The sequence below is a fragment of the Callithrix jacchus genome, chromosome 14, assembly GCF_049354715.1.
Source record: "Callithrix jacchus isolate 240 chromosome 14, calJac240_pri, whole genome shotgun sequence".
Classification (NCBI taxonomy): Eukaryota; Metazoa; Chordata; class Mammalia; order Primates; family Cebidae; genus Callithrix; species Callithrix jacchus.
This window is the reverse complement of record NC_133515.1, coordinates 13,172,905-13,244,993: the sequence shown is the minus strand read 5'-3', so window position 1 is coordinate 13,244,993 and position 72,089 is coordinate 13,172,905. Positions and strand designations below refer to the sequence as shown.

At 38.3% G+C, this 72,089-nt stretch overlaps 1 long non-coding RNA gene across 1 annotated transcript; it reads left to right on the top strand.

Moving 5' to 3' along the window:
• The first annotated feature begins 54,165 nt into the window (after window positions 1-54,165).
• LOC144579139 (uncharacterized) lies at window positions 54,166-71,476 on the top strand. Its single transcript, XR_013526052.1, has 2 exons — window positions 54,166-66,997; window positions 67,538-71,476. It is a non-coding gene; the product is annotated as an uncharacterized LOC144579139 (long non-coding RNA).
• The last annotated feature ends 613 nt before the right edge of the window (window positions 71,477-72,089 follow it).

Genomic DNA, 72,089 nt, shown 5'->3' with positions numbered 1-72,089 from the left:
ATGGGGTTGTTTCTTTCTTTTAAATTTATTTAAGTTCCATGAAAATTCTGGGTATTAGATCTCTGTCACATGGGTAGATTGCAAAATTTTCTCTGATTCTGTAAGTTGCCTGTTCACTCTGATGATAGTTTCTTTTGCTGTGCAGAATATCTTTACTTTGATTACGTCCCATTTGTCAATTTTAGCTTTCATTGCAATTGCTTTTGGTGATTTCATCATAGAATCTTTACCCATACTTATGTCCTGAATGATACTGCCTAGATTTTTTTCTTTGTAACAGTTGTGAATTCTTGATTTGGCTCTCTGCTCTTCTACTGTTGGTACATAGAAATGTTTGTGATTTTTGCACATTGATTTTAAGTCTTGATACTCTGTGAAGTCACTTATCAGCTGAAGAAACTTGGGGGCTGAGACCATGGGATTTTGGAGATATAGGATCATGATCATGTCATTTGGAAGAGACAATTTCACTTCTCTTCCTATTTGAATACCTTTGTTTCTTTTTTTTTTTTTTTTTTTTTACATTTTAGGTTTTGGGGTACATGAGCAGAACATACAAGACAGTTGCATGGGTACACACATGGCAGTGTGTTTTGCTTCCTTTCTCCCCTTCACCCACATTTGGTATTTCTCCCCAGGCTATCCCTCCCCAACTCCCCCTCCCACTGACCCTCCCCTTTTCCCCCCAATAGACCCCAGTGTTTAGTACTCCCCTCCCTGTGTCCATGTGTTCTCATTTTTCATCACCTGCCTATGAGTGAGAATACGCGGTGTTTCATTTTCTGTTCTTGTGTCAGTTTGCTGAGGATGATGTTCTCCAGATTCATCCATGTCCCTACAAACGACACAAACTCATCATTTCTGATTGCTGCATAATATTCCATGGTGTATATGTGCCACATTTTTCCAATCTAGTCCTTTATTTCTTTCTCTTGCTTGATTGCCCTGGCCAGAATTTCCAATATGTTTAATAGCAGTGGTGAGAGAGGGCATCCTTGTCTTGTGCCAGTTTTCACAGAGAATGATTCCAGTTTTTGCTCATTCCATATGATATTGGCTGTGGGTTTGTCATAAATAGCTCTTATTATTTTGAGATATTTTAGAATTTATATTTTATCACAATGTGTTTGCTCTTGTTACCCTTCTCATTCAAGAGGCAAAACGTATTCTTGGAGTGTGTGTGTGTGTGTGTGTGTGTGTGTGTGTGTGTGTGTGTGTTGCTACTGGAAAATGAAACAAGTGGAGGAAAAAGCTTTCATTATGAAGTCCTATTTAGATTTGAGTGTTAATAAGTGAAATGAATATGAAGTCATGTCAGAAACTCTGAAGTCTAGAATCAGCTTTGCTTTATTCTTTGTTCTTATGAGCCAGCCGATTCTGTTCTTATTCCCTGACATGCACAAGGATATCTCTGTTTTATTATGAACTGAGAGGGGATACTGGAGGACCATCCCGAGATGGATATCAGATTGTCTACCAGGAAGTTCCTAAGGTGAAGATTAAGGGCTCAGATATGTGTCAGAATATGTGGGTCCTACTCATCATCAAGGATTGTTTAAAAGGCTTACTCTTATGGGATTAAAGGTCAATTTCACAAAAATAACACCAATTAGTTGCTAAATTATCTCAATAAACTACTTTATTAGTTTAAATGATGGTAAAACATGAAACATTCATGTTCAATAAATATTTCAAAATATTTATTGGCAATTACATATGAAGAAGATTATTATACCATGATTTATATGAGGTAGAATGAGAAAGATTTGCTCAGATCCCTCATGTGAAGTATATAAGAGGCACAGAAATGAGAAAGTGAGACTACCTTTATAGGCCAGTTCTAGGTCTTTGTAGAATGTGATGCTTTGTAAAGAAAGTTGCTGTCCTTAATTAGGACTGTGGAGCCACTGAAGGTTGTAAGTATCAGTGTTTCATGATCTTCTTTGCAAATGAGAGGGATCCTTTTATTACAGCAGATAGAAGCTAAAAGACTGTTACAGCAAAACTGTAGACTGTATACCAGTGATGAGGGCCTGACTCAGGACAACAGCAGAAAGACAAAAGAGAAGAGTTTTTAGGATTATTTATTATCTAAAATTACTAGAACCTGGTAATTTTTTAAATAAGAAGTTTGAGGAAATAAGAACAAATATAGCACTCAACCTTGTAGGTATTATAGATGGCATCACCAATCAAGAGACAGACCAAATTGGAAACAGGTTGAAGACATTACACAGAGTGTCCTTTGACATCTGGGAAAATTGTGGTGCTGAGGGGATCCCAGGTAGGCAAGCCAATCAGGCTTGAAGTGTAGAGACTGATAGCTTATGAGAGGAGACTGGGTTTGAAGTATAGCTAGATGTGCAGATCACCAACAGGTTGGTGGTAATTTACAATTATATAAGGATGAGATCATCTGGGGATGACACACAGCAAGAGCATCTCCACCACACCTCTCCTGGAATGCTCGTCAGCATTGATATTGATGGCTTGGTGAGAAAGGGCAGGGAAGGAGGAGGCCTAATATAGCACATGGCTATGGCAGGCAGAGTTCTAGAATGCCTGCCACCTGGTGTGCACACTCTATGCTACTTCCTCTACTTGAGCATGGGTGCCTGTGAATACGACAAGATAGCCCCTTTTGTGACTGAGTTACATTATACAACTCCACCTTGTCAGACAGAAGAAAATTTGTCTTGCTGGATATAAAGTAAAATGCTCTTCTATAAGAGAGCCAGAGGCCCACGTGGCTAAGACCTAGGGACAGCCTATGGTAGCTGAGAGATCACTGGCTGACAGCCAGCAGGAAAACAGGAACCTCAATTGTCCAACACAAAAAAACTGAATTCTGCCAATGACCTGAAGGAGCTTAGAAAAGGGCCTTGAGCTCCAGATGAGAATGGAGTTCTGCCAATATCCTGATTTTAAGCTTGTATAACACTGAGTGGAGAACCCACCTATGCTGTGTGGACCTCTGGCCTCCAAAAACTGACAGATAATAAATGGACACTGTTTTGAGTCATTAAGTTTGTGGTAATTTATTGTGGAGAAATAGAAACCTAATACAATGGCCTGAGAGGTGGGAAGGTTTCTTTGATGACAACAGTGGTGTTACACTGAAAAGATTCCTTCTACAAAGATAGTTGACATGCACAAAGTCCAGCAGGGCCTGGTACACGCTAGCAGCAGCATATGTCTTTTGTTTTTTCTTAATTTGGAAACTTATGCTCGGGGTCCTAAGTCTTAAAACAACCCAGAGAGCTACACCACTATTTCTATCAAAAGAAGAAAAAATATATAATTATTTTAAAGACCATCCCACCTAGCTAGATTAGATGTGCACCCTGAGATCTGTGGATGTATTATGGTATCTTTAACCATAGTGGAGAATTTAACATAGCTTATAAAAAACCACCATCATCAAATGTATCATATACTTATGAACTATATGCCAAAGAAAATTAATGTATTGGCAAGACCAATGTCCATGAAGATAAATTACAATCGTTCTCCCTTTCCTTTGTCCTTTCTTCTAAGAGGAAAGAAGACCTGGCCTTTTATTGTCTACCAATACTCTCTGCACTTTCTTGTCAAAACAGTCTGCTACAATTTGAATAAAAGAAGGTTTTGAAATGCTTCTCAACTTAACATTTCCAGGGTAATATTTTCTTTTGAGTTGACAGACAAAGCCTTCATCTGTCAAATGAATGTACTCAAGAGATTATATCAATGGCTAATCCAATTAAAAATCTTTGATATATTCAGTTATCTCTGCTGTGAATTTGATGAGATGTAGACTGTGGAGAATGGAAAGTTATATTTACTTTTCCCTTAAATCTTTATTAATCATTTTTGTATTTAACTTTAGGAAAATTACAACTTCTAATTATTTTTCCCTATCTCTAGAATAAAACCAAACTAATAATAAAAGAATAATCCTACTCCAAAATGTGTGGCTTTTTTTTAGATTTGTTTTTTTCTTAGTTAACATTATATGCTTGAACAAACTTATTTGACTAAATTCAGTGGGTAGAAACAAAAAAGAAACACGTAAGTAGGGTCAACCGAGTTTGTGTTCTGGGGTGTGTGTGTGTGTGTGTGTGTGTGTGTGTCTGTGTGTGTGTTTATGGTTTGATTAGGGATGTGCCTCATAATAAAGCATCGATTCATTATGATCCAATTATCCAAATTGTTAATTTGGCAGTCTCTAGACAGAGCTACCAAGTATGCAGACTGTATAATATAATTTTACTTCTGTGCAGAAACTTTGTAAGAAAAACAATTAATGATTATTCTGGAATAAAAACACTTTTTTAAAAAGAAAACTACTGATTTATTTATTTTGAGACTGAGTAATTTTTGTGTTTTTGGGAGAGACAGGGTTTTACCATGTTGCCAAGGCATGTCTTGAACTCCTGAGCTCAAGTGATCCACCCGTCTCAGCCCCGCAAAGTGCTGGGATTACAGGTGTGAGGCACCGCGCCTTGCCAAAACTAAAAACACTTTTTGGAAAACTTTTGGAAATTAAGTCATTACTAGAGGTTAAAAGCATCATGAGGACAGGACTGTTTTTGCTCCATCCTTCAGACTTTAGGACTTTGGCTGCTTGTTGGCAAACCCTTGTGTTCATGTGAAAGAAAAAGAGAGACAAGGCAGTGTTTCATTTTATTACATATGATCCTCTTCTATTTCATTCAACATTTGGTGTGGAAAATGCCAGTCCTCATATTTGTGACCTCACTTCCTTTCTTAAGAGAATTATTTTTCTGAGTTACGAGATGCTTCAGGCTCTCTCCCAAATCATTACAATAAACACCACAGTGGGGGTGTGAATGCATCATAAGAACATTGGGGAGGGGGCTTGAGAATAGCTAGATATTTCCCGATGGCATCTGAGCAAGCTTTGTATCTTGCCTGAGACTTTACAAGCTAAGTATTGTAACCAGTTCTTTAGCAGATTCAGTTTAAGGGCATTTTCCTCTAGAAGATTTTTTTTAATGACACCCTCTACTTTGCCTGGAACCTTGTCTCATGTTTTTAATTCTACCTTATAAAATGTTACAACCAGAAAATCCACATTCCTTTATGAAGTGCTTCCCTCATGAAGAGAAGGTGGCTACAATGGGAATTCTGCTCTCCCAGTCATTTGGCTATCATCAACTTGGCCCTCCTCTCCTTTACATCCCTGAAGCTTTGCATGTGTGATTATCATAACTCCCTTTTGTGTGGGATTATGTGTAATTAAGTTTTCAATCAATTTGACTAATTAAACGGAAGTGCTGTCTGTGGGCTAGATCAGGAGACTAAAATCTGAGTTTCTGAGTATTACCACTAATTCACTAGGTGGATAGAGCAGTTTATTTAACCTCCAATTTTCCTAATGGAGGAAGTAGAGTAGTAAGTCTTGGTTTTGTTTGTTTGTTTGTTTTTCTTTTTGTTTTGTAGATGGAGTCTTGCTCTGTTGCCCAGACTGGAGTGCAGTGGTGTCATCTCAGCTCACCACAACCTCTGCCTCCTGGGTCCAAGAGATTCTCCTGCCTCAGTCTCCCGAGTAGCTGGGACTACAGGCATGCCATCGTGCTTGACTAATTTTTGTATTTTTAGTAGAGATGAGGTTTCACTATGTTGGACAGGCTAGCCTTGAACTCCTGCCCTTGTGATCCTCCTGCCTCAGCCTCTTGAAGTGCTGGGATTACAAACATGAGCCACCATGCCTGGCCTGGAAGTCTTTAAAGTCAGATTCTACAAGAAGCCCAATTTTTGTAAAAACCCCAGATTTCTATGTCTAGACCTTGTTCTCTTTTGTGCCTCAAGTCAAACTTCCCAGCTACCTCCTCTTGCTGGGGAGTACAGTACCTCACCAGATCTATCTGAAAAGTCAGCCACATCCCTGAGGAACTACTACAAACTCCTGGCTAAGGATGTTGACCCTGATGCTTGCTGGAATTTATAGTTTTCCCTTTGAAATAGTGGTAGACATAGGAAAGAGACTACATCAAATTCAACGGCTAAAGATTTGTACTTTATTTTACTTCTCCATGAATTAAATATTGCCCTGGGAAGATATGCTTTGCCTTATTAATGTTTCTAACTTTGGAACAAATTTAAGATAATAGAAAATAATTTCTGAAAGTTACCTTAGTGATACTCCAGCCCAACCTCCTTGTGTTCTATAAGGAAAATGACGTCTATGCAGGAAAAGGATTGGCTCACTGTAGAAGGAGCTAGAACTCCACAGCTCCTTCCCAGTGCTCTCGCCACGGCTTGCCACAACCACAGTTCACGTATGCTTTCATTGCACAACCACAACCATGTATGTGACTCAGCATGATGTTATGTTGCTAAAGGAAGGGAGTATTCAGGGCAAAGTTGACTCGTCAATGGCAGGGCAGTTGGATGCCATCTAGTATCACTTAGTTGTCTAGGGAAACAGATGCATGAGCATGGCAGAGTCGTGGGATGGCCCTACAATCTGTGTTATTTTCCACCCGGCACACTCTTTTGTCATGCTATGGAGTAAACGAGAGCTGCAGAAAGAATCCCCAAGGACACAGTTCCAGAAAAACAAGCAACAATCTAAGTGAGAGGGAAGAGGCATATAAACCCGTCAGCCTATCCAGTGTCAAAGAGCCTCTAGGTGAAGATGAAGAGAGCTCACTCTTGTACCTAGCTTTCTTCTTGTACTAGCCTTTTCTGTAAGAACTCACACCAGATACCTAACTTTTGATTATCATCCTCACTTCACGTAACCAAGCCAAAATTTATATTTCCTTCAGAGATTACATTAAGAGCTTCCTTTCTTGTTTGACCGCAGGACAAAGCAAAGTTTCCCTTACTTTATATTTCTTCAGAATTTACTTACATCATCTGCTCTATACTGTCATACATTGTTAATATGCTGACTTGCATGTGTTCTGTAGTTATTTCATGTATGTATTCCACATCTCCCTGCAACATTACAAATGCTCCAGGGGAGAGGCCATGACTTCTGCTTCTTTGGAATCTTTAACAGCACTTACCACATAATAAGCTCATTGAGTTGACATACATCTCTATGGAGACCTGAAAAGGGGTGAGTTTTTTTGTTTGTTGGTTGGTTGGTTTTGAGCCACTCTTCCATGTTCTTTTCATGATTAAATAAGAAAATAAATAACATGGGCCTCTGGTGAGTTAAAACTGGCTCACTACCCCAGCACTAATTCATTAAAAGCATTTGTGGTTTCAAAAGGAAAAGAAAATTTTAAAAATGTTTTATAATTGTTGAAATTAAGGTTTAGAGTATGTGTCTATATTTTTAATTAATATGTATCTTTAAATGTTAGTATAGAGTAATGACTAACAGAATTGTTATAGATTAGTTTAAAGCAACCCCTGAATCAATAGTAGTGATGTAGAAATATGATCACAGCTAGTACAGGAATATATCTCAGCAACAGAAATGAAATAATTTTGCTTTTTCCTGCTAAACTCATTCTTATTCTGTCATGCTTACTGCTCACAAATGTTTCAGGGAATTATATGTGTTAGAGTCATTAGAGACAGGTCTGCAATGTTAAATCGTAGCAAGTCAAAAATGACAAGTCTTGTCATTTAATGAGTTAAAGATCAGATACTAATATTGTATTAAAACTAGGTGATGTGCACTCATAGCCTGCTATTCTGTTTGCTGGCAGAATGTCAGCAGAGAAGCAACAGGAAATCGCAGAAGACAAAAGTTGCCCATACTTAAAAGATGGCAGTGAAGCAAAATGAAGTTTGTATAATTGAAACAATGAATTGTTTAATTAAAAGAAATTCCTATCTCCCATTCATTAAGATAAGCATCATCAAGATTCATTTTAGAACAAAAATCTAATATCTGCTTTGTAACTTCAGTGCTATTTTCACATAATTTTGTTTTCCAGAATAATGCTAGCTGGTGGAGGAGGAAGGAAAGAAAATCTGCATTTATGCTTCCCTATGTACTGAGCATATATGAATGTCTCAAATAAAATTAACAACTTCAAAAGAACTGCATCACGAATTTTGATTAATCCAGAGATATAACCGGGAGGTGAGAAGGAGCTTGACTCAGAGCCCTCTTGAAAGCTTTAAGTCTCTTAAAATTTACACGCATGTCCACTGAATGGTGACAGATCAAGGAATTTCTAGGAAACTCTGAAGGCAACTGGCACATTGGGTATTTCCTTTTTATGAGAACATGTAGACAAGTAGAATAAAATTTTCTCTATTGAAAATAAAACTGACATATGGTGGAAAGACACTAATTCCAGAATGTAAAATACACACAATCGCATTTTTTTCCAACTACACTGGTTAAGGAGAGCTTACCTTTTAGATCCTTAGAACTATAAAATTATGTTCAGTGACATCTGTCTCCATTAAGTAGAGTAATTTCCCAGAGAGGTGCAAGACTTTCACCACAACAATAGGAGGCTTGCCAGTTGACAGGAAAGAATGTTCCTTGACCTAACCGTGGCTGATGGGACTCTGATGTGATCTCCCAGGACTGGATGGTCTAAAGCACTGATTCATTAGTCTGTTTAATCTTCATGCTTGCTAAAAAAGAGATCCTCCTTGATTTAAAGGCTTTCAGGCTGTCATCTCAAGAGGTCCATCCCTTGTCATTCTCTCCATCCACAATCTAATAAAGTGATTCCTAGCCCTGTTAGAAAGAATTACCATAAAGACGAAAGCAATGTAGAAATAGAACCTGAAATTTTTAGCTAGGGACATTTACATGTCTGTCTCTACCTACTTTTACTCCCACTGTGATTTTCAGTCACTGAGGTAGATATTTTCTATCCTCACGATAATTATATCATTTTTAAAATGTCTCTGTTATAAAAATACATGATATGGTTAGTGTTGCACTGACAAGTAAGCTTTAAAATAAACTCAAGTTTCACAATTATAATGTTATCACTTAGCATTAAGGTTTTGATACAAGAACCCAGATACATTGCAAAGAAAGTTGAGAAAAACAGATCGTCTTATTGGAAGGAACAGAGAACTGGGAAAGTCCAATAAGAATTACCATTTGAGTTCCCTAAATGCACACATTTGAAATATACAATGTTGGATTGGACAGGAATTCACATTGCTCTGAGTTCTGTTCTGAAGTTCCCAGGTATCTTTTACAAGCTCTTACCATGTAATTTGTTGAGTCCATGGTAAAGTCTACATGCCTAGTAGCTAAATTAATGTTATGGAGATATTTAGTGTTTTTAATACCAGGTGAGAACGTTTACCTGACATTGTAAGTGGCAGATACCCAGGTTTACAGACAACCATATTTACTCGTCCATGATTACCTTTACTTAACACTCAGATTATACTGAGTGTTAAGATACTGAGAGATACGTGTTAAGTATACTGAGTGTTAATGTACTGAGAAATATGCGTTAAGATTTGCTGTATTTCTCATTTCCTGATGTGAACACCTCTCTGATCATTGACGTTATATCGAGTGAGGATACTGTGGCATGGTATGATTTTTTGGAGCTGTGATTGGAACGGATACTAAGTACTAAGTGTTCATGCACTTTTGTAGCTGGTGCATATTTTTACACTATGTTATCTGGAAGGTGAACATCCCTTAACTCACTTCTCTCCATCTGCTTCTTAATGTAAATGAATCCAGGTTCCATCTTCAGTTGTCTACACTCCATTCTCCCACTTATTAGTCCAGACTTATTTGTAACTACTTTCAACTGGCTTCCACACACACACAAAATCATTTTCTGCTTATCATCCCTCCTGCCTTGGAAATATTCCTAGCATTAGCATTCAACATTCCAGATATTCACTGGGCTGTTCAAATGCTCTTCTAACTGGACTGCCAATCTTAGACTCTTTCTAATTCACCATACATATTTGTAGAACTAAATTTCCTAATGCACAATTATAATTATTCTGTCGTGTTTGATATATCCAGGCCTGCCCCCATTGCCTACATCACCAAGTGCACACGAATGGGCTAGGCAATTATTACCATCCTTTCAAATGTTGAATCAACACATCTTCATAACTGGATCTGCTTTCATTGTCACGTAAAAATGGACAACACCTCTCATCTACCTACTCACCTTTGTCCACTGCCATGCTTCTCTTCCACCTGAAGTGCTCTTCCTCCATGTCTGCATATCCTAAATATGTCAACTTCAAAGTCAAACAAAGCCTTCTACTCAACAAAGAGACTTCCTTAAATCTCTGGACCAGAAAAAAATATATTTGCCTTATTTTCTAGTCTCCCAGGTCACTATTTCTTGGAACATCTTTTATGAAATATTATTTCTATTTACTTCAGTCATTCACACATTAACCGTAAATTTCTTGCAAGTTCAGACTCTATCTTTTAGCTTCTCTGACTTCAAGGATTCAATCAGTATGTATTTTTTTCAGTCTATACCACAGCATAACACAGGGTGAATTATAAATAATAATGCAGACTATTTTGTGTTATTATTCTCACAGAAGTCTAAGTCTACTCATGCCAACAGCTTTCTGTTACCACGTATTTATTTCTAATCTTTGACTCACCTTTGGAGAATGAAAGAGTACTACTGCCTTTAAAATAACAAGGCCAGGTTGCCTATCTTAAATGTTAGTACAGAAAGGATGAATTTATTTGGGGGTGGCTGGGTATACATTTTTGAAAGAAAAGCTTGTGGCCTGGAAAAGAGAACAAAATTTACCAAAGTAAAAATCAACATACTCAAGAGTATTCATAGATCAAAAGTATAATCACTCCATGCCTAACCATTTTACGATATAACAAGCCATTGTGTTGATTAAAGATGAGAGATATCAGTTCTCACTTAGAAACTGATTTTAGTCATTTCTTTCAATTTCCCCAAAATTTTAGTATTACAGACCCTAGTATTAGAGTCAGGAACAAGATATTCCCCTAAAACATGAATCTTTAGGAATAGAACTCCCAGGGCTGCAAATTTAAAAAAGGAACAGGTGGTATGGTATTAGTAGCTGTTACCTGAAAGTTATCCCTAGGCAAGATGAAGAAAGCTGAGGTGATAAATATCTCCTTGGGTCACTTCCTGTCCTTGTTGATTACAGACAATAATTAAGGTAAGGCAAAACATCTGTGAGTGAGATAAAGTCTGGAGTGAAATCTTTCAGGACCGGGTTGTGTAGAAAGTGATGAACTAGTCTAGGCGACCAATAGATAGAATGTGGGAGAAAGAGAGAAAAAGGAAGAAGGCCTCATATATGTCTTCTTTCGTAAAGTGTCTGTTCATATTCGTGTCGTTTGTAGGGACATGGATGAATCTGGAGAACATCATTCTCAGCAAACTGACACAAGAACAGAAAATGAAACACCACATATTCTCACTCATAGGGGGGTGATGAAAAATGAGAACACATGGACACAGAGAGGGGAGTACTAAACACTGGGGTCTATTGGGGGGAAAAGGGGAGGGCCAGTGGGAGGGGCAGGTGGGGAGGGATAGCCTGGGGAGAAATGCCAAATGTGGGTGAATGGGAGAAAGCAAACAAAACACACTGCCATGTGTGTACCTATGCAACTGTATTGCATGCTCTGCACATGTACCCCAAAACCTAAAATGCAATAAAAAATTTAAAAATAAATAAATAAATAAATAAAATATAATCTGTCCTGCTATAAAAAAAAAAAGGAATAAGGTTGAGGGGATTTCAAATAGTCACCTACTGAGGTTAAATATGGTTTACAAATAGTTTCACTTTTTCCCTAACATTTTCACTTCACTGAAAACCATTTTTTTAATTGTATAAATGTGAGGTATACAACATGCTGGGTTGATGTAGGCAGCCACAGTGAAATATTCACTAAAGGTAGGTGGCAATCTAACAAGTTTGTCACCTCCCATAATTACCTCTGTGTGCACATGCACATGTTTGCAGAAAGAACACTTAAAATTACTTCCTTAGGAATTTTCCAACATACAATACAATATACTAACTGTAGTCCTCCTGCTGTACATTAGATTCCTAGACTTACTTATCCTAAACAACTACCAGTTTGTACCACTTGACCTGTACCTCCCCAGGTCTTCCCCCTCCTCCTGACTCCTGGTAACCACCATTCACCATTCTACTCTATTACTCTATTATTATTATTGTTTTTTTTAGATTTCACTTTAAGTGTGATTAAATGGTATTTTTCTTTCTGTCCCTGGCTTATTTCACTTAGTGTAAGATCGATCAAGTTCATCCACATTGTCACAAAGGCCATGATCTCCCAACACCATTTTTTAAAATTATTATACTTTAAGTTCTGGGATACATGTGCAGATCTTGCAGAATTGTTACATAGGTATACATATGCCATGGTGGTTTGCTACCTCCATCCCCTCGTCACCTACATTAGGTATTTCTCCCAATGTTATCCCTCCTCAATCTCCCCACCTTCTGCTATCCCTCCCCTAGCTCCCCTACCCCCCAACAGACCCAGTGTGTGCTGTTCCCCTCCCTGTGTCTATGTGTTTTCATTGTTCAACACCCACCTATGATTGAGAACATGTGGTATTTTGTTTTCTGTTCTTGTTTCAGTTTGCTGAGAATGATGGTTTTCAGATTTATTCATGTCCCTGCAAAGGACATGAACTCATCCTTTTTTATGACTGCATAGTATTTCATAGTATATATGTGCCACATTTTCTTTATCCAGTCTATCATTGATGGGCATTTGGTTTGGTTCCAGGTCTTTTCTATTGTAAACAGTGTCACAATGAACATATGTGTGCATGTGCCTTTATAACAGAACGATTTATAATCCTCTGGGTATATACCCAGTAATGGGATTGCTGGGTCAAATCGTATTTTTATTTCTAGATCCTTGAGGAATCGCCACACTGTCTTCCACAATGGTTGAACTAATTACACTCCCACCAACAGCATAAAGTGCGATTTCTCCACATCCTCTCCAGCATCTGTTGTCTACAGATTTTTTAGTGATCACCATTCTAACTGATGTGAGATGGTATCTCAGTGTGGTTTTGATTTGCATTCCTCTAATGCAGTGATGATGAGCATATTTTCATATGTTGTGAGCCTCATAAATGTCTTCTTTTGAAAGTGTTCACAACCATCTGATCTTTGACAAACCTGACAAAAACAGGCAATGGGGAAAGGATTCTCGTTTAATAAATGGTGTTGGGAAAACTAGCTAGCCATATGTAGAAAGCTGAAACTGGACCCGTTCCTTATATCTTATACAAAAATTAACTCCAGATGGATTTAAGATTTAAACATAAGACCTAACACCATAAAACCTCAGAAGAAAACCTAGACAATATCATTCAGGACATAGGCATAGGCAAGGACTTCATGACTAAAACACCAAAAGCAATGGCAACAAAAGCCAAAATAGACAAATCGGATCTAATTAAACTCTAGAACTTCTGCACAGCAAAAGAAACAGGCATTAGAGTAAACTGGCAACCAACAGAATGGGAAAAATTTTTTTGCAATCTACCCATCTGACAAAGAGTTGACATCCAGAATCTACAAAGAACTAAAACAGATTTACAAGAAAAAAACAAACAAACCCATCAAAAAGTGGGTGAAGGATAGGAACAGACACTTCCCAACACCATTTTAACATGAAAAAAATGAGAACTCACTTAATGTTTGCAAAGGCTTTCAACCTCATCTAATCAGGTAGTTGTGCCAAGAAATTAGATTATATGTTCCAGGACTCAGTCCCAGGACAGAGCTCATGCCAACTTGACTACAGGCCTGACATAGGAAGCCTGGGTTCTTAGAAGGTGACACTTTTCTCTGTTGAGTGTCCGAAAGCTTTGTTATCTCTGCCTTAATTCCCTCACTCAAAACCTGATTTTAGCCAATTCCTGCAATGAAATAAAAATGACAGGAACGGCTTAAAATGTCATCCTTCCCATGGATATCTATATTTTAACAAGGGATTAGTTTTGAGCTTAAGTGCCATCAATGATATTTCAGGAAATCCCTCCAAAATGGAGTAACGTTTTAAAGACATCTAGGAAATCTCTAAAGTCTCCCGTATGTGGCCACAAAGAGAACTGAGGGTTCTTGCTAAGTGTACTATCCCAGCCCAGCTACACCTGTTTGAAGGAGGTGATGTCTTCTATGAGCCAAGAAGCAGCTACTTTTCTGAGCTTAATTAAGAGCTCTCTAAAATAACGTGATTTAGATATCTTAACTTCACTTGACATCACTTAATAAGTCACCTCTTTTGTGATACACATTATCTGTATCTACTTCAGAAAAACTTTAAAAGTTAACTTTGTTCAATTGTCATTAACAGATTGCTGAATCCAGGCAATTCACTTATAGATTGAAATATATTGAGTATCTTTAATTGGCCCTTGTAATAATGGGAGGTATTAGTGTTTTGTGTTTTGTTTTGTTTTGTCTTGAGACAGAGTCTGGCTCTGTCACCACGCTGGAGTGCAGTGGCGTGATCTTGGCTCACTGCAATCTCCACCTCCCGGGTTCAAGCGATTCCCCTGCCTCAGCCTTTCAAGTAGCTGGGACGACAGGTGTCCACCACCATATCTGGCTAATTTCCTAGTATTTTACTAGAGATGGGGTTTCACCATGTTGGCCAGGATGGTCTCGATTTCCTGACCTCGTGATCCGGCTGCCTAGGCCTCCCAAAGAGTGAGGATGACAGGCGAGAGCCACCGTGCCCGGTGGGTTAGTGTTTTCAAAAGGGGGTTAGATAGGAATAAATGCCTTTTACAACTTATTTCAAGTGCTATAATTGACTGAGGCTACTTTATTAATTATTACCAGAAAAATAACAATGCTTGCAGGTTCAGAGTTGTGGAAAATTGAGACAATGAGTCGATTCTTCATGAAAAACCTCATCATCAGTGGTCTATGCAGCAGGTACTGTTGCAGGTACATGTAGGAAAACAGCAGGAGAAAAAGTAGATAAATATCACTGTCTTTATGAAGCTGGCATTCTGAGGGGAGATTGGGGTTGACTTAAATCTAGGAGCTCTGGTAAGTACAATAGTTTTTAACCTGATGCTGAAATATCTGAAACATCTTGCTGAATACTCTATATTTAAAAAATAAATTCAGGAGAAAATTGCACCACAAAGATTAACATAAAAACATGAATAAGCACCTAATATGCTTGCTGAATTTTCATCTATGTCACTATAAAGGAATAACATAATGGTCATAATAAGTGAAAGGTGAGAATGATAATTGGAACTAAAATACATTATTCCTCCCCATTAAGTTAGCCTTAAAACACAAATCGAGTATTTCCCCAATAGTGAAGCATACTTTCTTTTGTGATAACGAGAACAGAAATCTGAATAAATCATGTTCCAAATCCATTACCCCATTATGCTTCTTATGGCTGTACTAGAGAATTAGTAAACTCACCAAGTTGGTAAATATAGTCGGTTAGTAAATTCACTAAGAAATTAATTTTTCTTATGACCTAGGACTGTATAGAAAAGGCATACCTCTTCTACATCTGGAATGGGCCATGATTAGTCTAAGTTCTGATTAAGCAAAAACTGACATGAGCATGTTGCTTGCTTATGTTGACATTAAATGATTATCCTGCTACTTTTAAAATATATCTGGGGAAACAATGGAACGCAATAGAATATAGTTGAAGATGAAAGAAAACGAGACTTCAGCAGCTTCTGTGGTAAGTGAACTCTTGCCTCTTTCTGTGAGGTCTTGTTCCTGCTCCTGCCCTCCCTCTGTCACTGGATTCCCAGCTGCAAGGTGGCCTATATTAACAGTCACTCTGGGTTCAACATCATTAATGTTCACTCTCAAGTCACCGCAAATCCCACGTTCCCTTCATCTCTCAGGCTTAAAAAACTCATTTGACACCAAGGGCTAATTAATTAACTGGATTTTCTTATATTTAATGGGCAACATACTAAGCCATTAGAATCCAGCCTTGTTCAAATTTAGGTCACCAAAGAGGTCTACAAGTATGCCAGTCAACAGAAAAGCTAGCCATTTTTCTCTGGATTTTACTTTATTAGTAATCAAATTTTTATAAAATATTATGTTAGAGCAGGAGGGATGCTGTACTATGACAATTTTATAATTCTTATCATCATGCAAGTCCTTATTTCCAATATGCCTTCATTTTACTCACAAAATGAACTTCACCTGAGAATATGCAGCAGCATTAATGCTAGAGATAGTGTAAAGACCTGATGCTAAGTGTTTGTGTATATTTGATTATAGGAGGGTGCCTTGTTCTCTATGGCTAAAGGCAGAAAATGAACTTTCTGAAACCATGGTTGTCAATTTTTCCTATGTTAGAGTTAGATCAGACAATCTAATACTGTAGCTGGTCTTTTATTTGAAGCTGGCAGTCTCCTAAATGCAAACAAAAGCGTGAAAGAAAATAGAAATTTATATCAGAGTGTACAAATAAAGTGACTTTATTCTGCAAAGCTTCAAATTTGCAAATATGCAGGTGTCAATTTCCATAAACACCTTACCTCTGAAACTAGATCATTTCTCCAGTGCAAATCTAAGGCCTGTATTTCTTGAGGATGAGAAACTCTACATTCCCTATTGCTATCAGAAATGTACTTTCTATCATTTTATATTACCTGTTTGGATTTATTTAAAGATTGTTTTCCAAAATAAAACTCAAATGCATCCTGAGATAAATTCACAGAAGAAAGATTCAATCAGGAGCTAAATTATTTTTGAAGATTTATTCTCATGGATATAAATGGATTATTCTAGCCACAGCTCTCTAAAACCCTTTGGGTTAAATTTGATGACAGTACTCAAAGCTAGATTTCCAGAAATATTAATTTCCAATGAAACTGCACTTAAACATGTTCAAAATAATATTAAAAAGTGTTTGGGATTTGTTTTTATATACTCCCCATAGAAATGTCGGTGAAAATATTTGCTGAGGTGAGAACTGTCTCACACTTCTATCTCCTGTTCAAATGGGCCCTTTCTAGAATAAAGAGAAGTAGAACTTACTCTGCCACAAAATTTTGTTCATATTCCCTCTGAATAAACAGATTGACTACAATTTATATTAACTTGAAAGACTCTCCTATGAGTGGCTGTTTAGGCCAGAAAGTCCAGACCTAAAAGCCCAAAGCACTGATGCCTTCAGTAGCAGCTAAGAAAAGGAAAGACGCCTAGAACTCTTGGAAGGGAGAGTGACTAGGGAGGCTGGATCCATTACTAGGAGCCATTGGTTTTGGTCAACTCCGTAGTTAGCCATGTAGACCCTGAATCCCAGAAGTCTCTTCAGGATAGCCTGACAACATACTAAACTTCCAGAACATCACCAGAAGGGCAATGAGGTGAAATGCAATGGCCAGTTTTTGAGGCAGCAGATGATCTGTGCAGTCAGTTTCCCACCCATTCCTTCCTGTTTCCCTCCCTTTTTCCCTCCCTCCTTTCTTTCTTTCTCTCTCTTCCTTCCTTCCTTTCTTCCTTCCTTCCTTTCTTTTTCTTTTTCTTTCTTTCTTTTTTTCTTTCTTTCTCTTTCTTATTCAGATTCTTGCTGTCACCCAGGCTGAAGTAAAATAGCACAACCTCTGCTCGCTGCAACAACCTCCACCTCCCCAGTTCTAGCAGTTATGCTGCCTCAGCCTCCCAAATAACTGGGGTTACGAGCACGCAGCACCACATCTGGTTAATTTTCTTTTATTTCTAGTAGAGACAGGGTTTCACCATGTCGGTCAGGCTGGTCTTGAACTTCGGACCTCAGATGATCTACCCACCTTGCCCTCTCCAAATGCTGGAATTACAGGCATGAGCCACCACACCCGGCCTTATATTTCTTATTAAGTTTATTGAATGGTAACCTTGGATGACTTTAATGAAAGAAGATGTGATCTTGAGGAGAATAATAGCAACTAATGGGTTAATGAGCTTAGGCCCTTGCTAAACGACTTGCTTCTAGCTCCACTCTGCCATCAAAAGACCAAAATTTATCCGCAGAGAGAGTAAAAATTTCCGCATGCCTCAGACCTTCATGGACTGAGCCAAAAATGCTTACTATAAGCATGCCAATGATCTGCTTCCTGAAAGTTGCATCATTTAGTCTCTGAGAACAGGACCTATACATTTTTTGACAACACATATCAATGTACCTTGCAGTGGGTAAGTATACCCAAATACTTGCCAGGGAAATGTAATGCTGAATGGAAAAATGAATTCATTATGACAGTGATTGTCAGTATTATGGTTCTTTGTATCAGCTTGCTGGAGTGGCTGAAAGCACCATAAGAAAAGCACATTTGGACAACACAAAAAGCCTAGATCAAGTAACTCTTCCATTTAGTCCAAATTCCTATTATATATAATGTGATTCAACGAGTAAGCGTTATTCACTTGCTTCTAATTTATTGCATCACCAATTATATTTGAGAATAAATTACAAACGTGGACAGAAAGTAAAAGTATTATTGACAAAACTTGTATACATCCTGGACAATGGTAACATCATTTAAATAGTGATGATATTGGAATATTTTTACAATCTAACCCTAGGCATGCTAAAATACCGTGAGATAAACATTGAACGAGCCTTAATCTATTCTCATGCTGCTATAAAGAACTGGCACAGACTGGGTAATTTATAAAGAAAATTGATTTAATTGACTCACAGTTTTATATGGCTGGGGAGGCCTCAAGGAACTTACAATCAAGGCAGAAGGGGAAGCAAATGCATCCTTTCTTGCATGGCAGCAGGAAGAGGAAGTGCCCAGCAAAGGGGGAAAGCACCTTTGTATTACCTGTTCAGATTTATTTAAAGATTGTTTCATCTGATTTCATGACAACTCATTCACCATCACAAGAACAGCAGGACAGTAGCCGCCCTATAATTAAATTACCTCCCATTGGGTCCCTCCCATAACACATGAGGATAATGGAAACTACAATTCAAGATGAGATTTGGATGGGGTCACAGCTAAACAATATTAGGCCTATTGCTATGTTTCTTCAAATTTTTAGATCAAATATTATTTAAATTAGAAATAATATAGCTATATACAACTACTATATTTTAATTTGTCACATGTTTTATTATAAGGGACATTAATAGTTAAAAAAATCCTTTTATATCTCTTTCTGATCATGATTTTCTATATATTCTTTAGTATAGCTAAAAGTGTATGTCAGTTCTTTAAAACTTGAATTTTAATAATATTCAGGTACTGTGAGAGTATCTCAATTTTGAAAATGTTATAAATTTAAGGACTTCATGAAATGACTTGTATGTCTATATTTAGGTGGCATGTCTATCTCAATAAGATTTGAACATCTTTTAGAACATGATGTCATTACTCCATATTTGAGACCAGCAGGCAATCTCATTTCTTTTCTTATGCAAGTGGCTTTATCGCAACCTGTTGGAATGAATGTGGAAAGGGAAGAATCCAGGCTTAGAAAGAGAGAAGCAATCCTTCCCCAAACAGCTTTCCGAGGATGATGCCAAGGGACAGCTACCTTAGCTTCACAGAAGAGACAAGCTGTGCGCCAGAAGACAGAGGTGGGCAGGAAGAAAAGACATGGGTTGACAGAGCTGCCCTAAGTCAAAGCATGGAGAAGGCCAAGCAAAGTGAAGAGGGGAGAGGAAGGCAAGGTCCAGTGAAGTCAAAGAAGCCCCAGTGAATGCAGCCACTGCTCTGCCTCCAGCTCACTTTCCATGGCTAACGCTACCTCTGGCAGGCAGGAGTTGGGGTAGAGGTTACATTTTAAAGGAAGGCAGAAATGCCTGGACTGGAATTATTCATAGGATTTTTGTGATATTTTAATTTTTGTCACGCTTATTGCATAATTTTCCTATATCACCATCAGCCAAATCTAAGGACTATTATTACGTCAGTTTACTTGTTGTTACCTGTTTGTATATTTAAATATTGATAATCATAGAGTAAGTATATTTTCCCTAAGATATCTTAACAGTTATTCTACACTGATACATTATCTTGATGATATCTGTGTCCTTAACATTCTGATCACTGTATCAGAGATATCTCCAATATTTATGTGTGGACATTTCCTTGTTTATCCTAAAATGTGCTTTCTCTTCCATCTTTGCCCCTTTAAACAAAGCTATATGCCCAGGGTCCCAAACACCCTCTGTGTATTTTTCGTTGGGGTTGTTATTTTAATGGGAGGTAAATGACAATTTGGTCCCTTGTCTTTCTTTAACGTCACCCCCTCAGTCTAACAGGCATGTTCAAATGTGCCGTGCATTTGGATTACACCTCTCCCCTAATTTCTGGTACTGATTTTCCTATATTTTTGAATTTTCTTCATTTTCTTACGTCTGATTAAGTCAGATTTCAGAAGATTTTGTGTGAGTCACCATCACACCTGTTTCAAACCTTCAGTTTTGTTAGCCCACCTGGCTGGCCTTGGAATTTCAAATTGTGAGTGGAACCCTTTCTAATTGGTTCAAGTTCCCTTACCGAGACAATGGTTCTGTCTCTGAATAGTTACTAGGACAGAGAAATTTGCTAATACAATTGCTTTCTGATCTGAACTTGAGAAGAATCTGGTTTTCTAGATCCCACAGAACTTTGCTCCTTCTGTCAATAGGAATAACTTCCATCTCTGACTCATTCCTTCGTTGACTTCCACAAAAAGTTATTGGGTACCTTATGTGTGCCTTAGGAATAGTCAAATGTAAATCCATTGGATTTAGCCCCTGCCTCATGGGAGTTTCTATGTCATCTATTGGAAACATAGACATCTAAATGGATAATGTTCAGCAAGTTTTAAGTAGCTAGACAGTGCTTGATGAATTTCTGTATGTTAACATGAAGGCTGGAGGGAGGAGTCAGAAAACCTGGATTCACACTGAAACTTTGCTACTTATAAATGTAAACTACTAAGTCCCTTAACTGTTTCCATCATAATCTGTTTGTTAAACTATTATATCAATACTTGCCTCATCGAAGAATTATAAAAATAGACTAAAGAACTTTGGGGGAAGAAACATTTTCAAATATATACGTTTAATCTTAAAGTGGTTCTTATAGCCTGGGTTTCTAATTAATATAATTATATTATCATTTACGTATTATTAATGCACTCCAATCCAAGATGACCAAGAGAACACCTACCTATATTTGACAATTTGGATATACTACTTATTGCAGAGAGAGAGAATGCCCACTATATGAAACCATGGGAGGTCTCAGTAGTGGAGGTATTAGAAAAGGGTTATATGTCAATGGTAGTTTAATGGGAATATCATTGAGTCTATAAATTGCTTTTGGCAGTATGGCCATTTTATCAATATTGATTCTTCCTATCCATGAGTTTGGAATGTTTTTTCATTTGTTTGTGTCATCTCTGATTTCTTGCAGCAGTGGTTTGGGGAGCTAAATGATGAGAATACATTTCCAATGCATAGAGGGGAATAATAGACACTGGGGCCTTTCAGAGGATGATGGTGGGAGGAGGGAGAAGATCAGAAAAGCAACTAATAGGTATTAGGATTAATACCTGGGTGATGAAATAATCTGTACAACAAGTCACCATGACACAGGTTTACCCGTATAACAAACCCGCACATGTACCCCTGAACATAGAGTTTTTTTTAAAAAAAGAATTCAAGTTCAGATTAGGTGGCATTGGGGTGAGTACCAGCATGTGGGTCTTGGTTGTGGATTGGGTGCTGTCAGAAAGCCAGAGTAATTCTGTGATTGGGTGTCTTAACAAATCTTTTGTAGAAAGAGGGAAAACTAAATAAAGGTAAAGGTGCACTTAATTACTGAAGAAGCAATAGTCACTCATACAAGCCAGGTTAAGGGGATGCTTGGTCATTATTGTGGGTTAGACAATGTTTATAATATTGTCTGTGTTCAACCATGATGCTGCAGTTATCTTGTGTTTGTACTGATCCACCATGGAACAGCCTTGTTTGATGTTGATGTTTTCTGAAATCTTGTTCCACCAAACACTGAAGGCTGGCTTTGAGTGCTGGGCCAGCTTCTGGAGGTCAGGGGCTACTTTTCTCTTTCCTAATATGTGTGTGTGTGTATGTGTATACAAGCTTATACCCAACCCTAGAAGCTTGTTGTCAAATTCGAATTCCTTAAATCTAAATAAATGAAATTCTCAATATGCTTTCATTAATAGAGATTAAATCCTTTCCATTAAAACAAAAAAAAAAACAGTTCTTGTAAGTTGTTTTTTTCATACTTATTTTTCTGTCACTTATTTTGCTTTAAAATTAAAGGTCTATAACGTCGAAGCAAAAAAATGTGCGTCAGATAACCACATATGGTATGAAAAGTATAACCAAGCATTAAAACATTAAGTAAAAATAATAGCTTGGTTCCAAAAGGGTGAAACATTTAAAAGTGAAAAAAAATAAACAAACATGATTTATATAGATGTTTTTCTGAGTTCTACTTTTGATTATATCTTGAACTACCCTGGCTGCCCACTGACAAAAAAAAGAAAAATCATATTTGTGGGGTAAAGAAGAAATGATTATTATTTCCAAAACATATTTATCCCAGTATGTAGCACTGAGCGATGCTGCTTAGACATAACACATCATCCTCATTCTCAACCATGCTTGCATTTTGCGTGGTACTATCTATGCCAAATGGTCATTTTTCTCACATTTATTATGTTAACAGGATAAATGCCAACATTTGTCAACATCTTGTAAATGATGAGTCTTAATGAGGCAAGCTACTGTTTCACTCCTCTGAGGAATTTCATAGCAGAATAAGCGAAATATCAGGTTAACGCAAGTGGGAGGGAATCCCAGAGAGCAAACCTTTTCTATGAACGTATATTCCTTGAGGTTTTGCTTAGAGTGGGTTCTAGGATCCAGGCCAATTTGGCCGAAACCTTTCTACAACATTTTAATTATATTTTTAACAAATCCTGCAAAATGAGGTTCACATGTTGATTCAGCCAAGAAAAGAAAAAAAAAAAAAAAAAAAGCAGTATCTACAAGCTGAACAGAATGCAAGAGAGAGGGAGTGATTTAGAGGTGTTGCCAAAAGCCAATGAATACAAGTGTTTTGTAATACCAGGCCATGTTCCACTCATATTGGGGTAACTACAAAGAGTGGCGGATGAGATATTCTTGCTCTAGAACAAATGAATAAATAAGTTTTTATTTACCACGTATGTGCTAGATCCAGAAGTAAAAAATGTAACATTTAGAAAAACATTGTTTACAACATGAGGATTAAAGGCAAGGCAAATGCAAAATAAGATAATACCTAGGCTTGCCAATGTGTTCTGTGACAAGCTTGGAAGTCAATGAAGGAACATGGTTAATACCACGGGTTTCAGGAGCAGAAGTTTTCAGCGTGTGTTTAAATCCTAATTCTGGTAGTTATAAATTAAACACACTGGGACATGTGATTTTATTTATTTTGGTCTCAGTCTCTTTATCTGTCAAATGGAGGTAACAATACCTACTGTATAAGATTGCTGCAATAATTTATATGTATATAAAATGAAGATTAATAAAAAACAATTATTGCCATTATATCTGCTAATGAGATTAAAAATGGCTAATCTCCAGTATAAAAAGCAAATAGTGGGTAAGAGAGTTCCAACAGTTCTTTTTTTATTATTTTACTTTAAGTTCCAGAATACATGTGCAGAACATGTAAATTTGTTCAATAGGTATACATATGTCAAAGCGGTTTGCTGAAACTATCAACCAGTCATCTAGGTTTTAAGCCCCACGTGCATTAGCTATTTATACTGATGCTCTTTCTCCCATTTCCGTCTACTCCCTGACAGGCCCCAGTGTGTGTTATTCCCATCTCTGTGTCCATGTGTTCTCTGTGTCCATGTGTTCTCATTATTCAACTTGCTTATGAGTGAGAACATGTTGTGTTTGTTTGTTTGTTTGTTTGTTTTGTTCCTGTTTCAGTTTACTGAGAATGATTAACTTCCAGCTTCATCCATTTCCCTGCAAAGGACATGATCTCATTCCTTTTTATGGCTGCATAGTATTCCATGGTGTATATGTACCACATTTTATTTTTCCAGTCTGTCACTGATGGGCATTTGGGTTGGTTCCATGTCCTTGCTATTGTAAATACTGCTGCAATAAACATACGTGTGCATGTGTCTTTATTACAGAATGATTTATAGTCCTTTGGGTATATAGCCGGTAATGAGATTGCCGGGTCAAATGGTATTTCTGGTTCTAGATCCTTGAGCATTGCCACATTTTTTTCCACAATGGTCGAATTAGTTTACACCCCCAGCAACAATGTAAAAATGTTCCTGTTTCACCACAGCCTCACTAGCATCTATTGTTTCTTGACTATTAATAACGCCCATTCTGACTGAAGTGAGATGGTCTCAAATTTTGGTTTTGATTTGCATTTATCTAATGATCAGTGATGTTAAACTTTTTTTCACGTTTGTTGGCTGCATAAATGTTTTCTTTGAGAAGTGTCCGTTCATGTCTTTTGCCCACTTTTTGATGGTGTTTTTTTGTTGTTGTTGTAAATTTTTTAAGTTCCTTGTAGATTCTGGATATTAGACCTTTGCCAGCAAGGTAGATTGCAAAAATGTTGTTCCATTCTGTAGGTTACATGTTCACTCTCATGGTAGTTTCTTTTGCTATGCAGAAATTCTTTAATTAGATCCCATTTGTCAATTTTGACTTTTGTTGCCATTGCTTTCCACATTTTTATCATGAAATCTTTGCCCATGCCTGTGTCCTGAATAGCATTGCCTAGGTTTTCTTCCAGAGTTTTTATGGTTTTTGGTTTTACATTTAAGTCTTTAATTCATCTTGAGTTAGCTTCTGTATAAGGTGTGAGGAGGGGTTTCAATTTCTGTTTTCTGCACATGGCTAGCCAGTTTTTCTAGCACCATTTATTAATAGGGAATATTTTTCCCATTGCTTGTTTTTGTCAGGTTTGTCTAAGATCAGATGGTTGTAGATGTGTGATGTTATTTCAGAGGTCTCTGTTCTGTTCCATTGGTCTATATGTCTGATTTGGTACCAGTACCATGCTGTTTGGGTTACTGTAGCCTTGTAGTATAGTTTGATGTCAGGTAGCATGATGCCTTCAGCTTTGTTATTTTTGCTTAAGATTATCTTGGCTTATACAGGATTTCTTTTTGTTCCATGTGAAATTTAAAGGAGTTTTTTCTAATTCTGTGAAGAATGTTAGTGGTAGTTTGACAGGAGTAACATTGAATCTATAAATTACTTTGGGAAATATGGCCATTTTCACGATATTGATTCTTCCTATCCATGAGGATGGAATGCTTTTTTCCATCTGTCTGTGTCCTCTCCAATTTCCTTGAACAGTGATTTGTGCTTTCTCCTAGAAGAGTTTCTTCACAACCCTTGTTAGGTGTATTCCTCGTTATTTTATTGTCTTTGTAGCAATTGTGAATGGGAGTTGATTCATGATTTGGCTCTCTACTTGTCTACCGTTGGTGTATAGGAATGCTTGTGGGTTTTGCCCATTGGTTTTGTATTCTGAGACTATGCTGAAGTTGCTTATAAGCTTAAGCAGTTTTTGGTCTAAAACAATGTGGTTTTCTAACTATAGCATCATGTCTTCTGCAAATGGATAATTTGACTTTCTCTCTTCCTATTTGAATATGCTTTATTTTTTTTCTCTTGCCTGATTGTCCTGGCCAGAACTTCTAATACCGTGTTGAATAGGAGTGATGAGAGAGGAAATCAAACAGCACATCCAAAAGCTTATCCATTACAATCAAGTCAGCTTCATCCCTGGTATACAAGGCTAGTTCGACATACACACATTGATAAATGTACTCCATCACATAAACAGAACCAGTGACAAAAACCACATTATTATCTCCATAGATGCAGAAAAGGCCTTTGGTAAAATTCAACGTCACTTTATGATAGAAACTCTCAATAAAATAGGTATTGATGGCACATACCTCAAAATAAGACCTATTTATGACAAATCCACAGCCAATATCATACCAAATGGGCAAAAGCTGGAAGCATTCCCATTGAAAACTGGCACAAGATAAGGATGCCCAACAGTTCTTTAAAAGAATATGCTTCTTGGCTGGGCATGGTGGCTCACGTCTGTAATTCTAGCACTTTGGTAGGCCAATGCAGGCAGATAACCTGAGATTGGAGATTCGAGACCAGCTGGACCAACCCTGTCTCTACTAAAAATACAAAAGTTGGCTGGGCTGTGGCACATGCTTGCAATCCCAGCTACTCAGGAGGCTGAGGCAGGAAAAGCACTTGAACCTGGGAGGTGGAGGTTACAGTGAGCTGAGATTGAGCATTGCACTCCAGCCTAAGCAACAAGAATAAAACTCCATCTCTCTCTCTCTCTCTCTCTCTCTCTCACACACACACACACACACACACAGAACATGCTTCTTATTGCATGTAGTCATTACTGTTGTTGCTGTGTGTCCGAGGGAAGATGTTCTCATGTGAAACCCGGAATCCTTTAGAAAGTAATGAGCAAAGATTTCAATACCTTTACCAAGCACTCCCTACTATTAGGTTGGAGCAGAAGTAATCACTTTTTTGCCATTACTTTCAATGGCAAAAAAAATGATTACTTTTGCACCAACCTAATAGAATTATTTCCTAATCAACATTCTTAATATGCTTGTAAAGAACGATTTGGCAATAAGACTGGCAACAATGACGAAACCTTTACTATAACTCCAGTCATCTGAGAGTTGGGATGACTGTCGCAGGTCCAAGCATTTTGTCTGTATTTCAGGCAGGAAGCAGCAGCATGGCAACCATATCAGGAAAACAAAACTTACATGGAAATCATAAGCATATGCCTTATGTATCACATAGCCACCCCTAATTTTTGTTTACTATTTTGTTTTGTTTTAAGTTGGGTATTTTGTAACCAGAAACAAAATCAGGGGCTCTGTTAATAAGTAAATAAGAACATTGACTCTCTTGAAGATCTTTAGTCCAGCTATACGTATGGGATGGATGGTGGAAGGAAGACTGTTGGTGGGAGGGAAGACAGAGGCAGCTGTTTGTGTGTGTTCCAGAAGAAAGAGGGAAAATGACATTTTCAAGTTTCACTGTGACTAGGATTACAAAAAAGAAGAAGGATGCTAGAAATTGATAATGTTAAAGTGGCTGGGTTCAGTGGTTTATGCCTGTAATCCCAGCACTTTGGGAGGTTGAGGAAGGAGGATCTCCAGAGGTTAGGAATTCAAGACCAACCTGACCATTATGGTAAAACCCTCTCTCTACTAAAAATGCAGAAATTAGCTGCTCATGGTGTCAGGCACCTGCAGTCCCAGCTACCAGGAGGCTGAGACCAGGGAATTAAATGAGCCCACGAGGTGGAGGTTGCAGTGAGCCAAAATCATGCCACTGCACTCCAGCCTAGGTGACAGAGTCAGACTCTGTCTCAAGAAAAAAAATATGTTACAGCAATTTTAATTTTTATCCTGAGTTATGGGGAGTCATAGGAAAGCTACAGGTAGAGTCACGCTTTAGAAATAACACTCTGCATGCAATGTCATAAAATGGCTGGAAGTACACATGGAGTTTGCAGCAGCCATTCACCCGGGTGAGTTGAGGAACAAGTTAAGGAAGAATATTATTTGTTAAGCTTTGGACATATAAAATATGAAAGGGTTTTTAGTTGATCCAAGTGGAGAAAATTAATTTGGATAAACAGGTCTAAAGGCAAAGAGAAAGATTTGGACTGGAGACAGAGACCTGTCACCATTAAGCATAGAGACTCTAAAAGTCATGAGCATAGCTGTTACTGGGCAGGAAGAGACTGAACATATTCCATAAGGAGTCATAACAAAGCTGATAACAAGAATGATCCAGGATCCAAGAAACACTAAGATCTCTCAAAGAAAAGAGGAAACAAGGCCTGGCATGGTGGTTCACACCTGTAATCCTAGCACTTTGGGAGACCGAGGTCAGTGGATCACCTGAGGTCAGGAGTTCAAGACCAGCCTGGCCATCATGGTGAAACCCCATCTTTAAAAAAATGAAAATAAAAATAAAATAAAATTAAAAAGGAGAGAGGAAATGAAGTGCCTTAGGAAGCCAAAAAGATCAGGTAAAGGAGGAAATGAAAATGCCAAAAAAAATCAGGGTGTTATGGCAGATGAAAGAAGTGGCCATGTGTGACAAGTATTATTAAAGCTTGGGTTCAAACATTCTTTAATGCTTATCATATGCCAAGTTTTGTTCCAAGCCAGGGTTCAGCAGACTTTTCCACAAAACGCCAGCTAGCAAATATTTTGGGCTTTGTGGGAATGTGATCTCTGTCACAGCTGCCCACCTCTGCCTTTACAGTGCAGAAAAAGCCACTGGAAATCCATACAGGAGTGAGCTCTGCTGTGTCCCAATAAAACTTTATTTGCAAAAACAGACAACAGGCTGGCCAAAGACTCATTAGCTGTACTTTATACTTATTCACTCAGTCATCTTCCGAACAGACGTAGGAGGTAATTTTATTCCCATTTTATGGTCCAGGACACTAAGGTATAGAGAGCTTGTTACTCTTCCAAGATGACAGAGCTGGCAAGTGTTAGAGGCAGAGTTCAGATCCAAGTAGCTGCCTCCATAGCTAGTGTTCTTACTTCGTGGCAATTTTCTGTAGCCAGGAAGGTCTTTAGTGGTGTGAGTAAGAGCAGCTTCAAGGCAGTGATAAGGCAGGAGGCAGAAGGTAATGAGCTGAGGTGCAGGTGGAGAGAGGAGAATCATGCACACGCAACTCCACCAAATGTTCAGCTGTGAAGTCAGAGCTAGATCAAGGGGAAAGAAGGATCAAAACAAGAACTTTTAAGTCAGAAAAGACATTGCATGTGTGAAAATGATATTGGGAAGAAAAGAGAAAGGACAATATAAAGAGATTTCTGGGAAGACAGCGGGAAAGGAATTCAGAGAGCAAGTACTTAGAAAGCAGTAGATACACCTCACTGAGAATAGGAGGGAGAGAGGAATAATTTGTGTGAGTAACAATAATTATTGAGGAAATGGGAATGGAAATTTTTTAAATAAAATCTTCCACTTTTCTTGATCAATAAGATTGTCTTCTCAAGGAGAGAAGTTTGAAATCATGGAGAAGATTTGAATTGCTTGCTTTACAGAAAAATCGTTATAATTAAAACGAAGTGATATGTTGAGCTATTGAGTGTATAAGGTGCCAGATATCGAAAAAAGCCTCTTATAGGCATTACTTTATCCCAAACCTAGACCATCTCCGAGAGGTAGATATTCTTTTTCTTTTTTCTTTCTTTCTTTCTTTTTTTTTTTTTTTTTTGAGACTGAGTTTCGCTCTTGTTACCCAGGCTAGAGTGCAATGGCGCGATCTCGGCTCACCGCAACCTCTGCCTCCTGGGTTCAGGCAATTCTCCTGCCTCAGCCTCCCGAGTAGCTGGGATTACAGGCATGCGCCACCATGCCCAGCTAATTTTTCGTATTTTTAGTAGAGACGGGGTTTCACCATGTTGACCAGGATGGTCTCGATCTCTTGACCTCATGATCCATCCGCCTCTGCCTCCCAAAGTGCTGGGATTACAGGCGTGAGCCACCTCACCTACCGGCCGGAGGTAGATATTCTTACATCAAGTTTGGGAACACTGAAGCTTACTGATTCCCCCCCCCCCACCCAAATCTTGTTAATTAGTGAGAGATAGATCTAAGACCTACAACTTTATTTTTTTTTTAATTTCAGAGATAGTAGGTTTACCCATTATTCTATAACGCCCTCTAGAATAGAATATAGATAAAGCCTTGGCCAGGAAATGACAGGTTGATCATGAAGTTAGGACAGCATTTTGTGCCTAGCTGCATAGTCACACTAAGGCAGTACATGATCAGTTACACAAGGAATGATGAAGGAATCAATTGTTCTACAAGATCTAAGATGCGCAAGCTTATTCCTTGTATCCAGTCAGTTACAAAATTCTATTTGTTTTTCTTCAGAATGGTTGTAATATACAAAACAGGGTAAGTTCACTGAGATACTTCTGCTATGTTCTCTGGGGAGTAGACTCCAGAGCACAGAGATCAGTTCACACAGAGATCAAACAGTTCACACATGGGGCATGAGACCTACCTATAGGGTAGATACACACATATTGGGTGGGAAATACAAAAATCAGCACTTGAGGTTATCAAACGTAATGAATGAGAAATATACTCAGGAGCATGGAACTGTAGTCAGGAAAACAAGAGCACACCACACAGTCATTTAATTGGTCATTCACACAAATACTCTCCAAGTAGCCCTGGTGCATGAGGCATTGGGGTGAGCCAGAAAGAGGGTATAGTGATGGCAAATCAGAGGAACATCCTCTCTAGGAACCTACACTGCTGGAGGGCAGAAAGCCCTGTACCATGTCACTAAAGCATAAGAGGAGGGGACTGATTAAGATGCCCTCTAGAAACACTGAATGGCCATGGCAGCCATCTACATGTTTCCACCTGTTCACTTCATACCTCCTGTTGCCTCCTTCCTCCTTTCTTCATTTTTAATGCAGTTATTTTATTTATTTATTTTTTTGAGACATGGAGAAAGGTGTGGGTTGTGGAGATAAGCTGGTAGCAAGAGTTTGTCCCGTGACAGAAGAGGAGGGGAAGCAGCCTACCTGGAGAATCATCTTATTAGGTTCAGGACCCATTAACTCCAGCCTTCCTTTTGAGTTTGCTGCTTTTATGGAAGCTTTGGGCTCCAGAGTTGAAGCAGTCTTCCCAGACCATCAGTGAGTACATGTACTTCCTCCTGGCACACTTCCGAGTCACTCCAAGGATACACAGGCTCCAGGTGGAGAATCAGACAATATTTTAATCACAACACATATTGAGTACAGGTGTAGTTTTTGAACTATTTTCGTTGTCTATTTTCTGTGGAGGAGAGTAATGGCAGAGGTTTAAACTCCAGAATTAAACAGAAGCAACCTCAAATCCAATTGTGGAATGAAGTTGGGAAATTGGAAAATGCAAAAGTAGAAAGAGTAAAATACACAGCATGTAATAAGGAAAGTAAGCATATACATAAAATATATATACATTTTCTCTTCTGTTTCTTAGTGTTTGGATTTTAAATCCCACCCTTAAAACGAAGTCAAAATGAAAAGTTTGCACAGATAATAGAAAAGTTCTCTGGCCAGAAGGCAACTGCTCATCCCCAAGGTTCACAGAAATGAAAAGAAAGAAGAAAAGGTAGAAAATTGGCTCAAATATAATGTTATTCTTAATGTTTCCAAGGCACTGAAAAGTTTCATTAAATATCTTGGGACATGGTTGGAGAATATACTAAGTTCCTCCAGAAATTATTTTCTTGAACTTTACATTCTCAGTCTGTAATCTAATAAGAACACTGAACACAGATAGTAATAAAACCCTGATTATTCCCAGGGGAAAGAAAATGAATTTGGAGTTTAGCTTATTTTTCTATCTTTCAGGAAATATTAGTTCTATTTATGTGTGCTCTTATACATTCTGCAGATGAGAAAAAGTAGGTGGAAGCTTGAGGATGAAAGCATTAACGATGTAGCAAAAGAAGAACACACACTGGTTAAAAGATGTAGAAAAGATTTCCTGGGAAAGAAAGAGATGTAGAGATAGCAGGTGATCTCTCTTTTCTCCCCATTACTCTCAAACATGGCTAATATCATTATAATTTAGTATAGCCACTTTGAAGGGCAGTTTGGGAAAATCAAATATAACTGGAAAGGTGCACAACCAAAACTTCCACAGTTCTGGGAGCAACATCTTAAGAAACTGAAAATAATGTCAATAACCAATAGCCTCTCAGGTACATATGTCTTTCTATTTGGTGTTCATGGAAAATTGTGGAGGAGAAACACACCATGCCCATAGGAATCCCATTATACATATCCAATGCAGTATGGCCTTATAGTCTTCATTTTAAAGTTATATCTAAATTCTTTTCCTGGCTTGAGCATTGAATTAATAGCTGTTTGTTTTTAGCAGAACTATCTTATTTTTCTGTCTTAGTCTTTTCATCTATAAAACATCAACAATATTAATATCCACCTAAATGACTTGTGAAAACAATTAAGAGAATATCTGTAACGCACTTAGCAAAGGGCCTAGAACAGTGTGAGTACTCTCTAATTATAGCTATACAGTTACAGCAATTTTGACTGTTATGGTACAGGCTTCCTCAGACAAGCTGCTTAAACACTTTGCCCAGATATTTTTTCCAGTGGCATAAACTATTGTCCTTAGAGGGCAAAACCATTTCCTAACATGTAGGTTACCCTGGAGAGCAAGGCATGGCTGCTGAGGGAAGCAGCAGTACCAGCAGACAGCATTCTCAGCAACATTAAGAGACCACACTCTTAGCTGAAGACTGGAAAGCTTCTGCCAGGTCTATAAAACTGGAAATTGCTATTGTGTTTGGACTTTAGCACACTGGATATTCACAAGAAGGTACAGTTCCTCCTCCACCACTGTACACAACTCCCGAAAGAAGTCTCTAGTAGGAAAGTGGGTAAAGAATCATGAGATTATTATTGACCATAATGATTGACCTCACCACATACAGGCACTGTTCGTAGTGCTTGGCTATAGAGTCCCTCAATGAATCCTCATTACAGTCACAGGAGGAAGACACTGATTATCTCCATTTTAGAGATAGGAAAAGGAGCTTAAAGAAAAATAACTTACTGTTGGTGACAAAGTTAGTAAATGGCAGTACCGGCTTCTGCCATTTGGCTCCATGGGAATCTGTAGAAAAATGGACTGGCTCCAGGCTCCCATGCTTTTACCGCCAACCTATGGACCTAAAATGCAAGAACTCTGAGGGGAGCCTTGAGTCATGAATCCCGTGAGGGAAATCACTAATCTTATCTGCCAGAGATATGGCATAGGGAAGAATGGTTAGACTTGGAATCTAAATGATGGAAACTAGTTATATTGAGCCTAACAAGTCTTTTGAGGTTACTCTTTGAGTATTACATATTCAGCTTCTTAGTGTAAGCACACAAATAAATGTTACATCATTTAAGCTTGAGTCTTAACAACAGCAAGAAACTTATTCTGATAATATTCTCTGAAAGAATATAGTCTTTGTCCATATTATAATATTAAAAATGATTATTTTAGAAAGCATAGTGTATATAAGCTATACATGGTGATTTTTTTTAAATAATCACTTTAAGTAGTCTCTTGCAAACCACTTAGCCAAGGGAAGGTATTAATGCTCTGATGTTATTGATAATGTACTTGTATATTCTTTGCTGATTTTTTTTTGACTGCCCCAGTATTTATTTGTGGATTATTTTCTACATTTTTTCCATCTTTGCTGATTTCTTGTGGTGCTCTTTGCCCCCCAGCCACTGCTATGAGCATGCAATTTTCATTGACTTCCTAGAGAGAATTGCAAGCAAGTCGGCTTCATGGAAGTAGAGAGAGAAAAAACTAGAAACAGATCCTCAGCTGACAAAAGAAGAAAAATCATGCTGAAAATGGGATAAATAATAACAGTCCTATTTGGAAGAGCCTGCCACGAAATAGAAGCCAAGCAATCTTAAGATGGGTCAAGGCTGCTCCATCACAGAGAGTGGCATGTAATATTATCTGATGAAGGAAATGGATTTATTTCTTTTCATCCATGCCTGCTAAGTTATGCAGGATTAAAGGGTCTGGAAGCATAGTGAAGTTACTGAGATGGAAGCTGAATAGCACCAGGAAGAGGAGACTCCACAATTCCAGAGGTTAGGATGTGGATTACTTGGCCAAAGGCAGCCAGCTTCCCAGTTGTGTATGCTTGCAAGGGAAATAATGGGTTTCTATCAGTCAATACCTGTAACTCTAACAATATATGTTTAAAGGTCCTTTTTTTCAAAAAAAAAAAAAAAAAGGAAACAAGATTATTTGTGAAGATGAAACACTCACAAAATGACTTCTAATAATGTGTCATGAAACAAAGAATCAAATAAATGTATGTGCAGGTTCCTAAACCATTTTTCTGATTGGTTTAGTCTATTTGTTTCTTTGTTTGTTTGTTTCATGTCTGTGTGAGGAAAGGCCTATTGCTTTGTCATCCAGTAGTGAGGGGGAAGGAGCTCTGGTAGCTGTAGCTCAGATTGGTGTAGGTATGGGGAACTATTTAAAGCCAGTAAGAAACTGAGCATGTACTAGGTCAAATAATACTATTTCCATCAAATACAGAGTGAGGAGAATTAGTGGTCCATATTCTTTCCTCCCAAGGTATTAGTGATTTTTTAAATTGATTTACCAGATGTTAGTCCTTCTTTATTTTTGCCATGATTATAGCCTGATTTTTAGTTTGTGACCTACATTTGTTTATGAATGTGTTTGGTATACAGAAATGGTTAATTTTTAATCAAATAGAATAATAATTCTCTTTATGTTTTCTGCTACCACTTTTCTGCTTTGGAACTCCTTGCTCATTCTAAAATTACTTAAATAATCATAAATATTTTTTGCCAGTATCAGTGCTTGTGAAATTGGCTGTGGTGCTTTTGCTTTTTACTCTTTAATTTACCTGGAAGTCTATCTTCAATTATGCTTATTTAAACAAAAGATATTTAGATTCATTTAATATATATATATATTTGTTGAATTCAGTTATGAAGGGTGTTGATCCACCTTTAACCATCTTCAATATGCTTTTATGCTTTTATTTTTTTGTTAAACAAAATCTACATGTTTAAGTATTTTTCCTGAGAGAGTCTTTAACCTTTTCAGACATTCTCTAAGAAAACCAATCTATTTTAAACCCCAGAGAAATATCACAGAACATTTAAAGATGATGCTTATAATGTGATATGTTATCACCAATATTTTTCACCAGATAGCTGTAGTTTAAAAAAAAGTGGAGCTGCTAAATGTTGATTATATTAGTGCTTTTTCTGTTTGAGCTGCTATCTATTTTCATAACAATATAAATTCTTAACTCTTGTCTGCCAAGTCACTTAATGCAGTGTTTGCATAAGCACTAACTGCTAAAACTATAGATCTTGAAATTCACACAGTCTGGTACGTAGATTACAAACTTCCCCTACTCCGTATCTAATATTACATACAAAGTGAATACAGCCCTTTCTTAGACAAGAACTGAATAAACACAAAAAGAAAAGATGAGAGAGGGTTTAAGTAACTCTGCATTATCTGTGTTTTAAAGTAAGTTCTCAAAGGCTGTTCCTCACATTTAGCTATCCTTTTCTGAATAGAAGAGGAAATTGGTGTTTCATTAAGCATGAAAGTTTGAATTATAGAAAATCGTCATGATTGTCTCATAGGCCTAAAGGAAAATTTTCATTCTGAGAGCACGGTTCACTCCACTTTCACATGAAGTCTTTAATAAATATTGGGTGTAACTCTTCTATCAATGAAAGAAAAGTAGGCCCACATTGTCTATAATTATACCCTAGAATATTATATTGTATTCATGAAAATGACTTAAACCACATGAATAAAAATCAGTTAAATGACCTGGTACTATCATTCATCTAATCCACAGAGAGGAATGAAAAGTTTATACACAGAAATCTCATATATACCATTCATGGGTTATTGTAACTGTTTTTGCTTAAAAAAATTATAGATTAAGTTATACCTAGTTCTCTCTACCAATGTTGGTGCTCAGAAGACAACACCCAAAGGCCTCAGAAGCAGAATTTCTCTCTGACCTTCTGCCCTCCTGTCTCTTAGCGGCACTCTCCCCAGAGTCTGGCCGCAGAGACTAGAACCCCATTTTTTTCTTAAGGCTGGGTCATAGAAACCAGAACCCCTTTTCCCCAAAGCCAGCCATAAAACCTAAAATTCTTATTCTAACTTTCTCTCCACATTTCTATGTAAAAACTGGCTATAAATTATCCAAACTACCTTGTTTGACTGTAGGTCATAAGACCCCCGGTCCAGAGGGAGTCCTGCCACACACCTAGAAGGAAGGGATGCTGCTCAGAGAGGCCACGAAGAATCTAGACAGACAGGCCTTGCTGCATTTTCCCACTCAGTCTATTAGCATTAGCTCCTTCCTTTTTTGCCCAATCAGATTTCTATATGACTGTTGATATGGTTTGACTCTGTATCTTCACCCAAATCTCATTTTGAATTGTAATTTCTACATGTCTAGGAAGAGACCTGCAATCCTGATGTGTCAGGCAGTTCTTTCCAGCAGTGTGAAAACAGACTAATACAACTGTCCATATTTTGTTGAAACAAAGCACAAAAATGGACAGTCTCTACGTGCCTTTGGTATTCGTTCTGAAGGATCCTGTGTATATATATTAAAGACATTGTATATCTTATCTTCAATTAATCTGCCTTTACTGAGTTGATTTTTCAGGGAAACTTCATAGGCTTGGCCCTTACGCTAGTACAGATTCATCTATTCTCAACGAATGAGTTGGCTGCCATAATCTGCTATTGTTGTTTTAAGCAAAGGAAACTTTCGTGAGTATTACTATAACACTAGGAGTAATTTTTATGTATCAGTCTCTGGGCTAGAAGAGTTTTTCCTACCTCTTGTTTATGGGAAAATAGATCTGCAGTCTTTTTTACACAGTATTTTCATTGCAAGTTTATTGTTCTTGAATGTGAAAACTCACTGTATTTGTCTTTTCATTTTATTTAAAACATGTGACTAATATGTGGATGAGTTAGTAAATCTGCAGTATTAGTTACCTGTGCTTCAGTTCTGTAATGGTGCCAATTCTGGAATTAAGTTATTTTTAAAGGCTCTTTGAAGACAGTCACTTTGTGAAAAAGATTAGATTATGTGACAGAGGCTATGGCTGGTGATGTGACAATAGCCTGGATCATTGGCAAGAAGTTCCAAAATAGAATTGTTCTGTAAAATAGCTGTTAAAGATACTCAGTTGTCTTCCTCATCATTCATGCTCAAAGCCACACTTGCTGAGAAAATTATCACTAACTGTTAGGAGAAAGAAAACAGAATTTACTTCACATCTCTCTCCTAGACTTTGTCCCCTGCAAAAGAGACTCAATGGTACCCATAAGGATTTCATGCATATGGGAAAATGTATGAACACACTGGAATATTTAGGTAAAAAGAATGGTTTTCCCATGTGAATGGGCTGTGGTTATGATTAGGAGGCCCCCAGATGAAGATGCAGATATGGATTTAAAAAGGACTCTACAGATATGTTGGCTGGAATGCAGAGGTGTGGGAGAGCCCCAGATCACTTCAATTTGCAACGCTCTTCAGTTAAGTACTGCTTCTTGTTCTTCAATAATTTTTTTAAAAAAGAGACTGCATTTTTTAGAATATTAACAATTACTGTATACTCAGTCCCCCATGATATAGGACTTTCAGAAAAGATGCATGGAAAGGTGCTGATCATCTGGGAGGCCTCTGCAACTTCTTCTAGGAAGGTGTTGGAAGGGGTCATTTAATTGAGTTAGTGTGTGTGTGTGTGTGTGTGTGTGTGTGTGTGTAGTTATTGAGCTATAGTACAGAATACAAGCTCAATTAAATGTATATTTATATATATTATATACATATATATAAACATAACACACTATATATGTGGTGTGTGTATATATGTATATATTCTGAGCCCATTATACTTAACTCGCTAAAGAGGACAGTTTTTCTGTTTATTTTCTTTGAATAATTGAGATCTGAAAGATACATACATCAACATCATGCAAAGTTGGAGTTACCCTTCACCTGTTAGTGCCATTGAGTACAGAAAATGAAATTATTTTTCAATAAGCTGCAGTAGAGACAAACCCTGCCAAATGTCCCAGAAAAACAAAGCAGTATGAAAGGATGGGTTGTCATCAAGTAGGGATAAGTGTCTTGCTTTATTCCTTTGGAAAGTCCCAGGGAGGTTTCTGGATCAATAAAAACAAGTAAAGATTGGTCTACCAACTTGCTCTTTAAGATCCAAGATGATTTTGAGGGCTTGTGTTGAAGTGAACTTTAATGTGCTGTGAAATAAAAAGCGCATAAAACATTTGTTTGCAATCAGCTTTCAAAAGTCATTACTCATCGAGTAGAGATAAGTAAGGGTAGGGCCTTTTGTGATGCTGGCTGCAGGTGTGAGGATATGTACGGGGCAGGGGGGAACCTATACTAGACCATTCATGAGAAATGCAAAATTGAAGGGATGACAAGAAGTTTGTTACAGATGGTTAACACGACAGAAATGGAAAATCAAAAGCCACACCTAAGAAGGAAACCATCTCCTAAGGGAAGGGGCCAGGAGAGTGGTGGGACTGAGTCTGAAGCTGTAGATTAACACAGACTGGCTTTCAGGTCCATAGGCGTTAGTTAATAAGTTCTGGCTCTGTGACTTAACCGCTTCATAGCTATGTCACCTTGAGAAAGTAATTCAGTCTCTCCAGGACTTAGTTTACCCATCTGTGAAATCAAAATAGTACTTATTTCATAAATTTCTTTCAAGGACTAATTCCTATAATACATATAAAGCACTTGGCATAATTCCTTCCACACAGCAAATGATTCCAAATGAAGCTAGTTATTAAATACTTTCTAATTAGAAGAGGAGGCTAACATCTGATATATCACTGTTATCAACCTTGACTTCCTAACTCTAAAACTTTCCTCATGTTGTTTCCCATATCTTGAGAATTTGATGAGATATTGTATGCAAAATACAGTCAGCGCAGTAACTGGAACATAGAAGGGACTTGACAATCAGTAACTGATGTTATTATCCTTCCTCATCTAAGTAAGGAACTGAGATCTAGTTCTTGTGTTGATGCCTTAGCAAAAATAAAATAAAGCATTCTGTTTAAAAACCAAGCTGATGAAAAGATCCACATCCAAAAAAACCAAAATGACCTTCAACTGAGACCTAAAGGGTGAGTAGAAATTAGCCAGGAGAAGACAGGAGGAAGTGTTAATGTCCAATGTCAAGGTGCACAAGTAAACTGCACTAGAACTTAAGAGAGTTGCACAATATAGCACAAATGAGAAGGGATGAAGTTTGAGCTACAGGCAAAATTATGGGAGTCTAGCACCCCGAATACAATTCATGAGCCATTGCTGTCTGCCCTATGTTCAAAAGGGGTCTAGAAACTAAACAATTCACCCACCTCTAAGATATCCCTGATCCAACCCAACCTCACCTCCGTCTTGAATTTTTTTTCATACCTTCTATCCCAGAATTCCTACTTCCACCATCGCCCCCTGCAGAAGCCAGAAGGATTGTTCTAATACCCATATCAGGTCATTTCACTCCTCCTCTCAGTGGAGCAGCGACTAAGTTTCCATTGGATGAAGAATAAAATGACAATGTCCTTTATCTTTTTTTCACTTAAGTTTCTTATTTTGAAATCATTGTCGATCCACAAGAATTGCAAGAAATAATATAGAGAGATCCCTGCATGCTTTACCCAGTTTCTTCCACTGGAAACATTGTAAAACTATGGCACAGTAACAATCAGGATATTGGTATTGACATAGCGCCTTTCCAAAGCCACAAGAATCCCGTGTTGCTCATTTATAGCCACATCCAGCTGTCTTCCCCTACTCCCCCTTCTCTAACCATGTCAATCACGAATCTCTCTTCTATTTTTATAATTTTGTCATTTCAAGAATGACATATAAATGGAATCATGCAGTATGTAACCATGTGGAACTTTTTCCTCACTTAGTATAATTCCCTGGAGATGCATCCAAAATGTTATGTGTATCAGTAGTTCATTCATATTTTTATTGGTATTGATGTACCACAGTTTATTTATAATTCACCCACTGAAGGACATCTGGGTTGTTTCCAGTTTGAGCCTATTATAAATAAAGCTGCTATGAATATCTACGTACAGATTTTCTGTGACTATAAGCTTTCATGTCTCTAGAATACACAAGAGTGCAATTTCTGGGTGGTGTGGTAGTTGCATGTTTGCTTTTAGAAGAAATTTTCCAAATTGTATTCCAGAGTGGCTGGGCCATTTTACATTGCTGGTAGCAGGGTTGGTGTGGCCCAATTTCTCTTCATCCTCACAAGCGTGTGTGTTGTTGTCACTACTTAATTTTTAATTTTAGCCAGTTTGAAATGTGTGTAGTGCTATCTCATTGTAGTTTTAATTTGCATTTCCCTAAAGCATGTTGTCATGTGTTTCGTTGTCATCTATATTTCCTCTTCTATAAAATGTATTTCTATATATTTTGTCTATTATTTATTTTGATTGTTCATTTTTTAATTGAATTTTGAATTTTAATTGAATTTTGAAAGTACTTTATATATTCTAGGTACCAGTTTTTTTTAAATTTAACATAGGCAGGTTTGTTATGCAGTTAAACTAGTGTCATGGTGTTTGTTATACAGATTATTTCATCACCCAGATATTAAGCCCAGTACCCATCAGTTATCTTTTCTGATCCTCTCCTTCCTCCAATAGGCTCCAATATCTGTTGTTCCCTCCATGTATTCATGTGTCCTCATCACTTAACTCCCACTTATTGGTGAGAACATGCAGTATTTGACTTTCTGTCCCTATGTTAGTTTTCTAAGGATAATGGCCTCTAGTTCCATCTGTGTTCTTTCAATTGACATGATTTAATTCTATTTTATGGCTACATAGTAATTCATCGTGTGTATGTACCACATTTTCTTTAACCAGTCTACCACTGATGATCATTTAGGTTGATTCCATGTCTTTGCTATTGTGCATAGTGCTGCAATGAACATATTAGTGCATGTATCTTTCTGTTAGAATGACTTATATTTTGGGGGGTATATACCATGTAATGAGATTGCTGGGTTGAATGGTATTGTTATTTTTAGGTCTTTGAGGAATTGCCATACTGCTGTTCACTATTGCTGAACTAATGCACATTCCCACCAACAGTGTGTAAGCAAGCATTCCTTTTTCTCTGCAACCTTGCCTACCTCTGTTTTTATTGTTGTTGTTTATTTGTTGACTTTAGGAATAGCTATTTTGACTGGTGTAAGATGGTATCACACTGTGGTTTTGATTTGCATTTCTCTAATGATAGGGATATTGAGCTTTTTTTCCCTTGCTTGTTGGCCACATGCATGTCTTTTGAAAAGTGTCTATGCATGTCTTTTGCCCATTTTCTAATGTATTTTTTCTTGTAAATTTGTTTAAGTTCCTTATACATGCTGGATATTAGCTCTGACCTTTGTCAGAGACATAGTTTGCAAAACTTTTCTCCCATTCTGTTGGTTGTCTGTTTACTCTGTTAATAGGTTTTTGTTTTGTTTTGTTTTTGTTTTTTTCACATGCCAAAGTGTGTTAATTAGGTCCCATTTGTCAACTTTTGCTTTTGTTGAAATTGCTTTTGGTGTCTTTGTCATGAAATTTTTGCCCATTCCTATGTTCAGAATGCTATTGCCTAGGTTGTCTTCCAGTGTTTTTATAGTTTTGGGTTTTACATTTAAGTCTTTAGTACATCTTGAGTTAATTTTTACATATGGTGTAAGGAAAAGGTCCAGTTTCAATCTTCTGCATATGGCTAGCCAGTTATCCCAGCACCGTATATTGGATAGGGAGTCCTTTCCCCATTGCTTGTTTTTGTGGACGTTGTCAAACATCAGATAGTTGTAAGTGTGCAGCCTTATTTCTGGGCTCTCTATTCTGTTCCATTGGTCTATGTGTCTGTTTTTGTATCAGTACCATGCTATTTTGGTTACTGTAGCCTTGTAGTATAGTTTGAAGTTGGGTAGCATGATGCTCTAGCTTTGTTCTTTTTGTTGAGGTTTGCCTTGGCTATTGGGGCTTTTTTTCTTGTTCCATTTAAATTTTAAAATAGTTTTTTTTCTACTTCTGTCAAGAATGTCATTGGTAGTTTAATACTAGTAACACTAAATCAATAAGTTGCTTTGAGTAGATTTCCATTTTAATGATATTGAGCAGTGGTATGTAGTTCTCCTAACAGAACTCTTTCACCTCCCTAGCTAGCTGTATTCCTGGGTAATTTATTCTTTTTGTGGAAATTGTAAATGGGATTGTGTTCCTAATTTGGTTCTCAGCTGTTGGTATAATCACTAGGAATGCCAGTAATTTTTTGATACTGATTTTGTATCCTGAGACTTCACTCAAGTTACTAGCTTAAGGAGCTTTTGGGTCAAGACTATAAGATAGTCTAAACATAGGATCGTGTTTTCTGTAAACAGGGATAGTTTGATTTCTTCTCTTCCTACTTGGATGTCCATTATTTCTTCCTCTTACCTGTTTTATCTGGCTAGGACTTCCAATACTATGTTAAGTAGGAATGCTGAGAGAGAGCATTGCTGTCTTGTGCCAATTTTCGGGGGAATGCTTCCAACTCTTTGGCCATTCAATATGATGTTCACTGTGGTTTGTCATCGATGGATAGATGGCTCTTATTATTTGGTGATGTGTTCCTTTAATACCTAGTTTATTGATAGCTTTTAATGTGAATAGGTGTTGAATTTTATCAAAATCCTTTTCTGCATCTATTGAGATATGTAGTTTTTGTCTTTAGTTCTGCTTATGAGATAAATCACATTTATTGATTTGCTTATGTTGAACCAAACTTGCATCCCAGGAACCTACTTGATTGTGGTGGATAAGCTTTTAGATGTGCTGCTGCATTTATTTACCAGTATTTTGGTGAGGATTTTTGCACTGATGTTCATCAGGATACTGGCCTAAAGTCTTCTTTTGTTGTTCTTTCTCTGCCAGGTTTTGGTACCACGATGATGCTGGCCTTATAGAATGAGTTATGGAGGAGTTCCTCCTGCTCAGTTTTTTGGAATAGTTTCAATAGGAATGGAACCAGCTCTTCTTTGTACATGTGGTAGAATTCAGCTGTGAATCCATCCGGTCCTGGGCTTTCTTTGGTTGGTAAGATATTTATTATTGATTCCATTTCAGAGCCCATTATTTATCCCTTCAAGAATTCAGTATCTTCCTGGCTCAGTCTTGGGAGGGCGTATGTAACCAGGAATTTATCCATTTCTTAAAGATTTTCTAGTTTATGCACATAGAGGTGTTCATAGTATTTGCTGATGTTTATTTGTTATTTCTGTGGGGTCAGTGGTAATAGCCCTTTGTCATTTCTAATTAAGTTCATGTGGGTCTTCTCTCTTTTCTCCTTTATTAGTCTAGCTAGAGGTTTATTTGATTAGTTTTTTCATAAAACCAGATCCTGGATTTGCTGATCTTTCAAATTGTTTTTCATGTCTCAGTCTCCCTCAGTTAAGCTCTGATTTTTTTTATTTTTTGCTACCTGTGGGTTAGTTTTTTTTGATTCTTTAGTTCTTTTGATTGTGATGTTAGATTGTTAAACTGAGATCTTTCTCACTTTTTGATGTGGGCATTTGATGCTATAAATTTCCCTCTTAACACTTCCTTAGCTGTGCCCCAGAGATTCTGATATGTTGCATCTTTCTTCTCATTAGTTTCTAAGAACTTCTTGAGTTCTGCCTTAATTTCATTATTTAATGAAAAGTCATTCAGGAGCAAGTTATTCAATTTCCATGTAATTGTAAATTTGATTGTGCTGTGATCTGAGATATTGGTTGTTATAATTTCAGTTCTTTTGCATTTGCTGAGGAGTGTTTTGTGTCCAATTATGTGACCAATTTTAAAGTATGCGCCACTTTGCAATGAGAAAAATGTGTATTCTGTTATTTTTGGGTAGATGTCTATCAGGTCCATTTCATCCAATGTTGAGTTTCAGTCCTAAATATCTTTGTTGATTTTCTGCCTTGGTGATCTGTGTAATACTGTCAGTGGGGTGTTAAAGTCTCCTGCTATTATTTTGTAAAAGTCTAAGTCTCTTTGACGGTCTCTAAGAACTTTTTTTTTTGAGTCTGGGTGCTCCTGTGTTGGGTGCGTATGTATTTAGGACAGTTAGGTCTTCTTGTTGAATTGAAACTTTTACCATTATGTAATGCCCTTCTTTGTCTTTTTTGATCTTTGCCGGCTTACAGTCTGTTTTGTATAAAATTAGGGTTGTAACCCCTGCTTTATTGTTTTACGTTTGCTTGGTAGATTTGTCTCCATCTCTTTACTTTGAGCCTATGGGTGTCATTACGTGTGAGATGGGTCTCCTGAAGACAGAGTATCAATGGCTCTTAGTTCTTTATCCACTTTGCCACTCTGTGACTTTTAATCAGAGCATTTAGCCCATTTACATTCAAGGTTAGTATTGATACATGTGATTTTGATCCTGTCATCATGATGTTAGCTTGTTTCTAGGCAGATTTGTTTATGTGGTTTTTTTATTTACTCATTCCTTTATTTTGAGATAGAGTCTTGCTCTGTAACCCAGGTTGGAATACAGTGCCGTGATCTTGGCTCACTGCAATCTCCATTCCCCAGGTTCAAGTGATCCTCTCACCTCGGCCTGCCAAGGAGCTGAGACCACAGTTGTGCACCACCATGTCTAGGAAATTCTTTGTGTTTTTAGGAGAAATGGGGTCTCACTATGTTCCCCAGGCTGGTCTTGAACTCCTGAGCTCAAGTGACTCACCCACCCTAGCCTCCCAAATTACTGGAATTACAGGCATGAGTCACCATGACTGGCCTATATGGTTCCTTTATAGCGTCACTGGTCTTCGTACTTAAGAATGTTTTTGTAGTGGCTAGTAATTGTCTTTCCCTCCCACATTTAGTGCTTCCTTCAGGAGCTCTTGTAAAGCAAGTCTGGTGCTAAGAAATTCTCCCAGCATTTGCTTTCCTGAAAATGAACTTATTTTTCTGTTACTTATAAAGCTTAGTTTTGCTAAATATAAAATTTGCGGTTGGAATTTTTTTTCTTTAAGAATTGTGAATAAAAATTGACCTCCAATTTCTTCTGGCTTGTAATGTTTCTGCTGAGAGGTCTGCTGTTGTTCTGATGGGCTTTGTAGGTGACCTGACCTTGCTCTCTAGTGACCTTTAACATTTTTCCTTTCATTTTGACCTTGGAGAATCTGAAGCTTATGTGTCCTAAGGATTATCTTATTTTAAAGTATCTTACTGAGGTTGTCTACATTACCTGAATTTGAATGTTGGCCTCTCTAACTAGGTTGAGGAAGTTCTCATGGATAATATCTTGAACTATGTTTCCCACATTGCCTACATGCTCCCCATCTCTTTCAGGAACACCAGTGAGTCATAGTGTCAGTCTTTTTATACAATCTCATATTTCTTGGAGGTTTTGTTCATTCCTTTTTGCTCTTTTTTCTCTATTCTTCTATGACTGTCTTATTTCAGAAAGCCAGTTTTCAAGCTCTGAGATTCTTCCTTTTGCTTTGTCTATTCCGCTACTAATGCTTGTGGTTGCATTTTGAAATTGTTGCAGTGGGTTTTTCAGTTCTATCAGGTCAGTTACATTCTTTTCTATACTGGCTATTTTGTCTATCAGCTCCTGAATCATGTTGTTGTGATTCTTAGTTTCTTTGGATTGGCTTTCAACATACTCCTGCATCTCAACAATCTTCATTCTTATCTATATTCTGAGCTCTATTTCTGTCCTTTCAGTCATCTCTGTCTGGTTCAGAACCCTGGCTACAGAGGAGGTGTGGCCTCTTGGAGGAAGGAAGGCACTCTGGCTTTTTAAGGTATTGGGGCTCTTGTACAGGTTCTTCCTTATCTTTGTTGTCTTACGTTCCTTCAGTCTTTGAAGTTGCTGACTTTCTGATGGGCCTTGTTTTATTTTATCTTATTTGATGACCTTTAGGGTTTGATTGTGGTATGAGGGTAATTCAGCTTACTAGCTTTGTTTCTGAAATATTTTAGGGGCTAACACTCAGCTCCCACCTCTTGGACTGTGTATGCTAACTCTAGGGGACTCCTAGCAGGCCCTGACTTTCTTCTCTGTCTCCTTGCAGTTAGGAACTCACTGCCCTGGTGTGACCCAAGGTGCTTGCAGACCACTGTTCATTAAATTCTGATGGGCAGTGTCACCCAAAACATTTTGTAATGTGATGACATGAAGATCTGTCTTCCTTTGCAAATGTCAGCAGCAGTGGCTGTGGCAGCACAGTGGGGTGCATGCACCTTGGCTGTGTCAGGGTTCTGGCAGGTGCTGGGGTACCTGCCTCCATGAAGGAGTTCACAACAGAGCTGGAGGCCACGTGGCCTGGTGGAAGGAGCTGCTGATGACTGTGCACATAGTTGCACTGTGGTGAAGTTGGCATGAGGGGCAAGGGGTCCTGCCAGGCACAGATCTTTGTGCATATTCTGGGCATTGCAGGCTGGGTGGGTGCTCTAGGCAGGGAAGAATCTGCTGTTCTCTGTGCCTTATTTCACTCCATTGGCAGGGTTGGCATAAGGGTGGGGTGCTGGGCAGGGCAGGGCTGGCTGCTCTGTGCCCACTAAGTCTCTGACTACAATGGCGGTTGGCAGGGGTGAGGGGTTGAACTGCACTACCACCTCAGTAGTGGCAGAGCAGGGTACATGCACACATGCAGGCACTGCACAGCAAGGAAAGCAAAACCCACCCCTACACACAGGTACCAGCAAAGCATTGTAGGGAGTTGCTATGGGCCCTGGAGAAGCTGCAGCATAGGGAGGGAGATGGTGGGCTGCTGCATGGCCATGGGGGCTGCCCTGCTGGAGCTCTCTACCAGTCAGGAATAGTACATCAGTGCAGAAGCTGTGATGCAGTGTGCACGGCATCTAAGGCTGTTCTGCAAGCAGGCACTGGCAGGCTGGGGCCTTAGGAGAGGCCAGCAGACCAAGGAGTGCTCAGGTTAGATGAGCCTCTCCTGATAGGCAAGACCACCCTGCAGAGTTTAGGTCTGACAGTTCCCCTAGGGCTAAAATCTCCTATGAGAGCCAGTGAAGCCAAGAGATAAGGCCATCCCTAGCTGTGTTCTTCAAGAACACCAATGAGTCATAGAGCCAGTCTCTCCCACAACAACCTACAGACTCTCCCACAACAAAGCCTTTGGGCTCCACATCAGCTGGCTTGCTGCCCCTACAATTTCTGTAAGCAGTTCTTGCCAATTTGAATGTCGGTGGTAGTCAAGGGATATCCTCCTTCCAGAATTCCTGAGGCCTGTGGTGAGAGTGGGTTTCTTCCATTCCTCCAGAGTCACTGGGGGCCAGGAACAAGTCCTGGCGTGCAGTAGCCCCAGGTAGCATTCCCAGCTTCCTCCTCCATCAGCCCAACTTATGTGTCTTCCATCCATCTACTCTTGGTGCCTTTCCTCTGAAGATCTGTTAGGAGTCCGCCAGTCTGCTCCATCCCTCATTGGCAGCTGTCCGCCTGACTGCATCTACTCAGTCATCCTGCCTGACCCCTTGAAGATTTCTTTCTCTAGATATCAATTCTTTGTCAGGTATGTGGTCCACTAGACTAGTCCAGTATAGTCTTTTCCTCCTTTAAACATGGGTTTGTGCAGAGGGAAGGTTTTTACTTTGATGAGGTTTAACTTACTGATTTTTTTTTTCTATTGACAGTCATGCTTTTGGTGTCAAGTCTAACTATGTTTTCCTAGCATTAGGTAGCAAAAAGTTGCTCTTGTATTTTTTTCTAAAAGTTTTATGTATTTATGGTTTATATTCACATCTGTGCTTCATTTTGATTTAAATTTTAATCAGATGTCAAGTTTAGGTCAAGACCCAATTTTTTTTATCCTTTATTTTAGGTTCATAGTTACATGTGCAGGCTTGTTGTAAAGGTAAAATGTGTGGTATGAGGATTTGATGTACAGATTATTTGATTACCCATGTAATAAGCGTAGTACTTCATGGGTAGTATTTTGATTCTCATTCTTGACCCACCATCAACCATAAGTAGGTGCTGGGGTTTGTTGTTCCTTTCTTTGTGTTCATGTGTACTCAATGTTTAGCTCTCACAGTACCCCAAAGTCTTAAATTTTTTTAACATTAATCCTAAAGTCCCCAATCCAAAGTCTTACCTGAGACACAGCAAGTCCCTTTTGCCTTTGAGCCTGTAAAATCAAAAGCAAGCTAGTTACTTCCTAGATACAATGGGGATACAGATAACGGGTAAATACAGCCTTCCCAATTAGGAGAAATTGGCCAAGACAAAGGGGTTACAGAGCCCATTCAAGTTCAAAATCCAGTGGGGCAGTCAAAATTTAAAGCTTCAAAATGATCTTTGACTCCAGGTATCATATCCAGGTCACACTGATGCAAGAGGTGGGTTTCCATGGTCTTGGGCAGCTCCATCCCTGTGGCTTTACAGGGTACAGCCTCCCTCCCAGCTGCTTTCGGCATTTTCATTCATCTTCTGAAAACTAAGTGAAGGTCCCCAAAGCTCAATTATTGACTTCTGTGCACCCACAGGCTCAACACCTTGTGGAAACTGCCAAGGCTTGGGGTTTCTACCCTCTGAATCCACAGCTCGAGCTCTACATTGGCCCCTTTCAGCCATGGCTTAAACAACTGGGACACAGGGTATCAAGTACCTAGGCTGCACACAGCATGGGCATTCTGAGTCATGCCCAGAAAATCACTTTCTCCTCCTGGGCCTCTGGGCCTGTGATGAGAGGGACTGCCACAAAGGTCTTTCTCCATGGTCTTGGGGATCAACATTAGGCTCCTTCCTACTTATGCAATTTCTGTAGCCGACTTAATTTCTCCTCAAAAAACTGGTTTTTCTTTCCTGCTGCATCATCAGGCTGCACATTTTCTGAACTTTTACTGTTTTCCTTTTAAAATGGAATGCCTTTAACAGCACCCAAGTCACCTTTTGAATACTTGGCTGCTTAGAAATTTCTTCTGCTAGATACCCTAAGTCATCTCTCTCAAGTGCAAAGTTTCACAAATCTCTAGAGCAGGGGCAAAATTCCCCTGCTCTAGGGGAAAAAAATCCCAACACGTTCATCATCTCCATTTGAGACCACTTCAGCCTGGACCTTATTGTCCATATTGCTATCAGGCTTTTGGTCAAAGCCATTCAACAGGTCTCTAAGAAGCTCCAAACTTTCTCACCTTTTCCTGTCTTCTTCTGAGCCCTCCAAACTGTTCCACCCTCTGCCTATTACCTCATTCCAAAGTCACTTCCACATTTTCAGGTATCTTCTCAGAAACACCCCACTCTACTGGTACCAATTTACTGTATTGGTTTTTTCATGCTGCCAAAAAAGACACACTTGAGAATGGAAATAACAAGAGGCGTAATTGGACTTACAGTTCCACATGGCTGGAGGTGAAAGGCACTTCTTACATGGTAGAGGCAAGAGAAAATGAGAAAGAAGAAATAGTGGAAACCCTTGATAAACCCATCGGATCTTGTGAGCCTTAGAGGCAGAGGTGGTGGTGAACCGAGATCACGCCATTGCACTCCAGCCTGGGTAACAAGAGTGAAACTCTGTCTTAAAAAAAAAAAAAAAAAAGAATAGCACAGGAAAGGGCAGCCCCTATCATTCAATGACCTCCTACTGGGTCCCTCCCACAACATGTAGGAATTCTAGAAAATATAATTCAAGTTGAGATTTGGGTGGGAACGCAGTCTTCTTTGGAAAAGTGTAGTTCATGTCCATTGTCCATTTTTAAATATTTTTTACCTTGCAAATTTGTTTAAGTTCTTTCTATATGCTGGATATTAGACCTTTGTTTAATAGTTTTGAGTAGTTTGCAAAAATCTTCTCTCATTCTGTAGGTTGTCTATTTATTCTTTTGATAGTTTCTTTTGCTATACAGCAGTTCTTTAGTTTTATTAGATCCCATTTGTCAATTTTTGCTTATGTTTCAATTGCTTTTGGTGTCCTCATCATGAAATCTTTGCCAGGTCTTATGTCCATAATGGTATTTCCTAGGTTTTCTTGTAGGGTTTTGATAGTTTTAGGTTATACAGTTAAGTATTTAGTCTGCCTTAAGTTGATTTTTGTATGTGGTATATGCAAAGGGTCCAATTTCTATCTTGTGCATATGACTAGCTAGTAATCCCAGAACCATTTATTGAATAGGAAGTCCTTTCCCCATGTCTATTTTTTTTTTTTTTTTTTTTTTTTGGTCAAAGATCAGATGGTTGTAAGTATATGGCTTTATTTCTGTACTGTTGACTCCAGATGTCCAGGTCTTCAAAACCATTTATTGAAAAGACAATCTGGATTAGTGTCCTCAGATTTCTATAACAAAATACCATAGAAAGGATGGGTGGCCTAAACAACAGGCATTTATTTCTCAAAGTTCCGGAGAATGAAAGACCATGACCAAGGTGTTGGTCAATGGTGCAGGCTCTATTTCTGGCTTTTAAACAGCCACCTTCTCACTGCGTCCTCCCATGGCAGAAACAGTGAAATCTCTTGTCTCTTCCTCTTTTTATAAAGCCACTAACTCCATCATAAGGAGCCCACCCTCATGATCTCATTTAACCCTAATTTTCTCCATAGGGTCCATCTCTTAATACAGTTGCATTAGGGGTTAGGGATTTAACATATGAATTTTTAAGTGAGACAAAATTCAGCCTATGGCAATATTCTAAATATGTTTAATTGGTTTTGTATGTTTGTAAAAAATCAGTTGGCCATATTTATGTGTGATTGTTTCTGGGTTTTCTGTTTTAATAATCTTTGTATTTATCTTTCTGATACTACTATACAGCTTTGGCTACTGCAGCTATAGAATAGCCCTTAATATCTGTAGAGTGAGTCTTCCCACATTATTATTATTTTTTTACAAGATTGTTTTAGCTTGTGTCCTTTCACAGAAACTTTTAAATGAGCATATCTATGTGTACAAAAACCTCAATAGAATTTTTGAAGGGATTGCATTAAATTAAGAGCTCAATATGGGGAGAACTGATGCCTTTACTACCTTAATTTTCCATGTAATAAACACTGTATTCCTCTTCAATTTTAAATTATGTAGGTATCTTTTATTTTTTTCTCAACATTTTATAATTTTCATCATACAGATTCTATACTAAACTACGTTGTGCAGTTAGTTTACGCTTATTTCTAATTATAACTTTCTTTGTGGTATTCTAATTCGTACCATATTTTAAATTTTACTTTTTATTTTAAATTTTCCACATATTCATTGTTAATATATACAAATATATTTGATTTTTTGTGCCGAACTTGTATTTTGACACCTTTCTGAACTCACTAATTAGCTGTAGAAGAAAGTTTGTTTTCAGATACCTTGAGACTTTCTATGCAGACAATCATGTCAACTCAATAGTTTCTTTCTTTCTCTTTCTTTCTTTCCTTCCTTCCTTCCTTCTTTCCTTCTTTCTTTCTTTTCTTTTCCTTTCTTTCTTTTCTTTTCTTTTCCTTCCTTCCTTCCTTCCTTCTTTCTTCTTTCTTTCTTTCTTTCTTTCTTTCTTTCTTTCTTTCTTTCTTTCTTTCTTCCTTTCTTTCTTTCTTCTTTTGTTTTCTTTTGAGACAGAGTCTCAACTCTGTTTCCCCAGCTGGAGTGTAGTGGCATAATCTCAGCTCATTCCAACCTCCACCTCCCAGTTTGAAGCAATTCTCCTGCCTCAGCCTCCCAAGTAGTTGGGATTACTGGTGCCTGCCACTAAACCCAGCTAATTTTCTCTATTTTCAGTAGAGACAGGGTTTCACCATTTGGCCAGGCTGGTCTCGAAGTCCTGATCTCATGATTCCCCCGCCTCTGCCTCCCAAAGTGTTGGGATTACAGGCATGAGCCACTGCAACCAGTGTTTTATATCTTTCTTTTGGATCTAAATACATATTGATTATTTTTCTTGACTTATTGCAAGAAATTCTGTTATGCTAAATGAAAGTGATGAGAGAATATGTCCTTGAATAGTTCTTAACCTTAGGAGAAAATCTTTCCCCACTATATGTGATGTTAGATACAGGTATTTTGTAGGTGTTATTTATCACATTATGGAACTTTCTTCTATTTCTAGTTTACTGAGAGCTTTATTTTGTTTAGTTTTTAAATTATAAATAGTTGTTGGATTTTGTCAAAAACTTTTTCTGCTTCTATTGATATGACTGTAAGATTTTTCTCTCTTTTTTTTTTGCCTATTTATATTATGTATTACATTGACTGATTTTCAAATATCAAACCAGTTTCCCAAACCTGGAATCAATCCCACTTGTACATACATTATAATTCTTACTGTAGCTTGCTAGACTCTATTTGCTGATTTTGTTTTTGAAGAATTTTTAATCTAAGTTCATAAGACATATTAGTTTGTACCTTTCTTTTACTTTTCTCTTTGTGCTGTATAATTTTGGTATCAGAGCAATATTAATCTCAAAAAATGAGTTGAAAATGTTCCTTTCTCTACTATTTCCTGGAAGAAATTATGTAGTATTGATTTTATTTTTTTCTTAATGTTTGGTAAAATTCTCCAATGAAATCATCTAAGCCTCAAGATTTCTTTTTCTGATTTTTAATTAAAATTTAACTTCTTTAGTGGTTTTAAAACTATTCAAATTATCTCTTTCATTATAGTTAGATTTTGGCAGTTTATAGTTTTCAAGCAACTAGTCTATTTCCTCAGTGTGTATATATGCATAATATATATAATATAATATATGTATATAATATACAATTAAATATGTATTATATGTATATAACATATAATGTATATGTGTACATAATATATAACATATATACTATTTATATTTACTTGTGGCTTATCCTTTTATCATTATGTAATGCCTTCTTTGTCTAATTATTTCTTTCTTCTTATTTCTACCTTATCCATTTATTTTCTGGATTAATGTATACATGCTACATCTTTTCTCTTTACTTTTACTTTCAACATGCCTATGCAACTGAGTTTCAGGTGAATTTCTTACAAATAGTATATATTTAGGTTTCTTATTTTTTCAGTCTATTATTATCTGTCTCTAGAAGAATGCAGTTAGATCACTTATATTTAAAGTAATTATTGATATATTGAAGCTTAATTCTGGCACTCTATCATTTGTTTTCTGTGTCTTTCCTCTGATTCTTTTTTCTCCATTTCTCTCTCTTTTTTTGTTAGCTTGCCTCTAGGTTATGTGAACAATTTGTAGGAGTCTACCTTGATTCATTTATAGTATTTTTGCATACATCGAATTATATAATTTTTCTTGGTGGTTGCTCTAGGTATTACAATATACATGCATAACTCACCATAATCCATAGGTATTATCTTACGCCTTTCCATGAAGTACAAAAATCTTATAAGTATTAGGCATCTTTACCGACTCCACATTTTAAAAGAAGTTTTAAAATTGCCTTCGTATGCATTGAACTCTGCATCAGTGTTCTGTATGCATGGAGAATGTGATGCTCTCCCAATTCCAGCTTTGGAGATATCAGTCAGTTAATGGTCAGTCACAATCTGGGTATGTTCAAAGTGCTGATCTGACAACTGTGCTGTGTTTCAAGTCTGAGACACTCAGCACCCATGGATTCCACTGACACTGAAAGCCAGTCTAGCCTTCCACCCAAAGCCACTCTGTCCTAGAATGCTAAGAGAAAACATTTTGCCTGGGAAAATTCAAACCATTTCTCAGGCAGATATTTGATTGTTCAGTGTCAACACTCAAGGACCTAAGTGCTACATAATCTTCATTACTTTATAATTATATTTCAATTTCAAAAGTGTTCCTCTTATTTGTTTTCTGAGAATCTTTTTTGAAACTTGTCAAGTAATTAGTTCATCAGCTTACCTTTCAGCATCAAGTGGTATTTTATCTTAATCTAAGATGTCTTTAATAAAAAGGTATCAGTGATGTGATAATTCAATTCAGAAGCCTTCAGAGATTTCCTCATATTTGTCATAGAAAAGCAGAGATCTACTCAAGTGGAATGTGAGTCTCTGTGTTCATTTATATTTAGCACTATTACTAAACTATGAATTGAAGATATAACAAGTATTCTTTAACATAATTTATACAATATATAAATGTAAAATATGTAATACATTTTAACTATAATGTTACAATTGTGTTATATATTTCATGATAAATTTAATTTACAAGGACAGCAACTAATTCATTTTGGATGTAAAGTAATAATCACATCTCTGAAATTTTTTACATGAATTTTACGTTTCCTTTTATCACGACTTCCTTCTTCCTTTTTGAACACCATGAACGCCTCAAGATACCTTGCTGTATCATTTTTAACATATAACAAATTACATTGCTTTTACCATATGATCTGCTTTCAATATTTTGTAGATGGAATAAAAAAATTATTAGTTAAGTCTACCACACAAACTTATGTCTCTACAAAAACCTTTGTGGGACTTTCTAGGTTAGAAAGTTTGAATAAACCCTCTCATACCCTTTATTGGTATGAGGAAAACTAAAAGCTAAAACTATCTGATAAACCTACTTCCTTTATTTTACAGTCTCCTCAGGCTTGTAGCATATACGAAAATATGACAATTACTTAGATTGTTGCATAAAGAATATTTAAAATATTCTCCTAGTTATTCTGAATCTTTCTATAAGAGGAGTGTAATATAGGTATTTACACAATTATCAGGTATTTGGTTGTAATTTCCTACCATTACTGACATGTAGCATTTGAAAAATTATTGCGAGCATTAGGTCTACTTCTTAAGACTGGGAAGCGGCCGGACATGGTTGCTCACGCCTGTAATCCCAGCACTTTGGGAGGCTGAGGAGGGTGGATCACGAGGTCAAGAGATCGAGACCATCCTGGTCAACATGGTGAAACCCCGTCTCTACTAAAAATATGAAAAATTAACTGGGCATAGTGGGGCGTGCCTGTAATCCCAGCTACTCAGGAGGCTGAGGCAAGAGAATTGCCTGAAACCCAGGAGGCGGAGGTTGCGGTGAGCCGAGATCGCGCCATTGCACTCCAGCCTGGGTAACAAGAGTGAAACTCCATCTCAAAAAAAAAAAAAAAAAAAAAAAAGACTGGGAAGCAACAGGAACTTCCAAGATATTTTATAAAATACGAGGGAAAGAACCATACTCAGAGACAGCAAAGCCTCAGAACTCAGCTTGTAAAACTAGAATGTCTGAGTTATACCCCTGGCACCTTCAATTTCTACATCTGGGACCTTAAACTGTGCTATGGTCAGAATGTGTGTGTCCCCCAAAATTCATGTTAAAAAACTAGTCACCATGTGATACAATTAGGAGGTGGGGCTGTTAGGATGTGATTAGGTCATGAAGGAAGAGCCTTCAGGAATGTGGTTAGTGTTTTTATGAAAGAGAATCCAAAAAGCTGCCTTGCCCTTTCCACAATGTGAAGACACAGTCGGAAGGCACCATCCATGAACCAACAAACAGGCCTTCATCAGACACTGACTCTGTCAATGCCTTGATCTAGGACTTCCCGTCCTCCAGTACCATAAGAAATGCATTTCTATTGTTTATAAGCTACCTGGTTCAGGGCATTTTGTTAGAGAAGCCCAAACTGATGAAGACAGAAACCTTACTTATCTGTGCAGGGTTTCCATATGTATAAAATGAAAAATCCTGACAGTTCCTACTTTATGGGATTGGTATAAGGTTTAAATGTGTTCATCTTCATAAAGGACTTGGAAAACTGCCTGGCACTTAAGTATTAGCTATTATTATTTCTAAGCAGAAGTTGACACTAAAATGCTACAGTATCCATGGGCCAGGAGACCTCCTTCGTGTTACTTTACAATCATGCCTCCCAATGGTACAACAGAATAAATATCAAAAGCTGCTGAAAACAGTTAAGGCAGAGTGAAACATCACTGTATCACTTTAAAGTAACTATGCTAATACTGTATCTGTGACTTGTTATTTCTTTATGGAGGCTTCTCCAGAGTATTTTCACTATTTATTCCACTGCACTGAGTTAGTTTCTGCATGAAAATACAAAAGATAATAGACTGTGCCTTTAAAAACTTATGGTTAGTACTACAGGAATAAATATGGAAAGATAGCTAGCTAGCTAGAAAGAAAGAGATAGAGGGAGATAGGAATGGCTATCTGCTCATCCCAAGACTGAGTGATTTTATTGCTACCTGACTTAGGAAGTTGTTAGGAATATCTACTTACAGGTTTTAAACGATGGTTCAGTTTTAACCTTCAACATTCCTAATTGTCTTTTTATGTTTAGCCAAAACCAGCAAGCTGTTTGCTTCTCTGTGGAAATATTCTGCTGACTCAAACCTGGACTTCTCTCCAGCAATGTGGAACGGGCATGTTTTTGCCTTTGCCAGCATGTTAATACCCTCCATCCCCTCTTTGTTTGATTGTTTCTGGGATTAACATTAGGGGGCTCATTGTGTCTACCCAAAGTGCACCCTTCTCCTGGCTTCCCCTCTGCCCTGTCTTAGACTTCAGGGAAGAATTGACTGGGTTGCTAACCCACACATCCCTAAGGGCCTTAATTACCGATTTGTAGATTAGAGATTCCAGCTAGCTGAGGACATTTTGTTTATTGGATGGATGGGAGTGAGGAGGGGCAACCTCGGCCAGGAACTATGTTTCCTATTTTTGCCTAATGTTCAAATGGAAGAAAATTCCCTTTCAGTTCTGTCCCAAAACAGCACTTTCCTTTGCCCTTATGTGCCTGTTATTTCCTTGCCCTGATGTCTGCAGCCTCTGAGGCACCCTGCTCTGTTCCCTTACCACCCTACTTGGCTTGCTGCTGCCTCCAGCCCAAATGAACTAGAATAGGCCTCCCAGGGCTTGGCACATGGCGCCAGAAGGCAGAGTGTGTATGTGTGGTGTGTGTGTGTGTTTTAATTCTTTTTTTCCTTTTTTCTTTCTTTGTAACTCTTAATGATCTTTTCTTTGTGACTCCCATCCCCAATTATGTTCTCAAAAAGCTAAGTTGATGCATATGTACACAACCAACAGACTGTCTTCTCCTTGTTTTTCTCATGATTGTGCCTGTGAATAAAACCCTGAAATTATCAATTGGATAATAGAACGATGTAGCTCTTCCAAATGGTTGGGTTAAATTGGCTGTGGTTTAAAGTAGAATTGTCATTAATAATAATAGTAATAACCCGCCCACCAGTGGAATATTCATTCACACATAATAGCATACAAGCCCCCTGCTCTGGAAGTATCCAGGGGGTTGCTGTCTGGACAGAATCCTCTATATAAGCAGAAAGGGAATTCCTGGACGACCCTCCTGCGAAGGCTCCTACTTGCTTAAAGACACACCTCTGTCTTTAAGCCCCAGTTCGAGTACCATGTTTCCTAGCTCTTAGCGACCCCTTCCCTCCCTGATAGTATTTATTACCTCTAACGCCCATTTATTCCTTTCCAGTGCTGCCTTGGATTGTTATTGATCTTTTAATGAGCACCTTGTCGCTTACACTTGTATCTTTCTGCTTCACCCAGTTCCAGGTTTCTACTCCTGCAAGACTCAGGTTTGTCAGAGATAGCTCCTCTCTCTATCTTCTTATAAGTGTTTTCATTAACTCCAAATCATTCCTTGAGTGCCTTCTCATCTACATCAGAAAGTATTTGATAAAGTTTTTCTCTCTTAATGACACTATTAATAATGTGAGTGACATTTACTGTGATCTAACTCTATGCCAAGTGCTATGTTGAGTCCTCGTGAACATTGACTAACTCTCGTTATGTTATTAATCTTGTTAATTCTAAGAAAGAAGTGTTGTTTCTCCCATACTCCAGATGATGTAACCGAAATGCAAAGAGGTGAGGTAAATTCATCAAGGTTATACCATTAGTAATCTTCAGAGCTGGTCCAAAACCTAAGTGTATAGATGTTAATGGCCATTTACCCTGGTGATAATGAGAGCGGGAGTGTGAAGGCGGCATTTTCTCCTGACAGGTGCTAACATAGGCATCGCACAATTCTATTCTATAGCACTGAAAAGAAGAAAACGGCAAATTGTGAAGGAAAAAGCGACCCTCTATATTAAGAAGTCAGAAATAATTCTAGGATTCCTTCAGCAGCATGATAGTCATTGCAGTTTGGTCCACCATTTCTGTGGAGCTGTTTTGAGAAATTGTGGGGAAAAAACAAGTGATTCTATTTTTGTGATGCTTAATTCAGTAGGTGAGGGGACCTCAGTTCAAAATATTGCACTGGCCTTGTGCTGTGCAGAGCTGGCTGAGGAGGCAACAGAAATATCTTTTCCTTTCCATAACATAGTTTCTTCTATTCATCTATTGAGGCTAGCACTGCCCCTCTGTGAACTTGTCTCTATACTGATGTGGAAACTCTCTCAAGTCCCTGTGAAATACTTCTAAGCAAAAGTATTTCATGAAACAATATTTATCTTTGTGTAATCATCTGCAATACTTTCTTCCTGTATGTTATGCCTCATAGGCATGCCATGAAATGATTTTGAAGCTTATTAAACCAGCACTTTCTCCTGCACATCCCAGTTACATTGTGATGGGTCCTTGATTATAAATGTTTTTCTGGTACTTATCACAGCACTTTTGTGAATATCATTCTTAAAGCTTTCTTTGTATTCTGTTACCTTCAGCTGTGCTTCACTGTCATTTGATTGCACATATTGCATTTGTTTGGGGCCTATTGTTTAATGAGGAGAGAATTGATCCTTTAGCAATTACCTACTTATTGGGGCCAACCAAGGTCAGGGGTATTCCTGGAAATTTTTTAATGCTGGTAAAATTGAACCAATAAGAACCCCTTGTCTGTCATTTTCTCTTATATATTAAATGATTGGAATTAAAATATGATTGTGCCATTTTGAGCGATTGGCAATATCTTTCTTTAATTCCTCATTACTTCTCTATTGTTTTGTCAGGTTTTCCTTTGTTTTACTGGCACTGCTGGGTTTCAGAGCCTGGTTGTAGTGTCTGTTTTGCTAGGATTTTTCCTTCCTTCTCTTCATCTGCAGACTTATTCCATCACGCAGCCTGGGGAGACTGACATAACTTACCTTTCACATTTCCTACATTCCTTGATGATGAGGGATTTGTTGACATTTTCTGCAAACTCTGTTGCTATTATAAATGGGAAACTAGATTTCAAGCTCCAGCACGCTCAGAGTTAAGCTGCATTGAAAAGGTAGAAAAAACTAAATGAGAAAAACTGAAAGATTTAGAATAAGAGACCATTCGTTAACAATAAAGCAGCACCATTCCCCTAGAACGTAACCTTTTAAATGTATCTACCAGAGTCAGACCACGAGGTTTTTCTCCTTTTAGAATTGGAGGCAGTATTCCTTTTTGCTTCCTAACCTACTAATTATGGTCCCAGCTAATAAATATATCCTGATACTTTTGTGATTATTATTATCATAATTGTTTAGTTAGGTATCCAAGAAAGAAAACATTTTCAGATAAAGAAACATTCCTTCTAAACTTTAAAAACCATATGGTTTATTTGTGGTTTTCAAACAAAAGTGAAACCAGTTACTTAGAATTCCTCTGCCTGTATCTGCCAATATCCAACTCAAGTTTCACAATTTTGGAGGATTAGATGCTCTTTAAAATATTACCAAAATCTATAGTCTGTTATACTCGAATAAGTTCACAATTCTTCAGTCTCTGTTAAAAGAAAGATCTATCCATATGTGACCCACACAAACACAGGCTGTTTAGGCACAAAAGTAAATACAGAGTCAAAACAAGAACTTTTATCTTTGTACACGGGTATGAACATAGATAAACCACATGACTCCGCATTCACGTAAACTACACACACACACACACACACACACACACACACACATGCTCACACACATGCACAACACTGATGCCCTTCCTGATTGGTTTAACCTGTTTTCTACCACTGAGTATAAGGATATTTTCAGACTTGTCCAAACGTTTGATTTTTGTAATTATTGTTGGGTTTTCTTTTATCTTGCTCTACATGGAAAATAAAATTGTGATTTAGATAGTTTGGTCCCAGCGGTCCTGTCTGCGCTCAGCAAATGGTTCCATGTCACTCCCTGCATCACAATATGGGAGCCACCGAGCTTGGCGGCAGCTAATCCTCTGAGCCTGTTAATAAGCTTAGGAGCACGTTCATTGAAGGCTGACGCGTTAGGCACAAACAGGGAGAAAATATCTACTGGGGAAAGCTGAATTGGTTTTAATCATCTGCTAATCACCAGTAATGAGACCTACTCTGGGGAAGAAAAGAAAAACAGATAGTCAGAGGGAGGTTTTGTTCTTCACAGCAGAGTAACATGGAATGAGAGGGCAGCTGTTATTAGGAAAGAAAGGATGGAAAGAAAGAAGGGATTTGGCCCGAGCAGATGAAGCGTCCTCGGCGGCACTCTGTTTTGTTAGCCAAGTGTTTCTTTCATTTAGTCCCTGAAACTTCGCATCTTGCAGACTCCCTGACAGCCCACCTCTATGATATTGCTTCTTGAAGAAAGAAACTTCCCCCTGTCACCTCGGCCTTCACGTTCATTCCTGGAGCATTTTACCATAGCACTTTATATAGTATGTTTGCTTGAGGAGAGAAGAAAAGGAAATAGTTAGGGCAGCTCTTGATTGGTACCAAGACATAAAAAAAAGAGGGGTGTGTGCAGCGGAGGGGGCATGCGGAAAGCGTGGTGAGAGCAATTGTGATCCCTTGTCATGGGAGGTAAGGCCTGACAAGGAATTCAGGAAGGAAGAATCAGTTGCAAAATGGTCGGGCCCCACCAAATTGGGTAGACCGTCTTTTTAAGTCTCAGGCTCTGTGTTTCGGGAAACTCAAGGGTGGGTAGGACTTGGCTGCCATTTTGGATGCTGTTATTTCACAGACCTTTTCTTCAAAGTTCAAACTCTTGTAATTGCCAATAATATAACTGTGCTTCACATGGTGGGTTAGGAGCACCGTTCTACATTGAACAGAGGTTCTCCATAAGGAGAAGTTTATAATATACCTGCCTGTATAATCTCTCTAGAATAATCAATATATTCACATAGGACTGAATGATTACAGCGGCTTCCAGGGCCACCCCTGACCCTTCTTTCTCAAGCTCTTGCAAGCCGAGCCAGGGGAAACCTAAAGCATAGCCCTGGGATCCATCCCAGATGAGGCCCTCCTGCATCCTCAGCTTCAACATCTTTCTTAGCTCTCAGTCATACTCATACGGAAACCTAAACTCCTGGTCCCTGGACCCATCATGTCCTCATTCTCTCCTTCCAGTCACCTGGCTTGGCTTCTGTGCAACATGAGGGTTTGTTGTTTCTTGCATAGCCTGACTTTACCCCATGGTTTTGGTGAGTGCTGTGCCCTCTTGGTATTCCCTTTGCTGGTTGCTATTTCTTGTAATTGTCCCACTGTTTAATAGTGAGGAAGATTGACCCCCTAACCTAAAAATGTCCCCTTTCTCTCTGGGCTTTCTCCTATAGCACTAATCCTATTCTCTAGAATATGATGATTTCTGTGCCACTCTCTTCAATTCTGGGGACAGTGACATTCTTCCCTTCATCCCTCACACCATCCAGCACACAGCCCTGCAAATAGTAAACTCTCCACATGTTGAAACAGACTGAATTTTAAGACCTTTAGTGGGAGAAATCAAGTTAAGATTTTAGCCTTCTGTAAATGTATATTTAAGTAGTTTGCAGTACTCAGGGTGTAAAAAGCAAGCCAAATTTGAATGCTCAAATTTACTTTTACTTGTTAGCCATTTATATTCATTATTCCAGCTATAGGCAGAGTGAGAACGGGAAAACATCAGAGTGAAACAATAAAGTCTATTTTGCAGAAAAATAGAGAAAGCAAAACTGGTAGAAAACATCCACTGAACATCTGGGTCATCTTTTCATAAACTTCTCACATAGTATACCCACAAGTGCTGAGGCCTCCTTAGCTGAGAGGATGCTTAGGTACAACACTCACAGCCTCTGCCTTGGGAGAGGTCATAGGCTTAGAAGGGAAGGACAATGTAAATGAAATATTAGCAACCAGTGCTATTCCATTGCATGAAACTGCTGATGCACAGGAAGCACTGAGGGGACAAGATGCATCCTGGCTAAAGCAACTTTTTTAGGGACAGCTCAAGGAAGGCAGTGACCTATAAGGCTCAGTCCTGGAAGATAAAGAAGAAATGTCCAGGAGAAGAAATCTAGGACTTCCAAAATTAGGAAAGCCAATGGCATTGAGAGATCAAAGAGATAGATCAATGTGCTTGTTAAGAGAATGTTGAATAGTTGGTGTGGGTAGAGGGGGTGTGTAAGGCCATAATTACAAATTCAAAAAAGTAGACATTGTATATAAATTTAAGTCCTACCCCAGAGCCTGGTGATAAAAAAGAAATCTAGTCTGGGGAAAGATTTAAAAGCATCTTTCTATTTAGATCACTGCCCACGTTAGCTACTCTAGATTTTGTGTTCTAAGAACTAAAAATCCATCTGGGTATCATCCCATCAAAAAGCCATCCCATGATTCCATGGGCTTAAAGTGTGAGACACAGTTCTTAGCACGTAAAGAGCTCAGTGTTTGTGTGAATATTATCATCAACATCATTATTTATTTCCAACACTATGAAAACTTTAGAAGGCAATTAGCTAAATGCTTTCAGTTTTTAAAATGAGAATTGTGATCCAGAGATAGAAAGTGACTTATCAAAGGTCAACAGTTGACGGGAGTGATATCTTTTATTAGCATTAGAACTTTGCAAAGGGCGTCGATACCCATTGTCTCAGACACAGACAAAGTGAAGTAAGGAATGGAGCTGCTATTATCCTTGACATGACAGTGGCATGCTTCATACTTACTGCTAATCAGAGGCAGAGGCAAAATTTGAACCTAACTACTGATCGAGTGACCACATTTCCTTGTGGCTCTAGTCAATATATCTGCATTTGTTCAGCAACTAAAAGATGAATACCATTCAAGCCTATTCACAACATCCCTATTTCAGTTATCAAGGAGTTTTAGGTTACTTATAAAACTGAGTGTTTAAAATGCTTTTTAGATAGGCAGCATTCTAATGTTGTGAAAAATGAATTGGCCATAATATTTGTTCTAGGGCTTAATTCATTTATATTGGCAATATAGAATGCTAGGCAAGACAGGACCTCTGAGATGTGATGGCATCTCCTAGCTCAATCACACTGCAAATTTGAGAACTAAATTCAGAGACACGAAGTGACTTTCCCAATGTCACTCAGCAAGTATTTGGAAGCTTCTAGCGAAGTGTTCTTCTTAACAGTGCCGTGCTCTGCCTGCATAGAAAGAAACAAAGGGGAATGGAAGTTGCCAAATGCAAAAAAAACTGTACACTCTACTTTCATTTTTAAAAAGATGCAGGTGAGAAACACATAACCCCTTCTATATGAAAAAGCATCTTAAAGAAAGTAAAAAGTGACTGCCCATAGCACATTTAAATTCTAAGTGGAAAGCAATGCGTAGAAAAGCACACAATTTAGAATACAAGGCCATTTATTTAATTCTTATATCAACCAGTTGCCTATGTGTGGTCCTTAAACTTCCTAAACATCAGTTTCCATTCCCATAAAAGGGTAATAAAAATAATACTTGCTTTGCCTTCTTTCACTGTGTTTTCAGGTGGTGATGGAATTCTGTATAGAACATGCTATAAGTCAGTCTGAGGAAGGGGCAGGTGGTGAAAAGGCCTTAGTGATATCTGAGCTGAGGCTGACTAGTGATGAGCAATGAGTCAGAAAGGAGAAGTGGAGCGACCTTGTGCAAAGGCCCTTGGGCGACAAGACAGAGGTGGTACCTGGAGAGAGCTGCCAGCAGGCCGTTGGCCAGGGAACAAGTGCAGGGCAGAAGGACTGGCTCCACCAGAGGGTCAGAGCTTTGGCCTGCAATCTGTGAGGGATCTCTGGAGGATTTAAAGCAGAAGTCACTTGAGTTTTAGGTCTTCATTTGGGATTATCTCTCAACAAATAATGTCAACAATGAATTTGAAAGTGACAAGATCAAAGGCAAGGCAGTGGTTAGGCGGCTCAGAGAAGACCTCTGCTGAGGCAATGTTTATGGAAAAGAAGAGAAATTGGCAAAGTTGAGAGCAATTAAAAAGTCTGAGTCTGCAGAGCCTGCTGAGTGATGAAGGTAAATGCCTTTCTGTTTTCTGATTATTGGCTGGTTAATTGTGATTCTATTGAATTAGAGATATTGTAAGGGTAGGTTGGATGCAAAATGAAATTAGGTTTTGGACATCCTGAAGAAGTTCAAAAAGCACAGCCTTTAAGGGAACGGACTTTGAGGTCAAGAAGGATGTCCGTTTCAGTCTTAGCTTTAGCACTGCCTGGAAGTGTATGAAATCATGATATAGAGCATTGAGACAGAGCCTGGAACCTAAAAACAGCTATGCAATTAGGTGCAGTACAATGCTGATGATGGTACTGGTTGTGGTTAGGGTGATGAGTCAGTGACAGCCACTGATCCAGGTGACCCTCCGAAGGTGAGAGCTCTGAGTATGTCATATTATACTTAGCACACAGATAACAATGAAAAGATGGAGAAGAATCAGATCACTCATGGGTCATGTTCATAGTTAGGAAAGAAAGTTGGGGAAGACACAGCCATATGGGACAACAATATTTAAAAGAAGGACAGGTGAAGAGAAGTTGACCTTGAGAATAGTTGATAGAGAGCTAAGAGGAGATTTCATTATTGAGCTAACAATGAGGAATAACAGTTTTCCACCTTAAGTGTAACTTTGATGAGGGTAAAGACTGTGTCATGATAGTCTTTATATAACCAACCACAATATACTTCCTGGATTAGTTTAGGTGCTAAATAAAAATTAATTGAGTCAATGAACTTGAATACAATGTCATGTTTACTACCGGCCACCTTACTGACCTCCACGCATCCCTTGTGTTTTGATTTCAATCTATTTGTACGCAGACAACACAATGCCTAATTCAGTGATTCTTAATACTTTTAATTACACTTTTAGGCCTAGGACTTATGAGACCTTTCATAGCACCAATCTGATTGTGGGTGGGATAGGGGTGTACAGTTGTGAGTATAGGGATTTACACATGTCTGGTGGCTTGGGGTGACATATATAGAAATTGAATTATGTTCATAGTTTTGAAAGAGGGAGAAGTCAGAATATCACCAATGTTTTGTTTACTTTATTAATGACTAATTTGCTTCACATATTCAATGTAGTCCAAAACAAACAGGTATTTGGGATAATGATATCATATGTGGAACATGTGAAAAGACCGAAATTTCAAGACAGTCTAAAGGCTTATCAAGAAACAAGGGATAGTAATGGGGTTGCTGGGTAGGAGAGAAATGGATGGAAATAGGCAGGGGTTATGCTACCGATGGACTTTCTTCTTAGAGCTCAGAAATTCTTTTGGGTTATTTTCCAAATACCTCTATTATCCCTGCTTGGGTGATAGAAGTCCCACTTTAAGAAATTTAGAACCTTGAGATTCTCTAACAGAGAAAAAATATGAGTGCTACCTTGCTGGACTAAATATAAAACCATAGATTTGGGAGCTTAGAACACTGTAAGCTGCCCATTCAGTCTCTTCCCTGGCCTCTAAGATACCTAAATCATCTAGGTTGTGTTTTGGAAAGGCTGGGTGAAATGAAGTCGAAAACATAGATTTTAGAGCCAAACAATTTGAATTCCAGCAGAGTGACTGCATGTCCTCAGACAAGCTGTTTGCCCTGCTTGAGCTTCCTTTCCTTTTTCATTTATAAAATGATGAAACGTCAAAGTCTCAACTTTTTCCTCCGGGGAGGCCTAAGTTAAATGACTTAAAGAAAGCATCCTGCCCAATGTTTATGATGAAGGAGGGAATCGGTGATTTACCCTTTATTCTTCCTGTATGATCTAAGTATAGTCATGAACTAAAGGGTGGATTGAGGATGTGTGAATTCAAACTATCTATGCAAAAGTTTATTTCTCACTGATAGTACAAGCAGCATAGGGTCAACTCTACTCTAACGAGTTACTCAGCAGCTCAGGAAATCTGGGATCCCTCTCCTCGTAGCTGAACCATCTGAAGTCCCGACGCTGCATTCCTTCCCTCAATAGGCAAAGAGAAAGCTGGCAGCCCACACCTGATCTTAAATGATTTGACTCAGAAATGACACATATCATTTCCACTCACCAAACTGCATAGCCCATTGAGCTTCAGGGAGACTTGAAAAATGGGGGAGTACATGGGTATTTGGTGAGCAGTAAACGTTTCTTCTAGAGTTACAGAATCGCATCAGGCATTCAGCTGGAACTGTAGATGCCATACATGTAAACCATAAATTAGATTTGAAGTAATCCCCATCCCATCCACAACTTTTTAAACAATCGATTTATTTCATGCTCAGCTCGTGGTAAAGAAGATTTCTGGAACATACACAGATGAGCTTGCTCACTTTGCTGGACTGAGAACAGAACCAGTGTCTTGCTTTGTTCTAGAGGCTCTCTCTAGCCCCGAGCCTTTCGGGGTCACTCTGGAAGAATATCCCTGCAGTGGCCATTGGCTACAGTCCCCTTCATGTCCCCTTGGTTCCTCATTTCTCTACTCTCTTCTCTTCTTTTCCCTGCTAGTGCCTTGGCCTCTGTGTTTCATCTTTCTGTCTGTCAGGCTGATTAGCATACTTTGACAGATTAAAAGGCTAAGGTCAAACCAACAAACCCCTAAAGAAATGCAGTTAATTATTGTCCTATGTTTTTAAAACACTTCTGCTCTTCAAAGAATTTAACAAGGAATAAAATTCAACTCTCTATCCCAAGGGTTGTTTTAATATTGTATTAAAAAAATAAGTCCCTAAGCGCTCCGCATTCCATGTGGTGGGAGAGCGCTGAACTGCTGTGGGAGTGTCAGTGGTAATCGCCTCTACTTCCCAGGCATCTCTAAAGTGACACAAAATGGCAGGCGGAATCTTGCCAGCACTGCCATATAGCGGTCCATGGAAATGACACTGCCTTTGTATTCATACACCATATCCAAAGACAGGAAGTGTAGCTTGCAACCCAAAGAGGCAGGGTAGTGCAGTGGCTAGGGCACAGATTCTGATGCTGAGCTTCCTTGGTTTGAATCCCAGACTTATCCTTTGTGAACTGGGAGATGTTAGGGCTGTTGTTAATTCTCTCTATGCTCTGATTTACTGACCCATAAAATGGAGACTTGGTGATAATAATAGCACCTATCTCATCAGGTTATTGGGAGGACTAAGAAGAATGGATTTGGAAGGATGCCTGAGCTACAGAATTGTTCATTATCGGTAATTCCTTGGCTTGATACTCCCACCACTGTTTTATGACAAAGCAGTTAACCACTTTGATGATCAGAAGTATACTACATGTATTGTCTCACTTCGAAAGAATTAGTCACCTGACGGATATGCAAGGTAACATTGCAAGCGCACCTGCACTGCAGGTAAATCACTCCGAGGCCCCCAGACAGCACTGATTAGAAGCATCGTCAATCTTGCTTCAGCCCTGCTATGAGCCGAGGCTAGAACGATGAGGGTCAGGAATGGAGAAGCACAGCCCTACTCGCCCTCCAGATTTTTCTGAAAAAATCAGTTTACAAGATGATAATGGAGTCAGGTTTATTGTGCTGCCCCTCCAACAACTGAACAGTTCTGTCATGAGCAGTGGCTCACTACCAAGTGGCTCCTGGCAGGGCGGGGGCAGGCCTGAGAAAGTGCAAGCTGGGGGTGGGCGGGTGGAAATGCAAGCAAGTGAGAGGAGCCACGAAGAGGCGAAAGCACTCAACTCGAAAGCTAATTACTCCACATATTTTGAAAGATAAAAACAGGATAGCCTCCAAGTAAGAGGCATCTAATAGCTCAAGAAAGTCTCCAGTGAAGTCGTTCACTACAGGTGAAAGGCCCAATTACCAGATCAAGTGGCTACATTATCAAAAATTATTCTATTGATTTCAGTGAGGTGCGTTTCCCTGCGATGATTACCACCATCTGAAATCTCCTTTCCTGCTGATTTGGAACATGCCGCCCCGTCTCCGTGCTTCAAGTTGTTCAAGATGCTTTCGCATGTGTGGGTAAGCACAGTTCAGCCTGCTGTGAGAGTCTGGTTAGCACAGGCTAGAAAGGCAGGCGGGCCGCACCGTGCCCAGGGCACTGTCACTGTTAAGAAATTAGGTGCAACTGGATGTCGTTTGCATAGGAACTTTTTGAGTTCTGGATTTTCCATGATGCTTCCTACAAGGGACGCTACTTGGGAGAAAGACCCCCATGAATCCAAGATGAACTTGCAAACATCAGTGGTCGCAGCCTGAGAGCAGAGAGACAAAGGACTGAACTTCACACCTGAGCCCCATAGGGATGTACTGTGGTCTAAATTGGAGGGAGGTGGGGCATTGGGAAGAGAGATCCTTCTAATTTCTTTTAAATTACCTAGTGCTTTCTATTTCTGAAGAATATTGTGAGAAAAAGAGCATTTAATAGAACAAGGTTCCAATCAAGTAAAAACTGGAAAGGAATCTTAGAAATCATTTACTTTCTAGGAGAATGAAGTGTTCTTTCTACAAATTTGAATATAATGCCATTTTAATAGTTCAGCCAGACAATTTCCTTAAGAATGCTTTTTTTTGGATCCAGAGATCGGTGGACAATTTCTACTTCCCTGTGGATAAAAAGGGTAATGAATTCCATGCCTATCTTCCCTCCTACACCTACCCATGTTTCTATTTCCTGGATGCTGTTCTTGGATTCACAGTTGGTTAATATTAAACCAGGCTGGGACAGGATGTCTTGCAGCTAATGTTTGAACTAAGGCCAAGACAAAGCACCTTTCTGGTGCTGGTGAACTTCCACCCCAAAAGGGCCCAGGGAGCGCTACTATGTCCATGAATAAAAGCACCAAGGCAGTGCGGTGCAGTGGAACTTTGAGCCAATTATTCCTGCATTTGCTGTCCATTGGCGGCCTCCTCCTTCCTGGGACTCCTCAGGCTGATGCCAAACATATTCAAATCTTCCCCTAAAAGGTTTAGTGTAGGTTGCTTCTTCAGTACTGTTTGAACATTAAATATGCAAATAATCATCATTACACTTCCAACAATTACACATGTTTGCGAGCACCGTGTCAAGTGCTGGCAGCAGAGCAATCATTTGTAAAGACAAATATTCCATTCCAAGAGATGTCATGCTGCTTAGAAGATTCTTTTTTGTATTAGTAGCCACACTGCTGCTTCATAAAGTGTGCAAATGAACATGACAATGCTGCCAGGAGCTGCCAGGCCCTTCCCCTCTACAGAGCAGGTGCCAATCACCCATCCCACACAGCAGAGGCCTGGCCTCAAGGCCCAGGGACACTGAACATGGCGACTGTGAGCAGGCCTTCCCACGAGGCTCCCGGGTCGGCTTCTCCCTCCTGCTGCCCCCTCCCCTGCCATCCCTCTTCTCCAAGGGGGCCTCAGGCCTTCAGAATATTTTAATTCTTGATTTCTGACTATATTATCATGTGTTTGTAACAGATGAATTGTCATTTGTAGCTCTGAGGTGATGTGAAAAACTGCCTGGAACCACAGACCTGGTGTCGCAGCCGGGTAGGAATTCTTTTCTGTGCGTTTTTACCTCTTCTCCTTATTATTGTTTCCTTTATACCCCTCCCTTCCCCTTGCTCCTTGCCTTTCCCATCCTGGTTTTTCACGTAGTTATGGATAATTGTCACCATTTACTTTTATCGCATCCAAAGTGGCAGCTTAGAGGGGCCTGGACTCCAGTCAGGACTAATCTTGCCTTCTCCCAAAGTAGGAAAATCCCAAATCTTGCAGGGCTCAATTGATAACCCTTGCGCTTCTTTTCCATGAAAGACGGATGGTTCTGGCAAGCTTGGGAGACTGCAGATAATGGGATTGACTTGGTACTTAAATCTCAGTGAACCAGGACAGCATAAGTAATTAGTGAATTGGATCCATCCTAGGGTGCTAATGATGGCTAAGTCTGCCCCCACGCCATTCTGAAAACGGCAAGAGGCACATCCATCTCACGCAGATAAAAACCAAGGGGACACTGCTCACAGACACCATTTATTCCTTCTTTAGTGCACAATTTATCCTAGAAGGGAAAAAAATCTAATTTTCCTCGAATGATACCCAGAAGACCAAGTGACCAGGCTCCCACCAGAGTTCATTTTGATCACAATACTGCTGCTGTTTTTTAATTAAGAAAGGCTAATTAAGAGAAACTCTACATTTATCTTCTTATCTACTTGTCAGCATAGACTCCCAGACATTACCTATATTCATTTACAATTTGGTTACTGGCTTTCTATCAGTGAGCCAGTGGTGATTCTTGCTTTATATCAAGGTTGGTACATTATAAGGATTTTGATAGTGTTTTCAAGAGTTGAATAAACACAAAGATAACTTTTAGAACAGTAGATCCTGGTTTACACAAACACACATATGTATGTAAAATACTAGTTACATACATACATATGTTTTTCCTTGGTCAATTCAAGTGTAAGTCATGTGCGTACAGTCTGGCCTTCTTGTTCATTTTTCTTTTTACCCAGAGCGATGGCACTTTATCAGGATAATTTAGATAAATGTCTTTTCATGGAGTTCACTTATCCTTCCAGCAAACATGATCGACAAAGAGCCACAATAGATGAATGACATTGCATTTTGAACAAACATATGCTCTGTCAATGTAGGAGATTCTTGAGGTGGTCATCTTCCCTTTTCTTTCTTTTTTCCACCTAATTTAATCAACATTACCAACTACCGAAACATCCACAAAATACAGTTTTGTGGAGATGACCAGGGCTTCTGAGAATGAAGAGTGAAAACCTGAATCAAATGGATTTCAACTCACAAGTCAGTAGTAATCCAATGTGCCAGCCTGGCAATTCTTATGTAGATTGATCAGAAATAAATGTGACAGACTGTGCCTCTCCTTTCCCCAGCTTTGACATGGCAAAGGGGCCCTGTAGCCAAAAACAAGCCCTGCCTTTTTAGTCCCTTTGAGTCCATCTCTTCTGCAGTGCTTTCTTGCCTTTCTTTGAACATTTCATTTGGGGGCCAGGTGGACTTATTATAGATAACAAGATAAGCCAAAGTAACTGGTTAGTAAGAAGCTTTCTTGAAACTAATTTTCCTCTCCCCCTCCTCCACCAATCCAATCCTTTGTTTTGTTTTGTTTTAATGTGAGATTTCTTTCCATGACCCTTAGTTTCATGGTGACTGGCTTCTAAGGAGACTTGTTTGTGTCTGCACATAGAACACCCACACATCAGTGCTTTTTCATATCAAGGACTGATTTCCCTGAGACCCTTCTTAATATTTAATATTTCAGGAGAAAGCTGATTAGGTGAGCACTCCTTTTTCCTTCTCAATCTGTAAGGTTAGTAGTATTTGGACTTATACAGGATGAAAGGGAACAGGATCTCACCAAGGAGAATGTGGAGTTCGAGGAGAGAATGAAATTTAGTTTCTTCTTGGCATGCACGAAGTTCTGACTTGACTTTTTCTAGATATGGACTTTCCTAAGTTTTAGCATGTCTGAAATTTGGCTTTCATTTTTAAACTGGACTAGTTCTTATCGATATTCATGATTCAAGTGTCTGTCTCCCTTGAGCAAAGAAAGTTCATGTTGATCATATGAGTTTGCAGAGAAGCAATCTCATTTATGTGTTGAATGTGTGTGTAAGAGATATTTATAAGTATTGCTTGAAACAGTTTTTTCACTTATCAATAAGAATATGTAGTTTTACTATTAAAATATGTTATCATAATTCATTTCTACCTATACCAAGGAATAATGTAGACTAATAAATAACTATAGTTTTTCCAAATATCAGTCTTCATCTAAATGTACAGTTTTAGAATTCAGTGTACTTGCACAATAAAATTTTAAAAACATGTTTTACAATTATTTTGAAAGAACTAGTGACTTGTTAAAAATGTCATTTAAAAATTTTAAATATAGCATTATATATATTTATATTTATATATTTATATTCATAATTTATATCTATAAATATATATTTTAAAACATATATTAAAATATATTTATATAATATATTTATAGTTATATATATTATATATATAAATATGTTATATATTATATATAACTATATATATAATATATAGTTATAGTATATATAATTATATATTATAGCAAGAGGACTTGAGCTGAGAAAAAAAATACATGTATCTCTTCTGAAAAAAAGTGGTACTTCTATAAGGTATTTCTGTGATAATTCATATGTTCATGTTATTTAAGAAAACCTCCATCAAAAATTTACAAAATATTGAAAGCAAATACGTGCTCACATTTGACAGCAAAGTGTGTAAGTTCCTTAATGTTGCTGTTCGATTGCCTAGTTAAAAATTCTGGCCTCACCACTCATTAGCTGTATCTTCTTGGGCACCTTCTATCACTTCTCTGTTGCTCAATTTCTTCTGAAAAATTAGAATAATAATTGTACTCACCTCATTGGACTTGTGTAGGATTAAATCAATTTAGTATC